This window comes from Leucoraja erinacea, chromosome 14 (assembly GCF_028641065.1).
Source record: "Leucoraja erinacea ecotype New England chromosome 14, Leri_hhj_1, whole genome shotgun sequence".
Classification (NCBI taxonomy): domain Eukaryota; kingdom Metazoa; phylum Chordata; class Chondrichthyes; order Rajiformes; family Rajidae; genus Leucoraja; species Leucoraja erinaceus.
Window position 1 is genome coordinate 38,823,926 of NC_073390.1, and position 72,089 is coordinate 38,896,014.

Sequence of the window (72,089 nt, forward strand, 5' to 3'; positions counted from 1 at the left end):
ATGCCCGACGTACGTGACTTTCGAGACCCGGAACCTGCACTTTTTAGAGTTCAGCTTCAGGTTGATTTGCCGAGCCCGATTCAGGACACAGCCGAGGTTCATGTCGTGCTCAGCAATGTCCTTTCCATAAACCAGGATGTCATCCACGATGATGGCGCACGGCAGGCCGGAGAACAACTGTTCCATCGCCATCTGGAACACCTCGCTCGCGGAATTGATGCCGAATGGCATCCGCAGAAACTTAAATCTGCCAAACGGTGTCGAGAACGTCGTCAGGTCGGAGGAGCCCTTGTCCAGTGGTATTTCCTAAAAGGAACTCTTCGCGTCGAGGACTGAGAAGACAGTGGCCTGTCCGACTTGGGCTGCAACGTCCTCCACGGTCCTCATGGGGTAGTGGGGGCGCCTGATTGCAAGGTTTAAATCCTTCGGGTTGATGCACACCCGTATTTCGTTTCTGTCCTTTTTCAGGGTGGCAACCATGGTGGAGACCCACTCGGTGGGCTCGCTGACCGCCTCCAGAACTCCCATGGCGACCATGTCTTTCAACATCGACTCAACTTTGTCTTTCATGGCATGGGACACTCTATGCGGTGCGCAGACCAAGGCCGCCACCTTTCACAATACACACAATACACAATACAATTTATTTGTCAATTGAACCTCATAGAGGCTCAAATGAAATGTTGTTTCTGCAGTCATACACAAATAAAAAAAGACCCAAGACACAACACAATTTACACAGACATCCATCACAGCGCATCTCCTCCTCGCTGTGATGGAAGGGCAAAAACTTATCCCTCCCCTGCACTCCCCATTCCCCTCCCGATGTCAGAGTCAAAGCCCCTGGCGGGCGATGGCAATTGTCCCGCGGCCATTAACGCCGTGCCGGGTGATGCAAGGCCCTGCTCTTGTTGTTGGAGCCCCCGGTGGGCGCTAGCAAAGCCCCGCAGCCGTTGAAGCTGCGCCGGGCGATGATGTAAGGCCCCGCTCCAGGTACTCCTCGACCCCGCGACTCGGGCGGGTGAAGTCACCGTTGCGGAAGCTGCGAAAAGCGGTCTCCCAGCAGGGACCCACGGGCTCCCGATGTCACTGTCCACCGGACCTGCGGTAAGCCTCCGAATCCCCAGGGTCGTGTCGCAGCAGCGCGCCTCCACCGCTCCGAACTCGGCCAGCTCTACGATGGTGAATAGGTCCGCAGCTCCGCGACTGGAGCCCTAGGTCGTTCCTGCCGGAGGCCGCTCCACGTTGCAGCCCCAATGACAACGGAGACCCGACAGGGAAAAGGTCGGGTTCTCCTTGCAGGGGAAAGAATTTTTTAAGTTTCCCCCCCCCCCCCCCCCCCCCCCCCCCCCCACCCACACACACACACATACCCCATCAAAAAAATAATTAAAACTACATTACAATGGGACAAAAAATAACAAAAAGACAGACGGACTGTGGCCGCTGCGACGTGCTTCGGGTCGATGGCAATTCTGTAGGTGATGGGCAGCTTGCCCAGCTCATCGTTAAACAGGTCAGGGTATTCCAATATCGGATCGAGCGAAATCAGCACTTTGTGGACCGTTCGGTCGAACGACACCAGTCCCAGGTCCTGGCATGCCTGGTTGCCCAACAGAGTCACACAGTCAGAGTTCAGGACATAGAACGTAAGGGCCCGCGATGTTTTCTTCAGCACGCAATTGAAGGTTGCCTTTCCCATCGGTCTCAGCACCTCGTCCCGGTCTGCAGTTAGGAGCTCATTGTTTCTAATCTTCCTGAATAGGCTTGTTGACATTACGTTGACCTTGGCACCCATGTCGAGCTTAGCATGGAAACTGCAATTGTTGACAGTAACCAGGACAGTCGGATCGGTTAATCGGCCAGGTGCGTGGAGGAGTGAGCACACTCGCCTCCCCTTGAGAATTAATTGGATCAGAATCGTGGGCCATGTCTAGCGAGGACTGGGAACCATACTGGTTATCAATTTGCATCAGCATGTTTAAGTTAGGTCTAGAAGCCTGTGGAACTTTCCCACGGGAGCGGCAAGCTGCAGAGAAATGATTTAACTTCTTACAAAAGTTGCAGGATTTGCCATAAGCTGGGCACGACGACTGCTTTTGATGCATGTAGTTGCAATTGGAGCACTTACTGGGGGGCACCCCGCCGGAACCGTAGCTGGCCCGTGGCACAAATTTTGTGTTATCCATCCGAGGACGCGGTCTGTTAAACCCGGTCAGATTGATCGATTTTGTGTCCAACCCCCGCAGACCAACCTGCAGGTCAACAACCTCAGCCATTCTGCAGTGCATGGCTTCGCTCAGAGTCAGATCTGGTTTCCTGAGGAGCTCCGATCTTAACCTCTGATCGAGCATCCCCATAACTAAAATGTCCCTGGTAAGCTGGTCTGTCATTGCACCGAAACGGCACCTTTGGGCTAGGTATCGCAGGTCAGCAATGAAACATTCAACAGGTTCCTCCGGCAGCTGCTTTCTGGTGAAAAAACGCACCCTCTCTAAAATACGGTTCGAGGGCAGGTCGCAAATCTTCCTGAACTTGCGCAGCAGGCATACCGGGTCGTCAGCAGTCTCCAGAGTTATCTGTACCTGATCATCGGGACCCAAGACCGGCGGGTCGTAGGTGAAGGTTCTTGCTCTCCTCATGGCATCGGGGCCGGCAAGGTTGAGAAGTAGAGAAGCTTGTTTCGTTCACGATGTGCGATGTTGATGTAATGGCTGAAGTCCAACTCGAAGGTAGCCCAGGGCTCTGCGATGTCAGAATCGAAGATGAGGGGCGCGGGCTTTTGGCACGAGGATGCCATGGTCAGTGAAGCAAAGCTCAGAGAAAGAAATAAAACTCAGAAAGAGAAATAAAACACAGGAAACAGGAGACACGAGTCTTTTCCGACTGACACCATGTAAATGGGTGATCAAACACACTTGTACTTTACAGTAGTCTTTAATGAGAACACAGGGTTAAAAACACATCACCAGTCACTGTCTCCAGTCTGCTACTGTACTGCGCAGAAGGAGAAGAAGGCGTTACTATAATTGGTAACTAAAGCGTGGTTAGTGGTACTGAGGTAGCTATATTATTGGTTGCATGCATAAACCATCTACACTATCTGTTACGGATTTACAGCATATAATACAATAATATTAAAGTTCTGATCTTGAGAATATCACATTTTTGAATTTTCAAGGTAGTCTGGGTGTTTATTACTATTTCCGTCATAACGGTCAATTTTGTAATTAACTACATTAAGGTAATTAACTAATGATATGCTTTAATTTCAGGTCATCCAAGTAAGATGTCTTATATTTGTTTCAGAATGCCTCAATCTATAATACTGACTGAAAGTTTCATTCAGTTCTCTTGATTTTTAAGAAAGTTATGGGCTTTTAACTGTCCTCGATCACAGCTTTTGTGTTGTCAATGGAAAAGCAATTGGGAACAACATGCTAATTTCCGAGTATGAAAATGGCCATTTTTAATACTGAAGATATGAAAGTGAATTAGGTGTCACATTAAACTTCTTTTTATGCTTTATCTGATGGGATAAATTGCAGACGATTTTTAAAATCTCAAAATTTTGTAACATTGCTAAATTCTGATAGCTTTTTCCAAGACATGTTTATGTGGTGACCCAGGTTGAGAAGGATGCACAGATAGGAAGGTTGGCTCTGATAAAAAAGGATAAGATTGCCATAGGAGTGAGAAATAATCTGGCTTAAAGTATGGAATTAATTTGGGTGGAGACAGGAAATAGCAATATTTGTTCTTTGATGAGTTCGGAGTATAATTCAAAAACATGTTTAGGGCTTGCAAGCTATATATTGCAATGATCATGTGTGACCTCAATGTTCGTGGTGAGATGAGGAAACAGGACATATGGTGGGTTCTGGTAGACAAAAATGCTGGAGAAACTCAGCGGGTGAGGCAGTATCTATCAAAGATCCTATAGCTCTGCTATAAGATCTTTGGTATCTATGGAGCGAAGGAATAGGAGACGCTCCATAGATACTGCCTCACCCGCTGAGTTTCTCCAGCATTTTTGTCTACCTTCGATTTTTCCAGCATCTGCAGTTCTTTCTTAAACATACAGTGGGTGATGGATAGTTTCTTAGAATATGTTATGGCCACTTTACATTTCTCATTAATAATTATACATTGTCACCTTAGAATGAATTCCCGGGAGAAAAATGGGTTAACTTTCTATGTTCCCTCCAGAACCTGTGTCAAGCTCTTGAGTAAGGTACTGCTCACCTGTGGACTTTGCCAGGATGTTGACCTCCTAACCCATTCCAGAATAGTTAATAAAATAATAAAATCACTCTGGGACAGGGAATATTGGTGTTTTGTTAAACATTGGCAACAATAAACAGTTGTCTATGGTGGAGCGCGGTGTTGTGTTGCGTTCAAAGCGAGAGTTCTTCTTTCATAAACACTACGTCCGAGCAAAAAACAAACTGCTGGGAATGGGACACGAGTGCAAATGGCGAGTCAGCGCCGTCCGCCACGGCTGGTGTCCGCTTCCCCCGAGGTACATCTCCATCATCAAAGATCATAGACTTGATCTCCATCGCCCGCATCTGCGGTCCGGCCGCTTCCCACTGTCATAATTGGGGTCCCACTGTCATAATTGGGGTCCCACTGTAATTTCTTCTTGGAAGCGAATTAATACAAAACTGTTTAGCATCGCGCCGGCACGGGATTGAATTCAAATGTTGCCATGACGACGAACCGCCAACCGCCGCCCCGAGGCGGACGATGGACAGCTGCCTGAGCCAATCGGAGCGCGCGCTGGTTGCAGGAGGCGCCCGCGAGGCAAGGCCCTGACTGAGGGAGAGGCGCCGCCTCGTGTACAGGCCGGGGCGCCGCCGCCTCCTCCTCGTCTACAGACCGGTCCGCCGCCGCCTCCTCCTCGTCTACAGACCGGTCCGCCGCCGCCGCCTCCTCCTCGTGTACAGGCCGGGGCGCCGCCGTCTCCTCCTCGTGTACAGGCCGGTCCGCCGCCGCCGCCTCCTCCTCGTGTACAGACCGGGCCGCCGCCTCCTTGTATACAGGCCGGTCCGCCGCCGCCACCTCGTGTACAGGCCGGGCCGCCGCGGGTACGTAGTGTAAGCAAAGATATTGGAGGAGCTCTGCTCTATAATCTTTGATGTAAGGGCAGAGCGCCGCTGTCAAGTTGTCTAAGGGCCGCAGAGGGGCCGCCTCTGGAGCCTTGCGTAAGGACAGGGCCCGCAGTGTAAAGGCAGAAGCGCGGGTATGTTGTTTAAAGACAGGGCCCCCGTCGGCGTGGGTGCCTACCAGGGGGGCGCAGATACGTGATGTAGTAGGCATGTTACAAAACCTACCTGAATCGTCATTGAGAATCTGTCCCAGCCCCATGTGCGCGATTTTGGCGCTGTTTAGAGGGGGCGGGTTTAAAACGCGATTTTTACTAGGCTGTTGCAATCGAAAATGTTCAGCCTAGTAAATCATTAACGGAAAATCGCTGAAAGACCCCGTCGCAAAAGGTATTATTAGTTTTTATGGCCTTGTATAGTAGTTTAAAAATCACTCTCTCAACCCGCAACCTCTCGCAGCCCCAGGGTTTTATAAAGCAAACAATTAAAGGTATGTACCTTATTTTTACATTAAAAGGGGCTTCTTAAGAACCCTGTAATTAAAGTTTTCTATAGCGAATAGTTCATTTTGGGCTCTTTATATCCCGCAGTATTTTTCTGGGCATTTGAGGGCACAAATCCAGCCCAATGTGAACGTTCTAAACCAGCGCGTTCCACAGGAACCCACTAGAAAGCCGATTTTAATTGACTTTAATTGAACAGTAAATTCCTTCCATTTGGCCTATAATGGCGCCCCCTCCCATTAGTACGGAACTCTCTCTCTCTCTCTCTCTCTCTCTCTCTCTCTCTCTCTCTCTCTCTCTCTCTGTCTCTCTCCCTCTCTCTCTCTCTCTCTCTGTCTGTCTCTCTGTCTCTCTCTCTCTTTCCCCCCCCTTTCCCTCCCGAAGTGGAGGTCAAAGCCCCCGGCGGGCGCTAGTCCACGGCAAATTAAGGCCGCGCCGGGCGTTGTCGGGCCCCCCTCCAGGTCACTCTCAACCCCGCAATTCGGGCGGGAGAAGTTGCCGGTGCCCTGCAAAGCAGCCTCCCACCGGGGATCCGCGAGCTCCCGGTGTTCCATCCACCCGAGCCGGGCCGCAGCAACGCGCCACCACCGCTCTCCACGCCCCGAAGCCGGCCAGCTCAATGGAGGTAAGTCCGCAGCGGCTCCGCGGCTCCACAGCAGCTCCCCAGCTCCCAGCTCCAGCTCCACAGGCTCCGTGACTTGAGCCTCCAGGTCGTTCCCGTGGAGGCCGCTCAACGGCGCTAGGCCCCAACGGCAACGGAGACCCGACAGGGAAAAGGTCGAGTCTCCATGCAGGAAAGAGATTAAAAGTTTCCCCCACCCCCACACATACACATTTAAAAAAAAACCCCGATAAACAGCTACAAACTAAACCCTCAACAGGACAAAAAAAAACACAGACAGACTGCAGAGGCCGCTGCGACACCGGTCGCGCTGCCCACTCCACCCCATCTCTCTCTTCCCTCTCACCCCTCTCTCACTCCCCCCTTCTCTCTCCCCTACCTCTCTCTTCCTCTTCTCTCCCTCTTCTCTCTCTCCATTCACGCCCCCTCTGTCTCTCCCCTCTCTCTCCTCTCACCCCCCCTCTATCCCCACTGTCTCCCTGTCTCCTTCCCCTCTCTCTCTCTACACCTCCCTTTGAGAGTTTGTCCCTTCGACACAGAGACTATCGCGGCAGCGGCGCAACGCTTCCGACGCCCGGGACATGCACTGTCCGGAGTGCTCCATGGCCAGAGCTGCGGCGAGCGACACGCCGGCCCCGGCAAACACTCGTCCGTCCCGGCTCCCCGCATCAGTTCCGGCCGCTGGTTCTGCTCCCATCCCTCCCGCAGCCCCGTCTCTCCAACACCCGCGGACCATGCAGTTTATCCGAATTTTGACATTTTCGTTGATCACAAAATTTCCCACCACTGAGCGTGAGAAATTTCTGATGAGCGTGAGGGCGTGAGAGTTTGCTTGAGGGCGTGAGTCTCACGCTCAAAGCGTGAGAGTTGGCAGCCCTGTGTAAAGGCAGAGCCGACGGTACGTTGTGTAAAGGCAAGGGGGTCGGGGAGTCGTCCAGGGCCAGGTATCAACCGTGGCAAGTGTTGCCTCACCTTGTGCACAGTTTTCCGCACCAGCAGCAGGTCGGCGGCCATGCAGATGTAGGCCGGGCCTGAGGTGAGGTAGGCGCAACTCGATTCTCCATGCTTGCGGGTTAAATGTCTCATTCGTCTCTTCTGCCAAGGGACATTGCCTGTTCTCATGCATCGCAAAGGTGGACATGAAGCGCTTAAAACTCCCCTTGACATTAATAATGTGGCGACCTGGAAAGTTTGATGGAACAAATGAGGACAAGTAATGCTGGTCCAGGGCACTTCTCTCAAAGGAGTGCTGCCTGTTTACATCTATCTATACTCAAATGATACGCATTAATGAAACTGACCCGCTTTAAACTCTGCTGGTGGTGTGCCTCAATTGTGCTTTTATTGTCACAAAACAGTGAAATTATTTTCTTACAAACAATCCAGTAAAGTATTGCCATACCTAGGCACATGGCCTGATTTGCAAATTGTACAGAAATAGTCTACTGATCCCGCATGCAGGAGGTGCATTTTCAAAGTGCAGTTGTTAGCGGTGCCCGATTCAGGCAAGCCCCAAGCTGCTGCGGGCCTCCAGCCATTGCCTTCCTTCGATGCGTGGATCGATCAGCGAAGCGACGTCCCTCTCCTCGCCTGTCCACCTTTGTGCCCTGGGGACGCCCCCCGCAGCAGACCTTGAGGCTGCAGTAGGCCAGTCGCCGGTTCCTTCTCGTACCAGCATTGATCCTTGCCCATCGCATCTGTCATCGTCATGGCTCCATTCTCTGGTCTTTGGAGGACAAGCAGGGTCAGCTCATCGGCTTGCCCCTTCCAGGCTGCAGCCCGTTGGGTCAGCACTTGGTTGTGAGTTAAAGGTTCCCCTGACTCATGCATGGTATTGTTTGCCTTGCATCAGTGGAAAGCCGTTTGCTTGGTGTGGAAGTAAAATTTAGGTTGTTCTCGACTGGTACAGTAAAGTAAAATGTTAGTCATATAGCATGAGGAAGCAGGTCACTTTGGCCCAGCGTGCCCATGCCAACCAAGATGCGCCAACTACACTAGTCTCACTTGCCTGCATTTGGCCTATATCTCACTAAACCTTTCCTGTGCATGTACCTGTCCAATTGTATTTTAAATGTTATTACTGTACTTGCCTCATCTACCTCCTCTGGCAGCTCATTCCATATATCCTCCTCCCTCTGTGTGGCTCTTCAGATTTCTATTAAATCTTTCCCCTCTCACCTTAAACCTATGTCCTCTAATTCCTGTTTCCCTACTCTGGGTACAAGACTGTGCATCTACTTTATCTATTCCCTTTATGATTTTATACACCTCTATAAGATCACATCCTCCTACACACCAAGGAAACAGTCCTAGCCTGTAGGAATGCGCATACCACAAAGCCCCGGACTCCGCTTATTCAATTCCTCTCGTCAGCTCAAAATATCTGGTACTTAGAAACATAGAAAATAGGTGCCAGCACTGCCATTCAATATGATCGTGGCTGATTATCCAAAATCAGTACCCTGTTCCTGCTTTTTACCCATATCCCTTGATTCCTTTAGCCCTAAGCCACATCTAACTCTCTTGAAAACATCCAGTGAATTGACCTCCACTGCCTTCTGTGGCAAAGAATTCCACAGATTCACATCTCAGTCCTAAATGGCCTAACCCTTATTCTTAAACTGTAACCCTTGGATCTGGACTCTCCCAACATGGGGGACATTTTTCCTGCATCTTGCCTGTCCAATCCCTTAAGAATTTTATATATTTCTATACCCTCTCGTCTTTCTAAATTCCAGTGAATACAAGCCCAGTCGACCTATTCGTTCATCATATGTCAGTCCCGCCATTCCAGGAATTAACCTGGTGAACACTCCCTCAATAGGAAGAATGTCCTTCCTGCACTCACTCAATAGCAAGAAATTCCTTCCTCAAATGTAGACACAATATGCTGGAGTAACTCAGTGGGACCGACAGCATCTCTGGAGAGATGGAATGGGTGACTTTTCAGGTTGAGACCCTTCTTCAGTGTTGTTCTTCCTCAAATTAGGAGAGCAAAACTGCACACAATACTCCAGGTGTGGTCTCACCAGGGCCCTGTCCAACTGCAGTAGGACCTCCTTGCTCCTAACTCAAATCCTTTCGCAATGAAGGCCAACATGCCATTTGCTTTCTTCACTGTCTGCTGTACCTGCATGCTTACTTTCAGTGACTGATGTACAAGGACACTCGGGTCCTGTTGCACCTCCCTTTTCCTAATCTGACATTCAATTAATAATCTGCCTTCCTGTTCTTGCCACCAAAGTGGATAACCTCACATTTATCCACATTATACTGCAACTGCCATGCATCTGCCCACTCACCCAACCTATCTGCTAATAGAAACTGCTATATTTAAGAGGGAGTTAGATGTGGCCAAGGGGATCAGAGGGTATGGAGAGAAGGCAGGTACGGGATACTGAGTTGGATGATCAGCCATGATCATAATGAATGGCGGTGCAGGCTCGAAGGGCCGAATGGCCTACTCCTGCACCTAATGTTTCTATGTTTCTATCCAAGTCACCCTGCAGCCTCACACTGCCACCCAGCTTTGTGACATCTGCAAACTTGGAGATGTTACATTTAATTTCCTTGTCTAAATTGATAATATATATTGTAAACAACTGGGGTCCCAGCACCGAGCCTTGCGACACCCCACTAGTCACTGCCTGCCATTCAGAAAAGGATCCGTTAATTCTTACTCTTTGCTTCCTATCTGCCAATCAATTCTCTATCCAGGACAATACCCTACCCCCAAATACCATGTGCTCTAATTTTGCACACTAATCTCTTGTGTGGGACCTTGTCAAAGGCTTTTTGAAAGTCCAGATACACCACATCCACTGGCTCCCCCTTAGTCATTCTACTTGTTACATCCTGAAAAAATTCCAAAAGATTTGTCAAGCATGATTTCTCCTTCATAAATCCATGCTGAATTTGACTGATCCTGTCACTGCTTTCCAAATGCGCTGCTGTTACATCTTTTAATACTATAATTCTTAACGTTATGGTTTGTGAAATCCTCAATAATAGAGAGGAAAATATTTGCTTCATAGATAAAACCCAACAACTTTCAATAAATTGTATGCAGGAAATGTTCTTTCACCTTTCCTCCTTTCAAGGTGAAGGTTTTTTTTAAAAAAGACACGCAGTGCCAGAGTTACTCAGCGGGTTAGGCACAATCTCTGCAGAACATGAAGAAGTCTTCCGATCCGAAATGTCACGTATCCTTGTTCTCCAGAGATGTTGCCTGACCCCAGGGCTGTGGAGTCGGAACAATTTTGGTGCTGCTGGAGTTGGAGTTGGCAAAAAGTCCCGACTCTGACTCTGACCTCAACATAAATTTCAGAGACTATGTAAATCGGAAAAAATACTCTTTTTAAACACACTTTATTACCACTTGAAAGAATGAGAAATCAGTCATAACAAAAGCTAAAGCCCCTTTCTCAATGGCAAAGAAAGTTCCAACCAGATCTGCTGTTTTTGAATATTTTACAATAACTACAGATGAATAACATTTTGTATGTCAATGTATGATAGAAGGTGATGATGGTGAAAGATTGTGTGAAACAAAACTCAGTTGTTTCTATGGCTCTGATAAAAATGCTCCAACAAGAGCTTCAAATTTAAAAAGCATTTGCAGCGTTTCCACCCTAAAATTTTAGTTGTAAATGAGAAAGATACAGGAACCTATAAAAATCTTACACCTACATTAGTCAGCAAAAAACAAATCTCCTGAGGTACAACCCGGACAAGCATCACTTACAAGGTTCATTACTACAGACAAAGTAACTGTAACAATGACCATGGTAATGTTTCAGAAACACCTTATCAAACATGTTGCAAGAAATGGTGTTGCCTTTTATTTTTACAACCAGCCTTTCTAGGCCTAAATGGAGAAATGGCTAAGGGAGAGTATCAAAAAACCTATACTTCAAGAAGCCAAGAATGAAAAGAAAAAGCTTAGAAAAACTCTTAAGGGGCAGTTCATCTATACATAACTAAAACTCTGGTCTTGTGCTCTTCCGGTTTGTGTAGATTTTCTATATGCGCAAAAACGGGTACACGATAGCGCTACGATTTTTCGTCACCATACCATTCTCCTGTACAACAAGTTTTGTTCCGATCGATGATATAGTTTAAAAGTTATTAAAGTTTAAATAAATTTACTTCTCCGTGGATTGTCACCTCGTCGTGGTGTAGAAGCGTGTGTGGTCCTGAGAGCGATGCTGTCTGGAGCTATGCTCATGGTAGGGCCACCCATGGCAGCAGTGGCGTAGGGTGGGTTTTGAGCGCCCGGGGCAGTTTAAAGTTTTGCGCCTCATTAGCGGCGGGAGGGGGGGAAGAGGGGGAAAAGGGAAGGGGAAGGAACACGTTTTTGGTCTCTTCCTTCGGGGCATGAGACTTCTTTTGTCGTATCCCCCGTCTCCGCCTGCACCGAGGCCTAATGGTGGAGCTGGCGGCCTCAGAGCTGGGGCAGAGGCAGTGGCAGCGGCGACCAGAACTCGGAGTGGAGACAGGGACAGCGGCGGCCTGGCCTCGGAGCTGGGGCGGCGGCAGCGGCGGCCTGGCCTCAGAGCTGGGGCCGCGACCTGGCCTCGGAGCGGGGACAGCGACAGCGGCGGCCTGGCCTCGGAGCTGGGACAGCGGCAGCTGGGGCCGCCCGGCATCAGAGCTGGGATTGCGGCAGCAGCAGCGACCTGGTCTCGGAGCGGGGACAGCGGCAGGGCGGCGGCCCGGCCTCGAAGCTGGGACAGCGGCAGTGGCCGCCCGGCATCAGAGCTGGGACGGCGCAGCAGCAGCAGCGACCTGGCCACGGAGCTGGGGCAGTGACCTGGCCACGGAGCTGGGGCGGCGACAGCGGTGACCTGGCCTCGGAGCTGGGGCGGTGACCTGGCCTCAGGAGCTGGGGCGGTGACCTGGCCTCGGAGCTGGGGCGGCGACCTGGCCTCGGAGCTGGGACAGCGACAGCAGCCGCCCGGCATCGGAGCGGGGACAGCGACGGCGGCGACCTGGCCTCGGAGCGGGGGCGGGGACAGCGGCGACCTGGTCTCGGAGCTGGGGCGGCGACCTGGCCTCGGAGCGGGGACAGCGACAGCGGTGGCCTGGCCTCGGAGCGGGGACAGCGACAGCGGCGGCCCGGCCTCGAAGCTGGGACAGCGGCAGCGGGCCGCCCGGCATCAGAGCTGGGACGGCGGCAGCAGCAGCGACAGCGACGGCCTGGCCACGGAGCTGGGGCAGTGATCTGGCCTCGGAGCGGGGGACAGCGACCTGGCCTCGGAGCTGGGGCGGTGACCTGGCCTCGGAGCTGGGACGGCGGGCAGCAGCAGCGACAGCGGTGACCTGGCCTCGGAGCTGGGGCGGTGACCTGGCCTCGGAGCTGGGACGGCGGCAGCAGCAGCAGCGACAGCGGTGGCCTGGCCTCGGAGCTGGGGCGGCGCCCTGGCCTCGGAGCTGGGACGGCGGCAGCAGCAGCGACAGCGGTGGCCTGGCGTCGTAGCGGGGACAGCGACAGCGGCGACCTGGCCTCGGAGCGGGGACAGCGACAGCGGCGGCCTGGCCTCGAAGCTGGGGCAGCGGCCGCCCGGCATCAGAGCTGGGATGGCGGCGGCAGCGGCTGGGACGGCGGCAGCGATAGCGGCAGCAGCAGCAGCAGCAGCAGCAACAGCGGCGGCCTGGCCACGGAGCTGGGGCGGCGACCTGGCCTCGGAGCGGGGACAGCGACAGCGGCGGCATGGCCCCAGAGCTGGGACGGCGGCAGCAGCAGCAGCGACAGCGTTGGCCTGGCCTCGGAGCTGGGGCGGCGGCCTGGCCTGGCCTCGGAGCTGGGGCGGCGGCAGCGGCAACCTGGCCTCGGAGCGGGGACGGCGACAGCCTGGCCTCGGAGCTGGGACGACGGCAGCAGCAGCGACAGCGGCGGCCTGGCTTCGGAGCTGGGGCGGCGGCAGCAGTCTGGCCTCGGAGCTGGGGCGGCGGCAGCGGCGGCCAGGCCAGCTCCAGGTAACTCCACCTCTCACCAATGGCTCCCCGGGCCTCTGTAGAAGTAAGCCCCGTGCTGTTTTTATACTCACAGCTCCAGGTAACTCCTCCTCGCTCCAACGGCTCCCCCAACAATTTATCCAGCAATTTTCATGCCCCCCTAAATATTTAGCGCCCGGGGCAACCACCCCACTGCCCCCCCCCCCCCCCCCCCCCCCCCCCCCCCCCCCCCCCCTGCATGGCAGTAAGGTCAAGGGGGGAGGACTCTGACAAAGAGCAATCCATCTAAGACCTCAACGGTGGAACAGGCGGAGGATGATGGCTGACCTTCGTGAAGCATCACAACGGCTGGAAAGGCGGATGAAGGCTGCAGCAGAAAAGTGCCTCTGGTCGTCTTGGACTCCATGCCACTTGATCCTGACCCAGATCTGTCAAGGACCGTGTGGTGGCTGTCTGTGCACCAGTCTCCCCATGTTAAAAGTCACGCACTGGCTTCCTCCAACCTTGGAGACACCAATGGTCAGCCATGACCGAAGGGGGGCGAAGAAGGTTTAAAAATCTTTTTAAAACGCGTATGCGCTGATTGGCCTCCTCTCCTGTCAGTCAGGGCGACAGCGACGCCCCTTCCTGTGCGCTGCTCGCCGTCTTTACTGGAGCTGAGGGACGCTGGGCTGTGGCCGACGGAGGATACAATTGTCGGACAGACCGGAAGCGTCACCGAGCCGGAGATGTCGGGCAAACGGAAAGCCGAGAATTTGATCCTGGCGGAGGAGAGCAACCAGTTACTGATCCACCGCACTGAAAATAATTAAATCAGATTTAAGGGCTTCAATGAATGAGGATCTGGCAGAAGCAATTCAGTTCCTAAGGACAAGTGATTAATACATTTTAGGTATGTACCTTTGTAGCAAACTTAACTACCTATGCATTTAGTTTTAATTTCTATTGCACAAATACATTTTATTTAATTCAATGGAATTTTAATTTTGTCATAGTCGTATATATTATAATTTTAGCATAATGAATTATGATTTTTTTTCTCAAGAATAAACAATAAAAAAGCCACAATAGCACAGCTACAACCATTAAACTCAAAAGTTTAAGAGCATGGGTTTACAAGGTAGCCTGATGATTCATGTAGTTGTTATGAAATACCATCTTGAATGAATGTATGAATAAGTTTATTGGCCAAGTATTCACATAGAAGGAATTTGCATTGGTGCTCCGCTTGCAAGTGACAACATGACATACAGTGAAAGTTAGGATGACATCTTGTGTAATGTCATCATAGCACATTTAGACTTATTATACCTCGGGGTCGGAGTAGGGTGTTTTGGTTATTGACTTCACAGCCTGGCCTGACCCGCTGAGTCACTCCAGCACTTTGTGAAACGTCGCCTATCCATGTTCTCCAGAGATGCTGCCTGACCTGCTGAGTTACTACAGCACTCTGAAACGTCACCTATCCATGAAACGTCACCTATCCATGTTCTCCAGACATGATGCCTAACCCGCTGAGTCACTCCAGCACTCTGAAATGTCACCTATCCATGTTCTCCAGAGATGCTGCCTAACCCACTGAGTACTACAGCACTCTGTGAAACGTCACCTATCCATGTTCTCTAGAAATGCAGCCTGACCTGCTGAGTTATTCCAGTACTTATTTTTGACGTAAAGAAGCATCTGCAGTTCCTTGTTTCTACTTGCTGCCTTCACTATATTTGATATCATTGCCATTTGGTATCAATAAATTAATGTACCTACATTCTTTGACTACTCTTCTCATAATTGCTGAATAATGCTCATTTCTCTCGTCAGGTCCTTCCTCCATCAATGTTGTGATTGACTTAAGGATTTCCCCTCCATGTCTATTAGAAAGAGCATTGCAGGCTAATAGGCCTTTCTCACGGGGCGACTTGACGCAAGATGTAACCAGAGTGAAGTGGTCGTGGTCTAGCACGATATCACACGATATAACGGGGGGGTAGATAAAAAGTTCCCACGGTACTCGGCATTTCTGTTATTTGTGCGAGTGACTTGTCCGTCTCCCGAGCTTACCCGTTAAATCTTGAATGAACATTGTGAACTGTGAAGTGTTGTTAAATCATCACGTGGCACAAATGATGTCACTTTTTTTTTCACACACTATAATTATCCTCCCTTGGTTAAATTGGCTCATTTGGAGACATGCCTGTACTTGTGCCGTGACTTTACTGCAGGAAGATGCCACATTACTTAGGAGGGAGGGGGAGAGAGACAGAGAGAGAGGCACAGAGGCAGTGTGATGTACTTCGGGGTGACTAGCGGAAGAGAAAGAGCGCACATGACCTTGGTCTATTTGTGTGTGCAGGAGCGAAGAGAGACTAAGCAGAATACATCGGTCTTATTGTGTGTGGGGGGAGAAAGAGAGGTGTGGGAGGGGGAGAAAGAGAGAGGTGGGGGAGGGGGAGAAAGAGAGGGGTGGGGGGAGAGAGAAATGAGGGGAGACGTATATACACACACAAAGCAGAGTTTTACTGTGTATGTGGGAGACACAGATGGACTGAGCACAGTACCTCGGTCTTACAGTGTGTGGGAGAGGGGGAGAAAGAGACGTACACTCACAGAGGCAGAGTCTCTCAGCCTGTGTGAGAGGGAGGGAGGGATAGAGAGAGAGAGAGGCACGCACAAGGTGGATGTAAAATCTCACCTGCCTGTTTCAGTGACAGACACCCGCCGCCAGTAAATGAAGACACCCCCATCTGTCTCTCCCTCGACTCCCCCACCTTTCCCTCCCAACTCCAGTCCCGTCTCGACCCCCTGGGAAACTGAAGGGAGCAACAATTAACTGCTGCCTGCCCGCTGAGTTAAAGAGTTTCCACGGTAGTAAGACGATGTTAGTTGCGCCCAAATTTAAATTTCCAACGTGTGTTTCAGAGTAAAGAGTCAGCGCAGAATCCTTGATAATCAAAAACTGTCTGAATCAGCAAGTTAGACTCAAAATGCTGGAGTAACTCAGCGGGCCAAGCAGCATCTCTGGAGAAAAGGAATAGATTCCATTTTTGGTCGGGACCCTTCTTCGGGATGATTGTAGGGGGGAACTGGAAGCAAGAAAAGACCGGGACAAATCAGGGCCAACAACAGATGACCTCAGCAGGGTATTTTGAAGAGGGGTCCCGACCCGAAATGTCGCCTAACCCTTTCCTCCAGAGATGCTGCCTGACCCACTGAGTCACTCCAGCACTTTATGTCTATATTTGGTTCCCTGATACCCAATTGTTGGCTAGGGATAGTGTGATCCCAAGAGGGAACCATCGTTGCAAACCTTGGACTGGTTAACCGACATTTACTGCATGGGGGAGGGGGAGGGGGGGGAGAGAGAGAGTGTAAGTTACCTAAAATTAAATAATTCAATGTTCATAGTGAACACAGACACAAAATGTTGGAGTAACTCAATGGGTCAGGCAACATCTCTGGAGAAAATGAACAGGTGGCGTTTGTGTCTATCTTCGGTAAAAACCAGCATCCGCAGTTCCTTCCTGCACAATGGATCTCAGTGTCAAGTCTCTGACTCCCGTTGGCAGGCCATTCGGCCCACAGCCCGCCCAGCGATGACTAATCCATGTCACAGGAGGATGGTGTGAAGGCGGAGTTAGACAGAGCTTGATTAATGTAACGGTTGGGGAATGTGCCATAATATGGCCAGGGAAACGCTGTTATTCGTGACGCCCCCTCGGCCTTTTCCCAGCTGTTCTCAATCGTACCCCTGGCCACACAAAAATTTATACTTTAAGAAGGAATACATGGAACATTTAAACTCAGAACGCTTCTAACAGAGTGAGCCATGTGAGCACTTTGATCATTCTCCCTGTATTTGCATTTGAAAAAATAGTCGAAAAAAAATGTTTAAAATTGTTCATACCTTTTGCTATGCCTAATTGGCCCTTACCTCTGCGAAAATAGTCTGATATTCGTAGGTGAAATGTCACCAACAATAATTGATTCTATTATTAATTGACTAATAATTGACTATTAGCGGAAAGATGCAATTCTGATCTAATATTATAAGTGCCTCTGTCTTTGGATGCAACACCAGCAATTTATTAAATCTGACTACATGCAGCACAGTCCCAGAGACCGGGGTTCGATCCTGACCATGGGTGCACCAGTTTACTCTCACACTCCAGAGATTACAGGTTTGTAAGTTAATCGGATTCGGTAACATTGTAAAATTGTCCTTGGAGTGTATAAGAATAGGTGGTCGGCGCGGACTCGGTGGGCCGAAGGGCCTGTTTCCGCGCTATATCTCTAAAATCTGAAGTTAGGTAATGTCTAAAGGAACTGCAGATGCTGGTTAATATGCACAAAAGGACACAAAATGTTGGTGTAACTCAGCAGGTAAGTCGGATCTGGGAAGAAAAACATAAAAAGCTAGAGTAAGTCAGCGTGTCAGGCAGCATCTCTGGAGAAAAAGAATAGGTGGCGATTCGAATCGGAACCCTTCTTCAGACATCCTAATCGGAATTGAGTCTGAAGATGTGTCTCGTCCCGAAACATCACCTATTTTTCTCCAGAGATGCTGCTTGACTCGCTGAGTTACTCCAGCTTTTTGTGTCTGTCTTTGTTTTAAACCGGCATGTGCAGTCCACTCCTTTACACGGGTCTCTGGAGAACATTGATTTTTGAATACATTTGGTGGAATATGACTGACACTGTCCTGTTCTGGAGCATGCCATCCACTTCAGACTCAAGTGACCCAACCAAATAATTAAAAATCTCATTCTCCTCTATTTAAGTGACAACCCACTGAGTGATTCATCAGGTCATAAGGAATTGTAGAATTTGGCCATTCAGCTCATCAAGTGTACTCCGCCATTCAATCATGTCTGATCTATATCTCCCTCCTAACCCCATTCTCCTGCCTTCTCCCTATAACTTCTGACACCTGTACAGATCAAGAATCTATCTCTCTCTGCCTTAGAAATATCCACTGACTTGGCCTCCACAGCCTTCTGTGGCAAGGTTTTGCACTTTCTTTCCACTTCCATAGTTATTTATGTAACGTCCATTGTATTCATGTCTCAGCTATATTATTTTACCACCTTCTATTTTCGGTGTACTTACCATTGCCAATGTGACCAGTTTATGTTGGATTTCTTAACTAAAATTAATAGACGGGACAATAAATTAGAAATTCCAGAAATTAATAGTCTCGGCACCACCTCCGCAACAAGTTCTGACTGCCTTCTTTCTTTTTGTATGTCCTTTGGTTTTCCAGTAATTCACTTTGTGCATTACTTATTAGAGAAAAAATGTCTTAATTAAAATTAATTCTAAGATTATATTCAGTATATACTGGATAATTACTTGTGTAGTCCACAAATTATTTATATTGGTGTTTGAATCTTTTCATTATTGCAAAACAAAACTAATAGAGATTACGACAGCTGCATTTATAACCCATCATTTTACCTGGTCAAATATTCTCTATTTTAAACCATTAAAATGTAAAATAGTTAACATTTTCCATTGTTTTACAGTGTATCACCGTTGTGCAATGGCAGGTGAATCAAAAGGTGCAAGTAATCCTTTGGAACAGTTCATTTTGTTGTCGAGAAATGCCAAAGGTTCAACGTTAACTGGTCTTATTAATCAAGTTTTGGAGGCTCCTGGAGTTTTTGTGTTTGGTGAACTTCTAGAAACACCTAATATACAGGAGGTAAGAAGCAATGTAGAATAGTAAAATCATCTTAAAATATTCTTTTCAATTGCCTTGAGTGATCACTAAATTAAAAATGTAGAAAACCTGGGCAATTTCTCTCCGAGGCGTTTTGATGACCATTTTAACCTTTTACAATGTAAAATGACCAAAAATCTACGAGCTTCAATTTGTTTTTTTTCTGTAAGAATATTTGTGCTTCCTTCACAACTTGGGGAGCTCAAGTTCGACTCAAGCTCAATTGTGCCGTATCATTACTGTATCATTGACAATTATTTTGGTCACCTCAGGCTAAAATGATGTTATTGTTCTCTTCAGAGTTACCCTCTCAGCATTTACCCTGTATGGTCCCAAAGAATCTTGTGTATGTTTCAATAAAATTGCCCCTATTCTTCCAACCTCCACTGTCTGGGCTGGAGTGTGGCGGCGCCTAACGGCAGCGGCTCGACTGCAGTCCATCTGTCTTTTTTTAATTTTGTCTCGTTAAATTGGTTCAGAAAAAGAAAGATCTACAATAATTCTACAATAATTATAGGCAGCATGGAGCATGGAGTAAATGAGGTGCTTGAGGAGTATAAAGAATGTAAAAAGAATCTTAAGAAAGAAATTAGAAAAGCTAAAAGAAGATATGAGGTTGCTTTGGCAGGTAAGGTGAAAGTAAACCCAAAGGGTTTCTACAGCTATATTAATAGCAAAAGGATAACGAGGGATAAAATTGGTCCATTAGAGAGTCAGAGTGGACAGCTATCTGCAGAGCCAAAAGAGATGGGAGAGATATTGAACAATTTATTTGCTTCGCTTTTTGCCAAGGAGAAGGATATTGAATTATGTGAGGTAAGGGAAACAAGTAGAGTAGCTATGGAAACTATGAGATTCAAAGATGAGGAAGTACTGACACTTTTGAAAAATATAAAAGTGGATAAGTCTCCAGGTCCGGACAGGATATTCCCTAGGACATTGAGGGAAGTTAGTGTAGAAATATCAGGGGCTATGACAGAAATATTTCAAAAATGTCATTAGAAACGGGAATAGTGCCGGAGGATTGGCGTACTGCGCATGTTGTTCCATTGTTTAAGAAGGGTTCTAAGAGTAAACCTAGCAATTATAGACCTGTTAGTTTGACGTCAGTGGTGGGCAAATTAATGGAAAGGATACTTAGAGATAATATATATATATAAGCATCTGGATAAACAGGGTCTGATTAGGAACAGTCAACATGGATTTGTGCCTGGAAGGTCATGTTTGACTAATCTTCTTGAATTTTCTGAAGAGGTTACTTGGGAAATTGATGAGGGTAAAGCAGTGGATGTTGTATATATGGACTTCAGTAAGGCCTTTGACAAGGTTCCTCACGGAAGGTTGGTTAAGAAGGTTCAATTGTTAGGTATTAATGATGGAGTAGCAAGATGGATTCAACAGTGGCTGAATGGGAGATGCCAGAGAGTAATGGTGGATGGTTGTTTGTCAGGTTGGAGGCCAGTGACGAGTGGGGTGCCACAGGGATCTGTGTTGGGTCCACTGTTGTTTGTCATGTACATCAATGATCTGGATGTTGGTGTGGTAAATTGGACTAGTAAGTATGCAGATGATACTAAGATAGGTGGGGTTGTGGATAATGAAGTAGATATTCAAAGTCTACAGAGAGATTTATGCCATTTGGAAGAGTGGGCTGAAAGATGGCAGATGGAGTTTAATCCTGATAAGTGTGAGGTGCTACATCTTGGCAGGACAAATCAAAATAGGACGTACATGGTAAATGGTTGGGAATTGAAGAATGCAGGTGAACAGAGGGATCTGCACAGTTCCCTGAAAGTGGAATCTCATGTAGATAGGGTGGTAAAGGAAGCTTTTGGTGTGCTGGCCTTTATAAATCAGAGCATTGAATATAGAAGTTGGGATGTAATGTTAAAATTGTACAAGGCATTGGTGAGGCCAATTCTGGAGTATGGTGTACAATTTTGGTCGCCTAATTATAGGAAGGATGTCAACAAAATAGAGAGAGTACAGAGGAGATTTACTAGAATGTTGCCTGGGTTTCAGCAACTAAGTTACAGAGGGTTTCAGCAACTAAGTTACAGAGAAAGGTTGAACAAGTTAGGGCTTTATTCTTTGGAGCGCAGAAGGTTAAGGGGGGACTTGATAGAGGTCTTTAAAATGATGAGAGGAATAGACAGAGTTGACGTGGATAAGCTTTTCCCACTGAGAGTAGGGAAGATTCAAACAAGGGGACACGACTTGAGAATTAAGGGACAGAAGTTTAGGGGTAACATGAGGGGGAACTTCTTTACTCAGAGAGTGGTGGCTGTGTGGAATGAGCTTCCAGTGATGGTGGTGGAGGCAGGTTCGTTTTTATCATTTAAAAATAAATTAGATAGTTATATGGATTGGAAAGGAATGGAGGGGTATGGTATATGGGACATGGGGAGAATATGTGTTCTGCACGGACTAGTCAGAGTCAGAGAGTCAGAGTCAATTTAATTGTCATTTGGACCCCTGGAGGTCCAAACGAAATGCCGTTTCTGCAGCCATACATTACATACAAATAGACCCCAGACACAACAATAATTACATTTAACATAAACATCCATCACATTGCTGTGATGGAAGGCCAAAACCATAGAAGGGTCGAGATGGCCTGTTTCCGTGCTGTAATTGTTATATGGTTATATGGTTAAATGTATGTTTTTGATTCTAGTTTTTATTATTTTTTAGTAGTGTACTAGACCAATGGCAGACCCGTTGGGTCTGCTCCCCCAACGCAGCCGTTCCCTACCCGTAGCCATTCCCTACCCGCAGCCCCCAAGGGAGACGTGGTCCTCGAAATGAAGCCGTCCTTGAAAGGCCGAATTAAATGGCGTCTCTTGAGGTTGAAATGCGGGCGTCAGCAGCCGTTATGGTCGCTGGCCAGCAGGAGGCAACAAAATGAGTGAGTGGGGGGTGGGGGGGAGAAGGATTTGATTAAAAACGTGTACTTAAAGGCGACAAAATGTAATGAAGAGCGGATACTTAGAAAGAAAAGCAAAATCTCCATCGAAATGGAAAAGACCTGGGAGATTGAGCGTCTGGATTGAGCATGGCAGTGAATCAAAGGAAGAAAGTAAAAGGATCCATTCCGATTGGACATCTGCGAGCATCGGCCATTCCGATTAGACATCTGCGAACATCGGCCGTTCCGATTGGACATCTGCGAGTATTGGGCACGAATCAAAAGGCAGAAAGGCAGCCAGTGGTCAGGCACAGAGTTTTATAGATATACTAGACCAAGTGCAGACCCGTTGGGTCTGCTCCCCCAATGGTGTGATCCCCCAACCCAATATTCCACCATGCACCCGTCTCCTCCAATGGAACTGAAGCCGTTCCCAAAAGTAAGGTTCCAGCACTGCCCTGCCTCCCTCAGCAGTGGATTTAAAAAAAAATCCAATGGCACCTCCTCTGCCTGCTGCAGCAGTGAAAAGTTCAGAATGTTCCTGTCTTGCAACTTTGTTTCGAAGTGTGTTGGAAGCTGACATGTAAATGGAGAAGCCAGTTAATTTTGAAATACTTGGGGGGGGGTGTGGGGGGGGGGGGGAAGGATTTGATTAAAAATGTGTACTTCAACACGACGAAATGTAATAAGGAGTGGATACTTAGAAAGAAAAGCTAAATCTCTACCGAAATGGAAAATATCTCGGAGATTGAGCGTCTGGATTGGGCGTGGCAATGAATCAAAGGAAGAAATGCAGCCGGCAGCCGTACATGCAAATGAATCCATTCCGATTGGACATCTGCGAGCATCGGCCATTCCGATTGGACATCTGCGAGTATCGGGCACGAATCGAAAGGCAGGAAGGGCGCCGGACGGCAGTCGGTCGGATGGCCCCAGAGTTTTATAGATATACTAGACCAAGTGCAGATCCGTTGGGTCTGCTCCCCCAATGATGTGATCCCCGAACCCAATATTCCACCATGCACCCGTCTCCTCCAATGGAACTGAAGCCGTTCCCAAAAGTAAGATTCCAGCACTGCCCTGCCTCCCTCAGCAGTGGATTTAAAAAAAAAATCCAATGGCACCTACCCTGCCTGCTGCAGCAGTGAAAAGTTCAGAATGTTCCTGTCTTGCAACTTTGTTTCGAAGTGTGTTGGAAGCTGACATGTAAATGGAGAAGCCAGTTAATTTTGAAATACTTGGGTGTGGGGGGGGGGGGGGGAGAAGGATTTGATTAAAAATGTGTACTTCAACACGACGAAATGTAATGAGGAGCGGATACTTAGAAAGAAAAGCGAAATCTCTACCGAAATGGAAAAGATGTCGGAGATTGAGCGTCTGGATTGGGCGTGGCAATGAATCAAAGGAAGAAATGCAGCCGGCAGCAGTACATGCAAATGGTACCATTCCGATTGGACATCTGCGAGCATCGGCCATTCCGATTGGACATCTGCGAGTATCGGGCACGAATCGAAAGGCAGGAAGGGCGCCGGACAGCAGTCGGTCGGATGGCCCCAGAGTTTTAAATGTATACTAGACCGAGTGCAGACCCGTTGGGTCTGTGCGGGGGGGGGGGTTTTGGAGGAAACGGAGATAGATTTGGGACGGCGGGGGGCGGGGCTCAGGGGGGGGGGGAGGAGAGAGGGATAGAGGTGGGAGGGAGAGGGAGCGGGGTAGGGGTGGGAGTTGGGGAAAGAGAGGAAGTTATATGAGGGGAGAGAGGGGGGGGGGGGATGGGGGAGGGGGGGGGGAGAGGGGGGGGTGATTTGAGGGGGGGATGGGGAGGAGTAGGAGAAGATCATGGGGATGGGGGGGAGGGGAGGGGAGGAGGGAATGGGGAGGTGGGGGGGGAGGAAGGAGGGGGGAAGGAGAGGGGAGGGTGGGTAGAGAGGAGGGAGGAGGAGTGGAAGAGGATGGAGGGGGAGGAGAGGGTTCGGGGGGAGGGAGGGGGAGGAGTGCACGATGAATAGGGGTAGGAGAGGAGAGGAGGGGGGGTGAGGGGGGGAGGGAGAAGGGAGGAAGGGGGGAGGAGGGGGGGAGGAGGGGGGGGGAGGAGGAGGAAAGAGGGGGGGAGAAAAGGGGTGGGGTGGGAGAGGGAGAGGGAGAGAGGGGGGGGAGGGGGGGGAGGGGTAGAGAGGGGGGGAAGGAGGGAGGGGAAGGGGGGAGGAGGGAGAGAGCAGAGAAGGGGTGGGAGGGAAAGTGGGGGGAGCTTGGGGGGAGAGGGGAAGAGGGGAAGAGAGAAGAGGAAAGAGGGAGAGAGGGGGGGGGAGGGGAGGGAGGAGGGGGTGGGAGGAGAGGGGGAGGAGAGGGGGTGGAGGTGGGGAGGGGAGAGAGGTGGAGGGGAGGGAGGGGGGGGAGGGAGAGGGGAAGGGGGGTGGGGGGGGAGGGGAGGGAGAGAGGGAGAGAGGAGAGGGGAGGGGAGGTGAAGGGGGGGGAGAGGGGAGGGGAGGGGGGGGGAGGGGTAGAGTAAGGGGGGGAAGGGGGAGGGGAGGGGGGGAGGGAGGGATTAGAAAGAGGGGGGGGAGAGGAGAGGGGGAGGAAGGGGGAGGGGTAGAGGGGGGGGAGGAGGGTGAGAGAGAGAGGGGGTGAGAGAGAGGGGGGAGAGGGGAGAGGGGGGGGGGGGGGGGAGAGGGGAGGAGAGGAGGGGGGGAGGAGAGGGGGAGAGAGAGAGAGTAGGAGAGAGGGAGAGGGAGGAGAGGGAGAGGGGAGTGGGAAGGTCTTGTAAGAGGGAAAGGGAGAGGGAAAGGGGGTGGTGGTAGAGAGGGAAGGGGGGTGGAAGAGGGGAGAGAGGAGGGGGGAGAGAGAGGGGGGCTGAGGGAGAGGGGGAAACATAGAAATTAAGTGCAGGAGTACATAGTGCCGTCTGTAGCGGTCGTTTGCTCGTTTTCAGACCCTGATAACGGGAGAAAAACGGAGGGATATCGATCGCTATTTACCGCGAGTACCTAAGTTCCGCGATCGGAGCACTTTTTCCCGGCAAGTTTTCGCAGGCAGCTTCGAGATTATTTGTTAAAGACTTATTACTGTACAACAGGCTGGCATTAGTGACAATGTTTAATTGACCGTGTTATAGTTTAGGCCCTCAATTTCATGAATGAATGAGTGAGTGAGTGAAAAGTGGGGACTTTGCTTTCTTGCACTTTAATCCACCGCAGCACTTTCTTCAGCCTTTTTTATGCTTTTCCCACTAAATACAATGAACCTGCTGCAAGTTTCCATGACATTTATTCTACAGAACAACACATCGGAATCTCCAGTAAAACAGGCATCTGTGAAGCCCCCTCAGCCATTTTGTGTGCTTGCCTGAAACAAAGCGCGTGATTGGCCAACTGGCAGTAAATTGGATAGTTATATGGATGGGAAGGGAATGGAGGGTTATGGTCTGAGCGCAGGTATATGAGACTAGGGGAGATTATGTGTTCGGCACGGACTAGAAGGGTCGAGATGGCCCGTTTCCGTGCTGTAATTGTTATATGGTTAATTCAATGTCAAACGTGCTTTCATTGGACTAAAAAATTCCCGACATTTTTCCGGTTTTCTCTAATTTAATAAAAATGTGCAAGTCTTCTTCATATCGAGTTTCAGGGGTGATTTATATAAATATTTTTACACAATATGTGACAATTTCATGTAGTTTGGTGACTTGGGTCACGAAACTGCTGAATAAAGCTCCTCGGCCCACAGCCTATTCTCTGTACTCCCAATATGGCAACAATGTATTTGAACATTGGGCATTGTGACATCACACGATGGAACGTTCACCGGGGCTGTGGCTCCTGCAAAGGCATATGTAAATGAATCCATTCCGATTGGACATCTGTGAGCATCGGGCATTGTGACATCACACGATGGAACGTTCACCAGGGGCTGCGGCTGGTGCTGCTTCTATGGGTTAGAATCCAGTTTCTTTTTGAAATATTGAGGTGGTGGGGGGGGTGAAGGATTTGATTAAAAAAGTGTACTTAAACACGACGAAATGTAATGAGGAGCGGATACTTAGAAAGAAAAGCGAAATCTCTACCGAAATGGAAAAGACGTCGGCGATTCTGCGTCCGGTTTCGGAGTTGCGGAGAATCAAAGGAAGAAACGCGGCCGGAAGCCGTACATGCAAATGGATCCATTCCGATTGGACGTCCGCGAGCATCGGGCATTGTGACATCGCACGGCGGGAACGAATCGAAAGGCAGGAAGGGATCCGTACTGCAGGCGGACGGATGGGTTTGAGTTTTATATATTAACTAGACCTAGTGCAGACCCGTTGGGTCTGTTTCCCCAACAGCGTTTCCGGTGGGGGGGGGAGTAGGGGAGTAGGGGCTGCAGCATCACACTCAAATTCAAACCACCACCCCACAAACTCACAGGTGGGGGGGGGGGGGGGGGGGTGAGAAGAGGGGAGGGAGGGGAGAGGAGGAGGAGGGAAACATGACAGATTTGGGAGGGAAAGGAGAGAGCGGGGGTAGGGGGTGAGAGAGGGGGGATGGGGAGGGGGAGAGATGTGATGGGGGGGGGGGGGATGGGGAGGGAGGGGGGGAGGGAGGTGGGGAGAGACGGGAAAGAGTGGGGAGGGAGAGGTGAGGAGGAGAGGGGGTGGGGGGAAGGGGCGGGTGGAGAGAGGGAAGGGGGTGGGGTAGAAGGTTTAGGGAGGGAAGGGAGGGGCTGAAGGAGAGGGAGAGGGGTGAGGGAGGGAGAGGGGGTGAGGAGAGGGAAACGTAGAAATTAAGTGCAGTAGTAGGCCATTCGGCCCTTCGAGCCTGCACCACCATTCAATATGATCATGGATGATCATCCAACTCAGTATCCTGTACCTGCCTTCTCTCCATACCCCCTGATCCCTTTAGCCACAAGGGCCACATCTAACTCCCTCTTAAATATAGCCAATGAACTGGCCTCAACTACCTTCTGTGGCAGAGAATTCCAGAGATTCACCACTCTCTGTGAGAAAAATGTTTTCCTCATCTCGGACCTAAATGATTTCCCCCTTATCCTTAAACTGTGACCCCCTGTTCTGGACTTCCCCAACATCTGGAACAATCTTCCTGCATCTAGCCTGTCCAACCCCTTAAGAATTTTGTAAGTTTCTATAAGAACCCCCCTCAATCTTCTAAAATCTAGCGAGTACAAGCCAAGTCTATCCAGTCTTTCTTCATTTGAAAGTCCTGACATCGCAGGAATCAGTCTGTTGAACCTTCTCTGTACTCCCTCTATGGTCTGTTTCCCCAATGGCGTTTGTGGGGGGGGTGAGAAGAGGGGAGGGAGGAGGAGGAAACGGGATAGATTTGGGAGGGAAAGGAGAGCGGGGTAGGGGGTGAGGGATGGGGGAGAGAGCTTCGGGGGAGGGGGGATGGGGGGGAGGGAGGGGGAGCAGGGTGGGATGGGGAGAGGGATGGGGGCAAAAGAGGGGAAAGAGTGGGGAGGGAGGAGGAGAGGGGTAGCGGGAGTGATGCAAGAGGGACAGAGGGATAGGGGAAGGGTGTGGGGGGATAGAGGGTAGGGGGGTGGGGTAGAGAGGGAAGGGGGGTGGGGGAGAGAGGGATGGGAGCGGGGTGAGGAGAGGTGGAGGGGTGAGGAGGGGGGAGAGAAGAGAAGTGGGGAAGAGTGGGGAGGGGTAGGAGGGGTAGGGGAGTGGAGGTGGAGGGGTAGGGGGGTCCAAGGTAGAAGAGGGGTAGGGGAAAGGGGGGTGGTAGAGAGGGAAGGGTGGTGGGGTAGAGAGGGAAAGAGAGGTGGGTGGTAGGAGGAGAGGGGGAGGGAGAGGGGGGGGAAGAGGGAGAGGGAAGGAGGGAGGGAGAGAGAGGGAAAGAGAGAGAGAGAGGGAGTGAGAGAGCGAGAGAGAAGAGGAAGGGAGAGAGACAGAGGGAGGGAGAGGGAAAGAAAGATAGTGCAGTAGTAGGCCATTCGGCCCTTCAAGCCTGCACCATTCTCCATTCAATATGATCACGGCTGATCATCCAGCTCAGTATCCCGTGCCTGCCTTCTCTCCTTACCCCCTGATCCCTTTAGCCACAAGGGCCACATCTAACTCCCTCTTAAATATAGCCAATGAACTGGCCTCAACTACCTTCTGTGGCAGAGAATTCCAGAGATTCACCACTATCTGTGTGAAAAATGTTTTCCTCATCTCACGTGTCCTGGACTTCCCCAACATCTGGAACAATCTTCCTGCATCAGACAAATGCAATTCAGGACTTTTCACTTCACAAGCAAAATCAGAATGACAGTTAGTGAAGAATTTGAATAATCACTGAGCGTTCTCTATGGCAACAATGTATTTGAGCATTGGGCATTGTGACATCACACGATGGAACGTTCACCATGGGCTGGGCTCCTGCAAAGGCATATGTAAATGAATCCATTCCGATTGGACATGTGTGAACATTGGGCATTGTGACATCACACGATGGAACATTCACCATGGGCTGGTGCTGCTTCTATGGGTGAGAAGCCGGTTTCTTTTTGAAATATTGTGGTGGGGGGGGGGTGAAGGATTTGATTAAAAACGTGTACTTAAACACGACGAAATGTAATGAGGAGCGGATACTTAGAAAGAAAAGCGAAATTTCTACCGAAATGGAAAAGACGTCGGCGATTCTGCGTCAGGTTTCGGAGTTGCGGAGAATCACAGGAAGAAACGCGGCTGGAAGCCGTACATGCAAATGGATCCATTCCGATTGGACGTCCGCGAGCATCGGGCATTGTGACATCGCACGGCGGGAACGAATCGAAAGGCAGGAAGGGATTCGTACTGCAGGTGGACGGATGGGTTTGAGTTTTATATATTAACTAGACCAAGTGCAGACCTGTTGGGTCTGCTCCCCCAATGGTGTGATCCCCCAACCCAATATTCCACCATGCACCCGTCTCCTCCAATGGAACTGAAGCCGTTCCCAAATGTAAGATTCCAGCACTCCCCTGCCTCTCTCAGCAGTGGATTTAAAAAAAAATCCAATTGCACCTTCCCTGCCTGCTGCAGCAGTGAAAAGTTCAGAGTGTTCCTGTCTTGCAACTTTGTTTCAAAGTGTGTTGGAAGCTGATAGGAAGGAGCAGCCGTCAACCATTGGGAGAGCAGCCGTTGGGTCTGCTCTCCCAATGGTGTGATTCCCCCAACCCAATATTCCACCATGCACCCGTCTCCTCCAATGGAACTGAAGCCGTTGCCAAATGTAAGTTTCCAGCACTCCCCTGCCTCCCTCAATTGCACCTCCCTGCCTGCTGCAGCAGTGAAAAGTTCAGTGTTCCTGTCTTGCAACTTTGTTTCGAAGTGTGTTGGAAGCTGATAGGAAGGAGCAGCCGTCAACGAATCAAAAGGCAGGAAGGGATCCGTACTGTAGGCAGACGGATGGATTTGAGTTTTATATATTAACTAGACCAAGTGCAGACCCGTTGGGTCTGCTCCCCCAATGGTGTGATCCCCCAACCCAATATTCCACCATGCACCCGTCTCCTCCATTGGAACTGAGCCCGTTGCCAAATGTAAGTTTCCAGCACTCCCCTGCCTCCCTCAATTGCAGCCCTCCCCTGCCTGCTGCAGCAGTGAAAAGTTCAGTGTTCCTCTCTTGCAACTTTGTTTGGAAGTGTGTTGGAAGCTGATGTAAATGGAGAAGCCTGTTTATTTTTGAAATACCGTCAAGAAGGATTTGATTAAAAAGATGTACTTGTACACGACGAAATGAAATGAGGAGCGGATACTTAGAAAGAAAAGCGAAATCTCTACCGAAATGGAAAATATCTCGGAGATTGAGCGTCCGGTTTCGGAGTTGCGGAGCGTCAAAGGATGAGACGTGCGGCGGACGCCGTACGGCGGCAGGCGGACTGATTTGAGTTTTATAGATAGATAGATAGATAGATAGATAGATGGATAGATATAGGAGGGGAGGGGGGTGAGGGAAACTGTTTAATCTCTTCCCTGTACGGGGACCCGACTTTTCCCTGCTGGGTCTCCGGTGTTGTTGGGCTTAACATCGTGGAGCCGGCGGCGGCCTTCAACCGGAACCAACCTGAGGGCTCCAGTCGCGGAGCCTGCGGACTCGCCATTCATCTTTGCTGGCCGACTTCGGAGTAGGGAGAGCTGTGGTGACTCGCGGCTGCGACCCGACTTCGGTGCTTCGGAGGCTCCGGCCGCAGGCCCGGTGGACAGGAACATCGGGAGCTCGCAGATCTCTGGTGGGAGACCGCTTTTCAGAGCTCCCGCAACGGCAACTTCTTCCGGTGGAATCGTGAGGTTTAAAGGACTCGGAGCGGGGCCTGACATAGCCCGGCGCGGCTTAAATGGCCGCGGGACTTACCATCTCCCTCCGGGGACTATAACATCGTGAGCCCCATTCGCCTCGATGCTGTAGTTGGACTGCTGGAACGCGGGAGAAGAACAAAGGGGGAAGACTTTTGCCTCCCATCACAATGAGGAGGTGTTGGAGATTCACTGTGATGGATGTTTGTGTAAATTGTGTTTTTGTAATGTAAAAGACTGTAGGAATGTATTATGGGGAACAAGGAAATGGCAGATGAGTTGAATAGGCACTTTGGATCTGTGTTCAATCTTCCTGATATAGTAGTGGCCAGAGGATCTGGGGTGACAGAGGAACTGAAGGAAATCCACATTAGGCAGGAAATGGTGTTGGATAGACTGATGGGACTGAAGGCTGATAAATCCCCAGGGCCTGATGGTCTGCATCCCAGGGTACTTAAGGAAGTGGCTCTAGAAATCGTGGATGCATTGGTGATAATTTTCCAAAGCTCTGTAGACCCAGGATCTGTTCCTGTGGATCGCTGGTCGGAGTGGACTCGGTGGGCAGAAGGGTTTCCACGCTGTATCTCAATGTCAACTAAGTAAGTAGATCTTCTTCTTGCATATGGCATACACAGCCTAAAGTTGGAGGTCAACTTGTTCTATTTGATCATTTGTTTGTGCATGTCAGGTTGATTGCATTAGTCAAAGCAGGGTGGACCACGTGAAGGTTGCAATCTCCCACCCCAGTAAGTAAGTGAAAGGTCTGGATAGAGTGGATGTGTAGAGGATGTTTCCACCAGTGGGAGAGTCTAGGACCAGAGGCCAAAGCCTCAGAATTAAAGGACATTCCTTTAGGAAGGAGTTTTTGGAGGAATTTCTTTACTCAGAGGGTGGTGAATCTGTAGAATTAATTGCCACAGAAGGCTGTGGAGGCCGTCAATGGATATTTTTTAAGGCAGTGATAGATAGATTCAAGATTAATATGGGCGTCAGGGTTATATGGAGACGGCAGGAGAATGGATTAAATGGGAAAGATAGAGCAGCCATGATTGACTGGCGGCGTAGACTTGAAGGGCCGAATGGCATAATTCTTCTACTATCACTTATGAATTTATGAGAGATACAAATGTTGCATTATTTTAAACATTGTGCTTGTAATCAATAGCATTTTAAAAATTACATTTTATTTTTTAGTTTTGTTACTAATTGTGAATTGTCATGGGATCGATGGGTCCTAAAAGTACTCGTTCACCAAGTATGTGATCAGTGTTGATGCGTCAAAATGAATGAGCAATGCAATCATGGTAATCTCCCGAGTCATTGGTACAATGTGAGAAATGACAACATTTAATTTAGTTTAGAAATGTAACAGGAAAGCAGGCCCTTCAGCTCACTGAGTTCATGCCGAACATCGATCATCCGTTCAACAATACTGAGATATGTATGAATTCCCACTTTAGAGCTGTTCTATAATGGGAAGCTGGACATTTATCATCTAGTCAACAAAACAAAATGTATCCCCAATACGGCAGCACCACAATAAAAATGGCCTTTTCATTGTGTTCTGAGCAGTATTTTAAATGCGAGACTATTACAATTTTCATCTGTAATTTCAAGTATTTTGTTGGCACGGTCATTTTGCAATTATTGTTTGTAAAATATTGGGTTGGAGTAAGAAGTTCGAAGATTTGAGTGTCTAGTTTTTTTAACAGTACTGTATTGAAATTTCAGAATAGGTTCAGTTTAGTTAATTGTTACATGTACCGAGTTACAGTGAAAAGCTTTTGTTGCGCACTAACCAGCAGAAAGATAATACATGATTACAATCAAGCCATTTACAGTATATGAGGGATAAGGGAATAAGGATAAATGAATATTGCTGAGGAGTTCAGTTATAAATTTGACATTTTTAACTTTGTAGATCAAATGAATCTGTACTTGCATGTTAATTTTAAGCATACATTTAAGCATACATTTAATTGTAAATCAATTATTTTAAATGTACCAATGTTTATAACCTTGATCTTTGTTCCTTTACAGTTAGCTAATGGATCAAATGCTGCCTATTTTGAATTGTTTAAACTTGTTTGCATATGGAACATATCCTGACTATTTAGGTAAGGAACCTAATTCATTTGCTTCACGATTTATTTCTCCAAAATACTAGTGTTGTTGAAGTTGCAGCACAGATAGACAATTTATAACAATAAAATGTTTTATTCACGTACTTTGATCCTATTTTTGCTACATTTATGAAATAAATTTCTACTTCAAGGTATCATAATTTCACTTTAAATACTTTGTTCTAATTTTTCATTCTTATAATCTAGTCATGGAGCTGGGGAAGTGATTTGATAGGGAAAACTCGTACAAGCAGGGGAAGTGATAATGGGGAATAAAGAAATGGCAGAGGAGTTGCATAACCTTTTGCATCAGTCTTCACAGTGAAAGACACCAGCAATGTGCCTGAAATTCAAGAGAGCCAGGAGGTGGAAGTTAGTGGACTAACTGATACAACTCTAATTAACTTTATTTCCATCATGGTGATTCTGTTTGCAAGTTGTAGCTTTAAGCATTTATACTCGTCTGATATATTTCCCGTTCTCATTTTACATTAGTTATTATGGTAAATGTAATTAGTTCACTGTTGAAAGTCAACTTAATAGAACTAATTTAATAGGGTTTTTTCAATTTTCACGTAAAATAAACTTCTTTATTTACGTTGATTTGAATAATTAAGTGGACTGCAAAATTTAAAAAAAAATCCTTATCAATGCAAAGCCTCTTTGGCAAAATGGTTGTGTGTTAACTCAGATTTGAGCTTTTTATGATTCTTGCTTTAATTCTGAAAGTTCTTTCTAGAATTACATATTTTCTGTTGTTTAGAAAATAAAGGAAGTCTGCCTGAATTAACATTAGCTCAGAAGAATAAGCTGAAACATCTCACCATAGTAAGCTTGGCTGCAAGAATGAAGGTACTTAAGATTTTATTTGCATGTACTTGCTAGGTCCAGGATGCATTATCATGTAATGATTTTATTTTAAATGTTCTGACCTGGTTCAGTTTCATAGCCAACATTATTTTGTAAAGATTCCAATTGTATTTGTGAATATATCCTCTCTTTTATATTTAACTTATCCAGCAATTATGCTCTAGTTTTGATCTTGTGTGGTAAAATTTGAAATTATCCCATCGTTTGCTGCTGTTTAATAGATCTTTATTATCAAATTATATTTTACCTGCTCCCTGTTGGACTTAACATAGAGCAGGTATGCTTTTGTGCTTTAGAGGTTTAATTATTGATCTGCTTATCCCCTCGCTACTGCCAGTCATTCACAAGCTGCTGGTCAACTGGTAAATAAGAAGTGTGACTATCTTTGAAGTTATTTTATTATTCCTTTTTGAGATATCTTGCATTAGCACATTGAATTGTTTGAACTGTTATTTCTGTCTAATTGTCGTTCAGTTTATCAAAATAGTGAATATTGGCGGGGCGGAGTTTGAAACGGCCCGTTCGCGATGACAAATCAGAGCAGTTTCTACTATCAATTAATGGGATCTTTAATGGGAAAAGTGTACAATTATTGCATGATTACTTTTCTGAAGTTGTGGCCTTGACACTTTGGGAAGGAATCCAATGTACTTTTGTTGAGAAGTTATCATCTGACATATGTTGACCAAGTAATACTGGGCACTGAAGCTACGTGTTGAAATTGCTTTGTGTTTCCCTAGAACTAACAACATCTTTAAAAACTTTATTTTGGATATGGAAAATTTGTGACATCCTTGCATGTATAACCACAGCACTAATGCTAAAGGTAGATTTGTCCTACGTTTAATTTTCTCTCTTCCTGTTTTTTTCTCCCCACTCTCCTTACATACAATCAGTCTGAAAAAGAGCCCTGAACCGAAACGTCACCTATCCATTTTTTCCAGAGATGCTACCTGACCCTCTGAGTTACTCTGGCACTTTACGTCTATCTTTGGTGTAAACCAGCATCTGCAGTTCCTTTTTATTACAACTGCTAAAGGGTTTGAGAAATTTCCATTCAGTACCAAGTAATATTTGAGGTTATTTATATGAGGTTATTTTATATATGCAACAAGAGCTGGAATAGGCCTCGCAGCCAGTCAAGCCTGTTCATCCATTCTAGGAGGTTATGGTTGAACTTCAGAAACAGAACAAGGACTAGAGGACATAGCTTTCCCCATCCTGAACCTTATTTCACTTGATTCCCATAGTAACCAAACAAAAAATGATGTGTCTTGAATATTTTCAAACGATGAGCATGCACATTCAGTAGGGTAAGGGAATCTTTGCATTTACAAACTTCCTCCTGAAGAAATGGCTTCTCAACATCTAATTCCTTATCTTAAGACAACTTGTTCTTGTTCCAGATGCTCTAATCATGGTAAACAACATGATAATAGTTTAATTACATCATCTTTCATCCTTCTAAACAGGAGGAATTACAGGCTCTCAAGACCTGTCTTATACTAGGAATCAAACAAGTGAACTGAAGAAGGGTTTCGACCCGAAACGTTGCCTATTTCCTTCGTTCCATAGATGCTGCCTCACCCGCGGAGTTTCTCCAGCATTTTTGTATACCTATAATCTCACAACAGGTGTATTATGAAACAGCTAAGCATATGAAATTGAATTATTTTGTTTGAATGAAAATAATGTCAGTTTTTAGGCAGCAGCTCATTTTTCTTCCAAGAATTCTGAATTTCTCATTGGAATCTTGCTGTTTTAGTCCATTTTACTAATAATGTAGCAATGTCACTGTTGTTAAGATGTGCAATCTAAAAAAAAACGTATAACTGATTCAAAAGATGCTTTGTTAGTTAAATAAACAGTTTGAGTAAATGAGTGTTCTCTTTTCAACAAATGATTAGAATTTTCTCCACCAGTTGTTTGACTGCCTTATTCAATGGAACTTCTCACCTGACAATGATACTGTGTGCAGTTCATGAACTTATTATCTACAATGAGATGTTGTCCTATTAATATTTGCCAGGTATTGTTTCCAGACTACAGTTTTGAGAAGATGATTTGGAAATGTCATAGAGTGATACCGTGTGGAAACAGGCCCTTCAGCTCAACTTGCCCACAAGGGCCAACAAGTCCCAGCTACAATCGTCCCACCTACCAGCGTTTATCCATATACCGCCAAACCTGTCCTATCCGTATACCTGTCTAACTGCTTCTTAAATGTTGGGATAGTCCCTGCCTCAACTATCTCCTGTGGCAGCTTGTTCCATACATCCACCACCATTTGTGTGAAAAAGTTACCCATCAGATTCCTATTAAATCTTTTCCCTTCACCGTAAACCTGTGTCCTCTGGTCCTCGATTCACCTGGGCAAGAGTATGCTGGGTCAAAAGAAAAAATATCCTCGGCATTTATTGTATTTAGGATTTTGTTGAAAAATATTGTTGTCCATTCCATGGGATAACTATATAGAAAAACATTGCCATGAAATTGCTAACAGTTACTTTAAAACTTTGCAGTGCATTCCATATTCCATGCTTCTAAAAGACCTTGATTTAAAAAACCTCAGAGAATTGGAGGATTTAATTATTGAAGCAATTTATACTGATATAATTCAATGCAAACTCGATCAGCAAAATCAGCTGCTTGAGGTTGACTTTTGCATCGGCAGAGATCTCCAAAAGCAAGACATCAGCAACATTGTTAAAACTCTCCAGGAATGGCAAGTGTTTTTGAAAAATTAATAATGTTTTGTAACTTCTATATCATAAGAAAATGCTATGGAACGATTGGAAAAAAGTTATTGGGATATATCAGTGCCTTAATGAAACATACTTTTTCCCCATGCCTGCCGATTATAAAGATGAATGCATGAAGCTTGATCCGTGTAATATTATGGTTCTGAACAAGATAGTGTGTCCTTGGTCCAGGTCTGCAGTTTTCATTTTCCTTCCCGAAAATCAAATTACTTGAATAAATACATGAATATATTACAAGCTATTAGCCCTTAACAACAAACTCGCATATAATTACCTTTCATAATATTGTCAGTTTACTGAATATATATTTGTATAATGTTACTTGCACAAATTCCTGTTGTGATGCTGTTTTAATTGCAAGTTGTGACACTGGAATTACATTCAATTCTCCATCTTAACATAATTGTTTTGAAATTTGTGTGGTTATCTTAGTCATTCTTGTTGTGAAAAGATTATGCCTGATGGCTGTGTGACAGATCACATTGCCAAATGTTTATCTAATTATTTACAGGTGTGATTGTTGTCAGGCAGTTCTACTGGGGATTGAACAGCAAGTTCTCCGTGTAAATCAGTACAAAGAGGGCCACTCTAAAACTCAGCAGCAAGTAGAAACCGAGGTGAGTTTTGAAAATAATTAAGACAAGACTCCACAGTGCATTAATCCCATGTCCACAGATCTGTGCAATTTATTCTAATGTGATGAGCTCCTAAACAAGAAAATACAACTGTGGTGGAAGGGTGTTATTCTGTCTAGAGGCCTGCGATTGAAGGAGTTCCACAGGGATCTGTGCTGGGGCCTCTTGTTTGTGATGTATATAAATAACTTGGATGTAAATGTAGATGGGTTAGTTAGTAAAGTTGCAAGTGCCAACAACATTGCAAGGATTGTAAGGAAGGTTGTCAAAGTATACAGTGGGATACATATTGCAGAAATCAGCAAAGAAATGGGCAATGAGTTTAATTAAGGGAAGTGTAAGGTGTTGCATTTTGGAAGGTTGAGTGTGAGTGTAAGGGGAATGTATATGATTGATGGCAAGACCATTAACAGCATCACAACAGTATCTGGACTACACTTCTTCCCACCCTGCTTCCTGTAAGGACTTCATCCCCTACTCCCAATTCCTCCGTCTATACCGCATCTGCACCCAGGATGACGTGTTCCACACCAGGGCATGGGAGATGTCCTCATTCTTCAGGGAATAGAATTTTCTACTATAGATGAGGCTCTCACCAGGGTCTCTTTTATACCCCGTAACTCTACTCTCCCTCCCCATCCCCCCCACTCGCAACAAGGGCCAAGTCCCCCTTGTCCTCGCCTTCCACCCTACCAGCCGTCACATATAACAAATAATCCTCCGACATTTTCGCAACCTCCAACGTGATCCCACCACTTGCCACATCTTCCCACCTCCTCCCCTGTCTGCTTTCCACAGAGACCGCTCACTCCGAAACTCCCTGGTCAATTCGTCCCTTCCCTCCTGAACCACCCCCTCTCCGGGCACTTTCCCTTGCAACCGCAAGAAATGCCACACTTGTCGCTTTACCTCCCTCCTTGACTCCATTCAAGGTCCCAAGCGGTCTTTCCAGGTGCGGCACCTCCTCCAACCTCATCTATTACATCCGCTGCTCTAGATGTCAGCTGCTCTACATCGGTGAGACCAAGCGTTGACTTCTCTAATTGCAGGTAGTCCCTACTTTCTCCTCCCCTTCTCAGCTCTCCCTCAGCCCACTGGCTCCACCTCTTGCTTTCTTCTTCCCGCCCCCCCACCCTCACAACAGTCTGAAGAAGGGTTTTATTTTAGTTAATCTTTTAAACTTTGCTCTCATTTTCTTTGTCAATAAATTCATTCTATTTAAGTGGAATGCAAGCAACTACTGGGAGAAATTAAGCAAATATATCCTGAACTAATGGATACAATTGAACTTGCCTTCTGAATGGCAAGTGGACTACTCGTCTTGGTGGTTGAATTTACAGGCTGCCAGTGAGTTGATTTGAAGGGTCTCGACCCAAAACGTCACCCATTCCTTCTCTCCAGAGATGCTACCTGTCCTGCTGAGTTACTCCAGCTTTTTGTGTCTATCTTTAGTTGATTTGTAATCAGTAAACTCTGCAACCAACTTCTTTCTCAGACATCAGTTTGGATGGAAATAATTTCTAACTCGTCTACACCAAACCCCAAAATTTTGAAAAATTGAACATGTATAAGAATAAGTTTTCATTAGGTTTCATTAAAGGAAGCAATAGGTGGAAGTCTTGACCAATAATTCACTTAAATATAAAGCTGCTATTTTATTTGTTTTGCTATGGATTTCATGATAGAGGGGAGAAGACAGTTCAGGAAGAAGGAAGACTTTTCAGAGATATCTGCAAGGAAAATCTTGTTGGAGCAAACATGGCAGACATTGGAAGAATGGAAAGAGGACATAGTTCAGTGAGATGATTTTTGTGTAGGCATATGGATATGCAGGGAACAAAGGAACATGGATTATGTGCAAGCAAATAAGAGCATCATATTTGGCACAGACATTGTGGGCCAAAGAGCCCGTTCTTGTGTTGTACTGTTCTATAAATGTGGGAGTCAGTAGAGTTGTAAATGATGTTTGTCAATTCTAGTCTATTCCCTGAGATGGTGACGAAGATCCAGATCACCACTGTCCTCTGGTTGTGGTAGAATAATCCAGTTGTCTGATAACAGCTGGGAAGAAACTGTCTGAATCTGGAGGTGTGCAATTTCACACTTCTATATCTTTTGCCTTATGGGGGAGGGGAGAGGACTGAGTGGCCAGAGTGCAACTCATCCCTGATTATGCTGCTGGCCTTGCCATGGCAGTGGGGGGTATAAATGGAGTCGGTAGAAGGGAGGTTGGTTAGTGTGATGGTCTGGGCTGCGTCCACAATTCGCTGCAATTTCTTGCGGTCTTGGACCTTGTGAAGCTGAGTGCCGGGTGAAAATTGACAGTAAAAACATTTTTTAATTCTGTGCGAGTACAGGAAACTATCAAATATTAAATGTTAGTTTCCTTAACTGCTCCTTGGTGGTGGCAAGTTCAGCCAATTAGTTTTCCCTGTTTTTTTTAATTTGATTTATAAATTGCATTTAAACCATGTACTTCTGGACTCTGAAAATACTCCATTAAGTCCATAAGTCCTTTCATAAGGACTTTGGTAATCATTATCAGGACCCCTCAGAGAAAAGAGCTTCAGAGGCCACCCCTCAGAGAAAAGAGAAAATAATTCTGCGCTGGATAAATAAAACAGTTCATCGATTACATCTGAGACTTTGCTGCCAGTTTTTTAAAGTTTTGTTTGACGGCTGGGTCAACCTGAACCTTACCCAGTGATATTTATCCTGCTCGCAAGAGAACTGTCCCTCGTAATTTGTCTGCTAACTCCTGTATCAGCATTGCAATTGAAAAGCTTGTTTTTTCTCTAGATCTTGTCTCTTTAAAAAAACAATTAAAATTTGATATTATTTTCAATAACATTTCAAATGTTTTTTATCTGATTTAAGTGATTTGATAAGGAGACTTTTTGAATAAAGATTTCAGTAAGAAAGAATAAGATTGTCTATTTTTCACTAAAATCAAATAACTGGTGGAAATCTGTGGAAAAAACAGTAAAACTCTCAGCAAGTCAGACCGTATCTGTGGCTAGAGAAACAGATTTAATGTTTTGACTTGTAGAATTTAGACTTCATTGGCATCATATGAATATTTTTTTAACATAAAAGGTAGAGGTTGCTGGGCCAAGAACAGTGCCGTAACTGAAAGATGGGACGAGTACAAAGATGCATGCTTTACGTGCTTTTAGATGGAAAAGGGCTGATTAGGGATAGTCATCATGGTTTTGTATGTGGGATATCTTGTCTCGTGAACCTGATTGAGTTTTTTGAAGATGTGAGCAAAGAGGTTAATGAGGGCAGAGCTGTAGATGTATATATGAATTTCAGTAAGGTATTCGAGAAAGTAACGCATGGTAGGCTGCTCTGTAAGGTTAGATCACGTGGGATCCAAGGAGGGTGAGCTGAGTGGATAGAAAATTGGCTTCATGGAAGGAATCGGAGGGTGATGATGAGCGTTTTTCGGACTGGAGGCCTGTGACTAGTAATGTGCCCCAGGATTCGGTGCTGGACTCATTGCTGTTTGTCATCCATATCAATGATTTGGATGAGAACGTACATGGCATGATTAGCAAGTTTGCAGATGACACTAAAGTGGTTGGTGTTGTAGATAGTGAAGATGGTTGTCAAAGATTACAGCAGGATCTTGATTGGTTGGGCAGGTGGGCTGAGGAATGGTTAATACGCTACGATAGAACTTTATTCATTCCCGGAGGGAAATTGGTCTGCCAACAGTCATAACACGCAACAAGGTGCACGAAAACTTGAAATTAAAATTAAATTAAAAGTGAAAAGTGAAAAAAAACGAAAAAGACAAACAACGCTGGCTGTCGTGTGCACAGCGCCTTAACCGGAACGAACAAACAAACAAACGCGGGCTTATCCACTAGGCAGAGGATTCTAAGACTAGAGTGTCCCCCGCTCCCCCACACAGGGGTCCCGTTTTGTTCTCCCACCGTCCCTCACGCGGTCCCCCCACGCCAGGTCCTCCATTGTTCTTCACGGAGGTCCCCCCACGCCGGGTCATCGTTGTCTTTCCCCCCCCCCCACGCTCATTGACCACTGAACGCACCATCATCAGCCGTAGCACCGACCTCTCCACAATGCTATAATTAATTTAATAGAGAAATGTGAGGTGTTCCATTTTGGGAAGTCTAACATGGGCAGGACTGACACATGGAAGGTGTCTAGGGAGTGTTGTGGAGCAGAGGGATCTAGGAATGCAGGTCTAGTTCATTGAAAGTGTCGTCATGGGTGGGTAGGGTGGTTAATAAGGCCTTCGGCACATTGGCCTTCATCAGTCAGAGTATTGTGTATAGAAGTTGGGAGGTCATGCTGCAGTTATACAAGACGTTTGTGAAGCCACATTTAGAGTGTTATGTTCAGTTTTGGTGACCATGTTATAGGAAAGATGTTGTCAAGCTTGAAAGGGTTCAGAGAATATTTACCAGGATGTTGCAGGACATGAGGGACTAAGCTATAGGGGGAGGTTGAGCAGAATAGGGCTTTATTCCTTGGAGTGCAGGAGGGTGAGGAGTGGTCTTGTAGAGGTGTAAAATCGGGAGAGGGATAGATTGGGTAAGCGCGCAGTCTTTTGCCCAGGGTAGGGGAATCGAGAACATGAGGTCATAGATTTAAGGTGAGGGGGGAAATATTGAATGGGAAACTGAGGGGTGACTTTTTTTACACAAATGTTGTGAGTGTATGGAACAAGCTGCCGGAGGAGGTAGTTGAGGCAGGTACAATAACAACATTTAAAAAACATTTAGACATACATGGATACGGATAGGTTTGGAGGGATATGGGGCAAAAACAGGTGGGGTAGATGGGGTATGTTGGTCGGCGTGGGCAAGTTGGACCGAAGGGCCTGTTTCTATGCTGTATGACTATGACATAATTTAATGATACAAATATACTTTTGTCATTCAGGGTGCAGGTTATTGGTTAGAATTATTCCAGGAGGGGGCGGTGGGGGGCGCTGCAAGCCAGCAGCCCTGCCAGCAGCGTGTTAGAATTCTCAACTTTTTTTTCTTTTATTAGTGTGACATAATGTGTGTTTTTGGTGTCTCTCTGCGTGTCTTGTGTGTGGGGGGGGGGGGGGAATAAGGGGGAAACCGTTTTGGTCGCCTCCTCCACGGAGAGGCAACTTTTTCCATGTCACCTCCCCCGTGGCCTAACAGCGAGGATCGGTGCGGCCTTTCCCGGAGACCTGCCCGGAGCTTCAGCGGCAGGCGCATCGTGGACTCTCGTCGCGGAGCGGGCGAGCCCTCACCGGAGGGGAGCACTCCCTTCGCTGGCCCGCGGCAGCCTGAAGCCGCGGTCTGCGGAACTCCAGCTGGCGCTGCGTCTGCAGCCTGGGATTCCTTGTTGGGGACCCGGGAAGAGAAGAAGCTCCGACCGCCAGCCCGCGCTACCGCGGGTGCGGCAGGGAACTTACCATCAGGAGCGGGGTCCCTCGTCGGGGATCCCTGGAGAGGAGCTCTGTCCGCTGGCTCTGCGGTGATTCTGGCTGCAGCACGGCGGGAACTTTAAATTTTTGACCAGCGGCCTACACCAACCTGAAGCCGCGGTCTCCGGTGGGGAAGCACCGATTCAGGACTTACCTGGACTTTATCTGGACTTTACCTTGTCTGAACATCTGGACGCCCGCAGCGGCGGCTGCGGAGGGATGAGGTCCAGACCACGGGGGGAAATGGAGGAGGACTGGCCAAATTTTGTACCTTCCACCAGAGTGATGAATGGTGTGTAGGATGCTTGTATTAAATTTTAAATTGTGTTTTTGTGTGTTCTTTTTTCATTGTACCGCTGCTGGCAAATTCATTTCACTTGCACTTGATGTGCAAGTGACGAATAAAACTGATATTGATATTGATAGGACAATTATTCAGGACCTAAATGTAAAATGGCTTTAATGCTTCCCTGTTCCATTGTCTATTGGAATAACATAACTTTAAAAATTGTAATTCTTATTTTAAAGGTGGCCAATATAAAGAAGACCTTGAAGGCAACGGCTTCTACCTCGTTACAAGAACCTGACCAGCACCCAATGGATCGTGATGCTCCACAGCTCATTGAACAACGTTCATCTACAAAGAAATTGTCAAAAGCCAAGAGTTTATCATCCAGTCGTCATTAGAACATTAATCGCCTGGATTATCCTGTGCTTTGAAGAAAACTGAGAAGAAATTAAATATAATGAACAGTGCAATGCTTCTCATGAATAACACTTGAAAGAGATTTAAGAAACTTTTACTGTGCATTTGAAATCGTTTTGTAATATATGGTTCTTTTTTGGTAGGAATCTCAGATGATGACTGAATCAGCCTTTCTTGTTAAATGGGACCAGTTGCAAACTGACTACTGAAGTGATGTCCATCCAATAAAGTTTCATCATTTTGCCTTCAGTGTCTGGAAAGCCAGGCAGTAAGCAGAATACTACAAAAGCTACTCTGCAGTGGTTAAAAGATATCTGGAGTCGGTAGGTTCCGAGAACTTAATAGGAAACTACTAACGTGTATTTTATCAAATATTTTGGGTCATAAATATTGTGTGCAGTATACTCAAACTGATGCACTCCAGACGAGTTCGATTGCTGAAAAGCATGTTAAGATGAAGAAACAATATTGGGGTTCAGTGACATTAATTGTGTCTTTGACAATACAGCTAATATATATTTTTTAATTGCTTGGATTCAAAATTCTTGAACTAAAGTTACTAACTGTAAACCCTGGAAAATGCCACCTGAAGCAAATTATTTATTAAAAAAATTAGACAAGAATTGGTTAGATTACTTTATGGATGGGTAATCATATCAGTTGTATTCCAAAAATATGGTTGTCATTATTCAATTAAACAAAATCCTAATTTGTGAAATTTGAGACAATATTTTGAAAGTGTTGGTGCTTCGCGTCTCGGGTCATTCTGCCCACATCAGTCACTCGCCAGAAACATAACTAACCATGAACATCTGTGGGAACCAGTCTGGTGTTTGGCACTAAAAATGATTTAGCTTGCATCTAGTGTGCTGACTGGATTGAACGGAATGTTTTCTTAGTTTTACTTTTTCCATGTTAAAGTTGCCTGTTGTTTGGTTTGAGATATTAAGTATGTTGGTGAGAGTAAACACGCTCTATCAAATAGGCTGGTCTTCAGTTTAGTTAGGGGACAAGAGGAATCATGTGAATCTAAAGTGAAAACAGAATGCTGAGACACTCAGCAGGTCCACCACATCTTTGGGAAGAGAAACAGGTAATGCTTTGTCAGGATATCATTTGAATCTGGAGTCTTAGCGCAGCTTCTGCAATCAGCTGAACTGTGAAAGAAATGTAAATATATGAGAGGGTAAAATTTATGTAGGACAGTTTAGGCACAAAAGGTTGCTGCAGGATGTGGCTTCTCAAGTCTACACCATCATACAATGTCAGGATGATCCTATGCCTCAGTCCACATACCTGCCCTGTTCATATTTCAATAGACAATCGGTGCAGGAGTAGGCCATTCGGCCCTTCGAGCCAGCACTGCCATTCAATGTGGTCATGGCTGATCATCCCTAATCAGTACCCCGTTCCTGCCTTCTCCCCATATCCCCTGACTCCACTATTTTTAAGAGCCCTATCTAGCTCTCTCTTGAAAGCATCCAGAGAACCTGCCTCCACCACCCTCTGAGGCAGAGAATTCCACAGACTCACCACTCTCTGTGAGAAAAAGTGTTTCCTCGCCTCCGTTCTAAATGGCTTACTCCTTATTCTTATACTGTGGCGCCTGGTTCTGGACTCTCCCAACATCGGGAACATGTTTCCTGCCTCTATGTGTCCAAGCCTTTAACAATCTCATATGTTTCAATGAGATATCCTCTCATCCTTCTAAACTTCAGAGTGTACAAGCCCAGCTGCTCTGTTTTCTCAGCATATGACAGTCCCGCCATCCCGGGAATTAACCTTGTAAACCTACGCTGCACTCCCTCAATAACAAGAATGTTCTTCCTCAAATTAAGGGACCAATACTGCACACAATACTCCAGGTGTGGTCTCACTAGGGCTCTGTACAACTGCAGAAGGACCTCTTTGCACCTATATTCGATTCCTCTTGTTTGAAGGCCAACATGCCATTCGCTTTCTTCACTGCCTGCTGTACCTGCATGCTTACTTTCATAGACTGATGTACAAGGATCCCCAGATCCCGTTGTACTTCCCCTTTTCCCATTTCCTCTCATTCCTTCATTGTCAAACCTATTGATCTCAATCCTGCACACGATGAATAACCTTCTGATGTTGTATTCTGAAGATTAACAGACTTCCTTGCTCTTAAAAGGCTGACCCCTTGCCCCAAGCCCATGCTGCCTTAGTTCCAAATTTTTCAGCTAGAAAAATGAGACTTGGTGACCATGTCAATTCATCCCACAATCTTCTGTCTTCATGTGATCACTGCTCATTCTCCTATCAGCCAATCTAATTCTCTCCCTGAGGCATGGTAATCAGTCCAGCAAATGATCTAATGTGCCTATACCACACTGACATCTGTATGGACACAAAACCACACCCTGCTTCAAATGAGCTCTTGCCAACAATGTGCATGATTTCAGCAAGACATCCCTTTGTATGCTAATGCCTTTAAATTCAAGGCCAACATACACATTCCTCTCAGCGTCCATCCATGCCCCGTTATTTTTTGCTGAACTTGCTTGTTGGTTTGCACCTCGTGAACAGGCCTCAAAGATCCCTTATGCGAGTTTTCACCATTTAAATGGAATATTTTGTTTTCATCAATAGGGTAAGAAGCAGAGGAGAGGTCCCTGTATTCCTCCTCATGTCCGTTCCTTACACGTGCCACAATCGCTCTGTCATCTGAATATTTCTGTATGTGGCATGTGTCAGACTTATATTTAAAGTCTGCAGAATGCAGGATGAAGAGGAACAGGGCCAAAACCAAAGTAATTGAAAAGTAATTATATTGATTCTTCTACTACCAGGAAATAGAAGTAGGAAACATTCAGAATGAGGAAATAAGATAAGTTGTAAGAAAATAAATTGCTGAAAAGTTTAGAGTTAATATTTTCTGAGAGTATGTGATTGCTCAGAAGTCACTGTTACTTCTCGTTGTGTGGGTTGGGTGCATGTTGTGCTGCGGCGCTGGCAGGAGGCAGAGCTGTTGGAGCCATCAGACTCTGAACATCTCAGTAGATCCCCGTGCATCGTCTGAAGTGCAGTTTTCTCCATTTTTAATCCTTCAAAAAGAGACCTACAGACGTGAGGATGAAGGCGGCGTGATCACGCTCCACATTAGGGCCGCAGACAGCTGCAGGATCCATGTGTGGACACCGCGTCAACCAGCTGCCCGCACACATAGGTAATGGTCACTCCTCACTCTGTGTCACACTGAGTCAGATACTGTTGTGGGGGCGTTCCCCCCCCCCCCCCCCCCCCGGGAGAAGAAGCAGCAACAGCGAAGCGTGGTGTGTGGTTTTGTTTATTGTCATGTGTCCCAGATAGGACAATGAAATTCTTGCTTGCTGCAGCACAACAGAATATTGTAGGTATAAATACAGAACAGATCAGTGTGTCTATATAGCATAGAACACAGGGCGCCGTTGTGTATGGTATGGCTGCCCAGCCTGCAGCCGTTCGTCTTCACTCGTTTTTTTATTTTTAGTGAGTTTTAGTGTTTTATTTTTGGAGTTCTAGTCTTTTAATGTGGGGGGTTGGGGGGCGAGGGGGGAAACTACTTTTCAGGGTCCCTACCTGGTCAGAGAGGCAGCTTTTCTCCGTGCTGCACTTTCGAGCCGTCCTCGCGGCCTACCAGCGGGTCTGGAGCGGCGTTTCCTGAGGGGACCGCCCAGAAGCTCGGCTTTGGCGGCGGGACAGCGCTGGAGCGCTTTTGCGGAGCGGGCAATGCCTTGCCCGGGTCGCTGCGCTGGAACTCCGGTGAGCTGAGACCGCTGAGAAAAACATCACGGAGCTGTGGGTCTGTGGAGCGGCCAGCCGCGGGCAGCGGCGCTGACTTTAACATCGGGAGCCTGGGATCTCTCGTTGAGATCGCCAGTAGTGGAACTCCATCTAGCGCGGCCTTGTTGGCTTCGGAAGCCGCGGTCTCCAGTAAGTCAGCGGCGTTTCCAGGTGTCCCAAGCTGCTGAGAGGGTTCTCCAGACGCCGGAGCATCATCACCCAGCGAGAACGGCCTGGAACATCGGCCCCCGTAAAGGCGACTGAGGAGGCCTCAATAGGCCCGACTATGGGTGGACATGGGATGGGGACTGGACATTGTGCCTTCCCTCATAATAGAGGCCAAAAAAATGACATACACACACACAGAGTTTTAAAAGTATACTAGACTAAGTGCAGACCCGTTGGGTCTGTTCCCTGAACGTGCGGTCGAGGGGGGGGGGGGGGGGAGAGGTAGGGAGGTGGGAGAGAGGGAGGGAGGGGGGAGGGAGGGAAGGGGGGAGAGGGAGGGAGAAGGGGGGAGAGGGAGGGAGAGAAGGGAGGGAGAGGGAGGGAGAGGGAGGGAGAAGGGGGAGGAGGGAGGGAGGGGGGAGAGGGAGGGAGAAGGGGGGAGAGGGAGGGGGAAGGGGGAGGGAGGAGGAAGGAGGGCGGGGGGGGAGAGGTGGGAGGAAGGGAAGGGGAAAGCGAGGGCGAGAGGTGGGGGAAAGGGAGGGGGTGAGAGAGGGTATGGGTGGGGGAGGAGCGAAGGGGTGGGGGGGGGGGGGGGATGTTACCGAACTGAACTCACTGGAATGAATCCATTAATGGAGCCACTCTGCTGCTGGATTCGAAGTTGTCCCTGCCTTCCCTCTGGAAGCCTCGTCCCCATGGAAGAGGAGAAGGAGGTGTAGGGGAGGAGGAGAGGGAGGGTGGGTGAGGTGGGAGAGTAGGGGTGAGTGAGATGGGAGAGTGAGAGGGGGGAAGGGGTGGAGAGGGAGGGGGAGGGAGGGTGGGGACGGGATCGGGTAGGGGATGGGTGGAGTGGGGGGGGGGAAAGGGGGTTTAGGGGAGGGGGGGGGGGGGGGGGAGGGCATGGGGTGGGGTAGAGGAAGGGGGAGAGAGAGAGAGGAAGGGAGAGAGATGGGGGAGAGAGAGAGTGAAATGCAATCGTGCGTCACGCGTTCAGAATGTTCTGGAAATGAAGCGTCAGTTTCTCATGCACGAAAGCTGTCGGCAGCTCTATGGAATTCAGGGGAGGACCAGAAAGCAGTTGGGCCAGGTGCAAAGGCATTGTGAGGTCAGCAGGCGGGGCCACCAGGCAGGCTGGGGGGGCAGGGGCGGGGCCATGCAGGGCCGGGCGGGGCAGTTGGGCCGGGTGCAAAGGTCACCAGTTGGGCAACCTTAAAAAAAAATTTTAATGTCAGTTTGGTTATAAATTTTAGTAAATATCTCAGGAAATAATTGACCAAATTTATAGAGGATTGAATTTTTGAAACCATAAGGAAATTTTTTATCAGGAGATGTAAAAATGTATCTGTTATTGTAACGTCAGCAGCTGGGCAGCGGTGGCGTGAGATGGCACTGTGACTCATGCAGCAGTTTGATTTTAGTAGGACCATGTGAAGGTTCCAATCTCCCACCCCTGTCCCATTGTGATGTCATATATGTAAAGGAGATCCATTGTGATTGGACATGTGAGGTGGCACTGTGACTCATGCAGCAGTTTGATTTTAGATAATTTTGATGTTTTGTGAACAATTTTATTCAAAATCTTGGGAAATAATCGACTGAATCTAGAGAGGATTTATGAAATCATAAGTTAAATCCCTACCGAAATTCTAAAAATCTCCACGTATTTGCGTCTGGTTTTCGAGGAGATACGTTTCACATGCAAAATAACACACACACACACACACAGAGTTTTAATAGATACTAGACCAAGTGCAGACCCGTTGGGTCTGGTCCCCGAACGTGCTTCAGACCCCAGTTGGGAAAAATGTAGCCGTTTTTCGAGCAGAGCCGGGCGTCAGCAGCCGTTATGGTCGCTGGCCAGCAGGAGGCGACAAAATGCTTCAGAGCCCGAGTACTGAGTTATGGTGGCTGGCCAGCAGGCGGCGACAAAATGAGTGGTGGGGGGGGAAGATTTTATTAAAAAATGTGTACATAAAAATGTCCAAATGTTTTGAGGAGTGCATGAGTGAATGTAAAAGTGAATTAGCTAGTGAAATGGAAAAAATCACGGAGGTTCAGCGTGTGGTTTTGGCGGACCAAGGAATCAAAGGCCGAATCTGACACCCACAAATAAACACACACACACACAGAGTTTTAATAGTATATAGATATGATATGATATTCTTATAGAAACTTACAAAATTCTTAAGGGGTTGGACAGGCTAGATGCAGGAAGATTATTCCCGATGTTGGGGAAGTCCAAAACTCTGGAATTCTCTGCCACAGAAGGTAGTTGAGGCGAGTTCATTGGCTATATTTAAGAGGGAGTTAGATGTGGCCCTTGTGGCTAAAGGGATCAGGGGGTATGGAGAGAAGGCAGGGATGGGATACTGAGTTGGATGATCAGCCATGATCATATTGAATGGCGTTGCAGGCTCGAAGGGCCGAATGGCCTACTCCTGCACCTATTTTCTATGTTTCTATGATATGAAATATGAAATGATTGATATATGATATGACTAGACCAAGGGGGACCCGTTGGGTCCCGTCCCCTCAACGAGCGGTTGCGGGGGGGGGGGGGGGGCCTGCGGCATCACACACTCACCAACCAATCCCCCCGCACACGCACACACTAACCACCCCCCACCCACACACACTAACCACCCGCCTTGATATATTAATATTATTCATTGGCTCCTTTTACCCCATCCCCGCCCTATCTCGAGGGGCAGAGAGAGGGAGCGAGGGGGAGATGAGGATGGAGGAGAGGGAGAAAGGGGAGGGGGGTTGTGGGGAGAGAGAGGGAGAGAGGGGGAGGAATGTGGAGTGGGGGGCAGGGTGGAGAGGAAGGGGGGAGTGGGCGGACTTGAACTCGGCGAGCGGGCGGCGTAGACGGGTCTGACTAAGTGGGCGGCGGGCCTCAGCAGCTCTCGGATTAATGAAATAATGAATCAAATTTTCAGATGAGGCAATTTTTGAGATCATGAGGTAAATCTATCGGAATGTTAAAATGTCATCGTTAGCACGTCGTGTTTTCGAGGAGATGTGAATCACAGAAAAACACACAAGTACACACACAAATCCACACACAGATACAACCACATCTAAGATCAGAGTTTTATAAGTATATTGATTGATTGATTGATTGATAGATTAATGTTACTTCAGCGACACTCAATGACCCTGTTGTGCTCCTGCAAGTAGGAATTTCATTGTTCTATCTGGGACATATAACAATAAAACACTCATGATTCTTGATGACCCATAACAATATCTCAGCTGATGTGGTCCACCACACTGCCTTAAACATTCCCCTGCTCTGAGGGTACTCTGAGGCTGTAGTGTGCTCCACTGACAAGATGCACTGTGCAAACTTGCCAAGCCTTCATTGCCAGATGTTGTAAACTGACATTGCATCTGGGGAAAGGGCAGAGCCAGCACGAGAGCAGTTTCACATTCTCAAATCCATGTCGCAATCTTTCATCTCCCCAGAGACAATACCCAGGAGCTCACCGCCTGACATCAGGAGACATCGACACCCCAGTGGATCGAGAGCTGCTCAGGATTACTCCACACAATGTTGTGTGACCATGAAATGACTGAAGTTTGGCTGGTGCATTCTAATGTCATTTTAGTTCCTTCAGCTGACAGCTTACTCAGTGGTAGCACCCACTCTATTATGAGAGGGTGTTACCATCTATTATGAAGCTCGCCATCGACTATGAAGCTAACGATCTATTATGATAATTTTATCCATCTCTGGTAGATGGACTGGATTCTGTGGCAGAAAGTTCCTGGGAACCAACCCAGAAACACCTGGGAATCTTTATTTCAATGACAAGATCTGATTTTTACCGACAGTGGACATGTGTATCTCCATTGGCGCTTGTGTGTGAAAAATGGCAATCTTTTAAGGCAGTGATAGATAGATTCTTGATTAGTACGGGTGTCAGAGGTTATGGGGAGAAGGCAGGAGAATAGGGTTAGGATGGAGAGATTGATCAGCCAAGGTTGAATGGTGGAGCAGACTTGATGGGCTGAATGGCCTAATTCTGCTCCTATCACTTATGAGCATATGACTTTTCAAGTACGTAAATTATTTATTTTTTGGAATGTCCTGAGTTCATGAAAAATTATATAAATGTCAATGTATCCCAATGCAGTTTTCCAAGGCTATGCTAGTATGAAATCTTATTAAGCCCATTTTCAGTTTTTTTTAAATGAACTTCTCAATTTTTTGAACCATTGAAAAGCAATGCTTCTAAATACAAGGGTTCTTTTTATAACACGAGGTCCTGCTAAGTCCGTGGAATGCCTGACTGGTGACTATGTTTATACATCCCTTGTTCCCTAGTTTGTTACATTTCACTTAAATAGTACTTAATTATTTGCAGACAATTTTAAATTGTGGTGTTCACATCCGTGACATTTGTAAAGCTCACATTGTTAGCAAATATGCTAATTTAAGAATTTATTATAATACCAAAAGCTTTGAGAATCTATTATGGAATCTTGTGGAATTGAGTGGGTTTGCCACAGAGGAAGCAGATTCTGTTATAAATCCACAATGATTAGCATAACATTTTTGTCTTCAGTTGAACATTAAGTTCACACTAGCTCAGACCTTCGTGTCACAAACTGATGGAATATTTTGTCTTAAAGAGTTCAGAAGTTAGCTGTTCAAATACTAAATCATTGTCACCTCCAAATAATAATCAGACAATTGTTCTCTTATTTCACTGAATACCTTGGTCTGGATTTTCAGCCAGGCTGCAGCTTAACGGAGAACTGGCAATCTGCAGAACGTCACAGTCTTCTGTTGCAATATGACTGAAACGGTCGTCATCCATCATAGTCTGTACGGTGTTGTGAAGTGTGAAGCTCCAAGCAGCCTGATCAACCCATTGACTGAACCCTCCGCCTGACAGCACGCCAGGGAATATTCCACATATCAACATTATAAAAAGTTGAAAAGTGAAATAAAGGTTGCAACTTTTGTGTGGGATTAAGGGAGCAAATGGAATTTAAATTTGGAATGCTTTTAATGCTCCTCTGATGGAATCTCATGTTGGAAAGAATTACCTTTTGTTGCTAGAGGCAACTTGAACATGGACAAAGACATTGAATGAATACTTTATATGACAAGTCACCGTGAAATTCTTTGCTTGCATACCCAAGGTATGCAAATAGTTGCCACATAGAGGCGCTGACAAAGTTACAAAGTATACGCTGGGTCCTCTTTTGCTCCTTCCCTCGGCAGCTGCATCCTCACCCCCACGTGGGCCACCTTCATCGGTCTTTTGGCGCCCCCATCGACCGCCACACGGCTGGGTCGTGATACTTGAAACTTATTTTATCCACTATTTACGATAAAATACATTGAAAATGTTAAGCTTTTTTGAATGAGAGAGTTTCACGTGTAAACTATTGTCAAACTTGCCCAGAAATGACAGTGCAGATTTTTTTTGTGATTGAGTGAAAATTTCAGCCCAATATTCGCACACAATAAAAATTACAATTAATAAGTTGGTTCCTCAACACCTTTTCAAGAATATTAGTCACATCCCGTAAATGCTGGCAAAGCTCAACTCCAAACATTCAGTGAAAGAAGACCATGTTTTAGATAGATACATAGAAAATAGGTGCAGGAGTACGCCATTCGGCCCTTCGAGCCTGCACCGTCATTCAATATGATCACGGCTGATCATCCAACTCAGTATCCTGTACCTGCCTTCTCTCCATACCCCCTGATCCCTTTAGCCACAAGGGCCACATCTAACTCCGTCTTAAATATAGCCAATGCACTGGCCTCAACTACCTTCTGTGGCAGAGAATTCCAGAGACTCACCACTCTCTGTGTGAAAAATGTTTTCCTCATCTCGGTCCTAAAAGATTTCCGCCTTATCCTTAAACTGTGACCCCTTGTTCTGGACTTCCCCAACATCGGGAACAATCTTCCTGCATCTAGCCTGTCCAACCCCTTAAGAATTTTGTAAGTTTCTATAAGATCCCCCCTCAATCTTCTAAATTCTAGCGAGTACAAGCCGAGTCTATCCAGTCTTTCTTCATATGAAAGTCCTAACATCCCAGGAATCAGTCTGGGGAACCTTCTCTGTACTCCCTCTATGGCAAGAATGTATTTCCTCAGATTAGGAGACCAAAACTGTACGCAATACTCCAGGTGTGGTCTCACCAAGACCATGTACAACTGCAGTAGAACCTCCCTGCTCCTATACTCAAATCCTTTTGCTATGAATGCTAACATACCATTCGCTTTCTTCACTGCCTGCTGCACCTGCATGCCTACTTTCAATGACTGGTGTACCATGACACCCAGGTCTCGTTGCATCTCCCCTTTTCCTAATCGGCCACCTAATCGACCAGTTTTGGAGAAGTGGTCTGATTTATCAGCCAAAACAAGCCTAATTTTTACTAAATGTAGTGTCTCGGTGGTTTCAGTGATCCACATCTTCACTGTGGGAACTGTTATCTTTTTCCAGAATTTGACTTTCTTGTTACTGGAAGATTTTCGGGGAGGATTTCACACCATATGGCAGCTTTGTATATGAATACAAGCCCTTACATGTGTTGATAGTCAATTACCGCTGACTTTCAAGTTCAAGTTACATTTATTGGTATCATCATTTTTTTCGCAGCTATTAACCCGTAGTTAAGGAAACGTCTTTGGAATGCCTCTTTGTTCACCTGTGGTCGGGGCCTTTGAACCCTCCACAGTCACCGCTACGGCGGCCCGATGTTTCAGGCCCTCTCTCCGGGATGATGGAACTCCGACATCAGAACGGAGGAACACTCTCAGCGGCTTGGAGTTTCCGAATCGGCTACTTCTTACCGGAGACCGCAGCTTCCGAAGTCCACAGGCCCAGCTGGACGGAGATTCAACACTGGCGATCCCCGGCAAAGGATCCCAGGACTCCGCGATGTTAAAGTCAGCGTAGCCCGCGGCTGGTAGCTCCACAGACCACAGCTCCACGATGTTCAAGTCAGCTGGCCCAACACTCCATAACTCCACATGGCGATCCCCGGTAAGGCATCGCCCGCTCCGCGATGGTTCGGTGCTGCGCCGCCGCTGAAGTTCTGGCCGGTCTCCGGTAGGAAAGGCCAGATAATAGGCTGAGGGGGGGGCGAAGATGCGACTCGGAGAAAAGACGCATCCTGACCAGGAAGTGACTGGGAAACGGTTTCCCCCTTCACCTCCCCTACATAAAAAAACTAAGAAACCTCCAGGAACATACTTTTAAACACACAAAAAATAACAAAAAGGGTGAAAGGATGGACAGACTGCTGATGACATCCTTGTCGACATTGAGTTGGGCGTAAGCGTGAGCCAAATCCAGTTTAGTGAAGACTCTTGCTCCGCTAAGTTCTGCATACAGATCTTGCGAGGTTGGTAACGGATATTGTTCATCGTCAACGGTTTGGTCGAACAGTTTTGTCGGTCTTGGGCATGGCCACAATTGGTGTTGCCCAGTTACTCTGGTCTGTCTTCACGAATACTCCATTCCACTCTAACCTGTCGAATTCTTCCTCCACTCGTTACTTTAGTGCATATGGTGCAGGTCTTGGTTGACAATACACAGGCTTGCTTAAGTCGAATGTGTGCAGCATACCCTGTTATTCCCGTGTAACTGTCGGCAAATATTTCTGCATGTTTGCTTATGACATTTTCAAGACGTGATTTGGACAAATTGACGCTGAAAATGTTCTTCCAGTCTAACTCTATTCTGCTCAGCTAATCCTTTCCAAGGAGGGTTGCTTTATTTCTGTAGCTGCCCACTATGATGGGCAGTGTTACTGACTGACCATTATGTTGAACTTTACAGTTCATTTGTCTGCATGTCTACAAAACTTCACCCGAGTAGGTTATCAGTTTGACCTTACTCTCAAACAATGGTGTCTGTGGGAACTTTGTTTGCTCATGACCGAACAATCTGCTGCCGTGTCAATACACATATCGATTAACTGTTCATTAATCAATAGTTTTGTTCGAAAGTCCTTACCTTGGTTGGTTGTAGGCTTATCGATGTTGGTTGCATAAATGGTGTACAACCCAAGTTCATTTCCACCTGGGTTCAACTCCAAGCTGTGAACTACTTTCTGGTGTTGTTGCTTGTTTCCCACAGGTTGTTGGTTTCCTGTTTTAAGCTTGGCCCGACATGCTGAGGCGATATGGCCTTTCCTCTCGCAGTTATAGCACTTGGCCATTTTGAACTGACAAAATTGGAATGAGTTATTACCGTTGCAACGATAACAATTGGCTGAACTCGGCTCCCCGCCATACTTTAGTTTTGGTTTAGCGCCTCTTGGTTTGGCCATAGGCACTGCCTTGTGACTGCAAACGGCCACTGCATTCTGTGGTGGACGAAACTCACGAGCATTCGTTGATGCCATCTCCATTATGGTAGCAATCTTGTATGCTTTCTCGAATGTAAGACCTGGAGTGTTCATGAGATTGGACTGAATCCATTCATCCACTAGCCCACAAACAAATCTGTCGCGTAGTGCGCATCTGAGAAAGGTTCGACTTCTGGTTTCTAGGCACTCACAGATAAGAGGTGGACGCTGTCCCTAAAGAAGAGGGACAGAAGATATGGCCTGGATCTCTGGAGAGGTTCGGCCAGAAGAACCGGTTCCAGAAGTGGAACTGAAGAAAATAGATCTCAGCCAGAGATTGGCTTAGAGATTTATCGACAGCCACATGACTTATCTAAAGATTGAAGACTATCACGAAATGGTGAGTAGAAAAGCTTTTATACTTCTGAATTTGAAATTTGAATCCTCTAGCACTTTGTGTTATGTTCAAGATTCCAGCATCTGCAGTTCCTCCTCCCTCCATCAATAGACAATAGTTGCAGGAGTAGGCCATCGGCCCTTCGAGACAGCACCGCCATTCACTGTGATCATCCAGGAAATTGGCCTCCACTGCTTTCTGAGGCAGAGAATTCCACAGATTCACAACTCTCTGGGTGAAACAGTTTTTCCCATCTCTGTTCCAAATAGTTTACCCCTTATTCTTAAACTGTGGGCCCTGGTTCTGGACTCCCCCAACACCGGGAACATGTTGGAACATGTTTCCTACCTCTAGCGTGTCTAATCGCTTAATAATCTTATATGCTACTGTTTATGATATGCCAATGTATCAGCTAGCAACTGGGGGGGGGGGGGGGGGGGGGGGGGGGGGGGGGGGGGTGAGTGTCCCCGCACTAGCTGCGAAGTGGGGAATGGAGATACCGTGCTAGGTACCCTCGGCCTCTCCCTCACCCAAAATAATGAAATGCCAATGAAAATCGCGTTGTTTTGAAATGAAAAAATTCTTATTGTTAATTATTTTGCAGCTCGACTGTGCGCACCCCCCCCCCCCATGGGGGAGCCGGACTAATCGGGCATCAGGGCGTTGAGCTGCACTTCCCCCACGAGGGCCTTGTCTGTGTCTGTGTCCAGCGGTTTTATCGGGTACAGCAAGTTTTTATTAATGTAATTGAGACCACATTGTGCCGTCTTGAGCCACTGGAGGGGGAGAGAGGATCGCAGCTCCGGGCCCTGTCTGTGTCCGTGTCTGTGTCCAGCGTGCTTTTATCGGGGCAGCAAGTTTTTATTATGTAATTGAGATCCAATTGTGACACGTCGGCACTCACCTCCCCCCCCCCCCCCCCCCATCCCACCCCCCCAAAACAGCACACAGATGGTAATGTAATAATAATCATTGATGGATGGTCAATATATGAAGTGATCTTAAACACCAGCTGTCTGACTTTATGGTCAGATTAAAACCATAATATTGTAATTTCCATGAGTTCAACAAAGCAACATACAAATAGCAATGTTACAAAATTTTGAGATTTTAAAAATCAAGTCTGCAATTTATCTCATCAGATAAAGCATAAAAATAAGTTTAATTTGACTGCTAATTCACTTTCATATCTTCAGTATTAAAAAAGTTATGCCATTTTCATACTCGGAAATTAGCATCTTGTTCCCTATTGCTTTTCCATTGACTTAACGCAAGAGTTGTGATCGAGGACAGTCAAAAGCTCATAACTTTCTTAAAAATTAAGAGAACTGAATGAAATTTCAGTTATTATAGATTGAAGCATTCTGAAACAAATATAAAACATCTTACTTGGACGACCTGAAATTAAAGCATATAATTAGTTAATTACCTAATTGTAGCTAATTACAAAATTGATCGTTGTGACGGAAATAGTAATAGACACCCACACTGACTTGAAAATTCAAAAATGTGATATTCTCAAGATCAGAACTTTAATATTATTGTATAATATGCTGTAAATCCGTAACAGATAGGTAAATAAATTACAATTTCTAGCAATAGACAAAGTCTTTATGGAGACGATCAGTTGCTAGCTGATACATTGGCATATCATAATCAGTAGCATCATCATACTCCTCAGATTGTAACCAATAAGCAACTCTGTACACTTTGTTTTTCCTCAACTTTTCAATGTTGGCATTGTAAACTACGAGTTTTTGCTCTTCAAACCACACATGACATGTCTTTCTGCCTACTACTTTCCCATTAACAATGTCCTGTAGATTCCATTTCTTAAAAAATATATATATTTTTTAAATAGCCTAAGTATCCAATAACAAACTAATCCCATTCACACAAGAATTCACAATATAACATGATTTTTAAATCTCACTGTAATGAATTTATATCCCAGATGGAAGGAATTTAATGTTTCATTCCCATAAATCAATCTAGAAACATCCACCCAAAATATAATCAAATTATTGTTTTTTGCACAATACATGTGACTCAAAAATATAGACTTAGACGGCTTATCTCCAAATAAAATGGGCATTTTAATCATCTTGCTTCTTTCCCTGCCACAGAGGGCAGTGGAGGCCAAATCACTGGATGCATTTAAGAGAGAGTTAGATAGAGCTCTAGGGGTTAGCGGAGTCAAGGGATATGGGGAGAAGGCAGGCACGGGTTATTGATAGGGGACGATCAGCCATGGTCACAATGAATGGCGGTGCTGGCTCGAAGGGCCGAATGGCCTCCTCCTGCACCTATTTTCAATGTTTCTATGGAACGTCATCGATTGGAACGTTGCATTTGCGGTGAATTTGAACCCCATATCGGCAGGAAAAACACTGCCGGTTCGTATTGGGCCCTAAATCGCATTTTCGCAACGTAAAATTACATTAATGCCATCCCAAGAAGCAAGATTATATGGAAAATAAATGACTTACACTTTGTTTCATCCCTTTCTTGCGATCCGTCAAGTTGTAGGCGTTGACGGCGTTCGAAGTCGCTTTTTATTTTAATCCAAATATTAAATTGTCCAGTGATTTAACAAAAGAATATATATATATATAGCGCGAACGGGAGGCGGATCGATTTTCTCCAGCAGATTAGCAGCCCGAGGATGTCCGCCTCCGATAGGCAAGACAAAACATCATTTTAATCCCGACCCCCCCCCCCCCTCTCAAAGGCGCCAAAGTCGCGCACATGGCCAATTGGGTAGCAACACTTATACAGGTGGATTATAGACCGCCGAATGGGGAGCGGGAATTGGAAGAGCAAATATGTAAGGAGATCGCAGATATTAGTAGTAAGCACAAGGTAGTGATTGTGGGAGATTTCAATTTTCCACACATAGACTGGGAAACACATTCTGTAAATGGGCTGGATGGTTTGGAGTTTGTAAAATGTGTGCAGGATAGTTTTTTGCAGCAATACATAGAGGTACCTAGAGAAGGGGCGGTGCTGGACCTCCTGTTAGGAAATGAGACAGGTCAGGTGGCAGAGGTATGTGTTGGGAAACAGTTCGGGTCCAGTGATCACAATACCATTAGTTTCAATATAATTATGGAGAGGGTCAGAACTGGAACTAGGGTTGAGATATTTGATTGGAGAAAGGCTAACTTTGAGGAGATGCGAAAGGACATTTAAAGGTGAAATTTTAAGAGTACAGAATCTTTATGTCCCTGTTCGGTTGAAAGGAAATAGTAAAAATTGGAAAGCGCCATGGTTTTCAAGGGAAATTGGACACTTGGTTCGGAAAAAAAGAGAGATCTACAATAATTATAGGCAGCATGGAGTAAATTAGGTGCTTGAGGAGTATAAAGAATGTAAAAATAATCTTAAGAAAGAAATTAGAAAAGCTAAAAGAAGATATGAGGTACACAAAAAAGCTGGAGAAACTCAGCGGGTGCAGCAGCATCTATGGAGCGATGGAAATAGGCAACGTTTCGGGCTGAAACCCTTCTCCAGCATCTGCAGTTCCTTCTTAAACAAAGAAGATATGAGGTTGCTTTGGCAAATAAGGTGAACGTAAATCCAAAGGGTTTCTACAGCTATATTAATAGCAAAAGGATAACGAGGGATAAAATTGGTCCATTAGAGAGTCAGAGTGGATAGCTATCTGCAGAGCCAAAAGAGATGGGGGAGATATTGAACAATTTATTTTCTTTGGTATTCACCAAGGAGAAGGATATTGAATTATGTGAGGTAAGGGAAACAAGTAGAGTAGCTATGGAAACTATGAGATTCAAAGAAGAGGAAGTACTGACACTTTTGAAAAATATAAAAGTGGATAAGTCTCCAGATCCGGACAGGATATTCCCTAGGACATTGAGGGAAGTTAGTGTAGAAATATCAGGGGCTATGACAGAAATATTTCAAAAATGTCATTAGAAACGGGAATAGTGCCGGAGGATTGGCGTACTGCACATGTTGTTCCATTGTTTAAGAAGGGTTCTAAGAGTAAACCTAGCAATTATAGACCTGTTAGTTTGATGTCAGTGGTGGGCAAATTAATGGAAAGGATACTTAGAGATAATATATATATAAGCATCTGGATAAACAGGGTCTGATTAGGAACAGTCAACATGGATTTGTGCCTGGAAGGTCATGTTTGACTAATCTTCTTGAATTTTGTGAAGAGGTTACTCGGGAAATTGATGAGGGTAAAGCAGTGGATGTTGTATATATGGACTTCAGTAAGGCCTTTGACAAGGTTCCTCACGGAAGGTTGGTTAAGAAGGTTCAATTGTTAGGTATTAATGATGGAGTAGCAAGATGGATTCAACAGTGGCTGAATGGGAGATGTCAGAGAGTAATGGTGGATGGTTGTTTGTCAGGTTGGAGGCCAGTGACTAGTGGGGTGCCACAGGGATCTGTGTTGGGTCCACTGTTGTTTGTCATGTACATCAATGATCTGGATGTTGGTGTGGTAAATTGGTTTAGTAAGTATGCAGATGATACTAAGATAGGTGGGGTTGTGGATAATGAAGTAGATATTCAAAGTCTACAGAGAGATTTATGCCATTTGGAAGAGTGGGCTGAAAGATGGCAGATGGAGTTTAATCCTGATAAGTGTGAGGTGCTACATCTTGGCAGGACAAATCAAAATAGGACGTACATGGTAAATGGTTGGGAATTGAAGAATGCAGGTGAACAGAGGGATCTGCGAATAACTGCACAGTTCCCTGAAAGTGGAATCTCATGTAGTTAGGGTGGTAAAGAAAGCTTTTGGTGTGCTGGCCTTTATAAATCAGAGCATTGAATATAGAAGTTGGGATGTAATGTTAAAATTGTACAAGGCATTGGTGAGGCCAATTCTGGAGTATGGTGTACAATTTTGGTCGCTTAATTATAGGAAGGATGTCAACAAAATAGAGAGACTACAGAGGAGATTTACTAGAATGTTGCCTGGGTTTCAGCAACTAAGTTACAGAGAAAGGTTGAACAAGTTAAGTCTTTATTCTTTGGAGAGCAGAAGGTTAAGGGGGGACTTGATAGAGGTCTTTAAAATGATGAGAGGGATAGACAGAGTTGACGTGGATAAGCTTTTCCCACTGAGAGTAGGGAAGATTCAAACAAGAGGACATGACTTGAGAATTAAGGGACAGAAGTTTAGGGGTAACATGAGGGGGAACTTCTTTACTCAGAGAGTGGTAGCTGTGTGGAATGAGCTTCCAGTGGAGGTGGTGGAGGCAGGTTCGATTTTATCATTTAAAAATAAATTGGATAGTTATATGGACGGGAAAGGAATGGAGGGTTATGGTCTGAGTGCAGTCTGGAACTCACTGCCACAGAGGGTAGTTGAGGCCAGTTAATTGGCTATATTTAAGAGGGAGTTAGATGTGGCCCTTATGGCTAAAGGGATCAGGGGGTATGGAGAGAAGGCAAGTACGGGATACTGAGTTGGATGATCAGCCATGATCACATTGAATGGCGGTGCAGGCTCGAAGGGCCGAATGGCCTACTCCTGCATTATTTTCTATGTATCTATGTAGATGGGACTAGGGGAGAATAAATGTTCGGATTGGACTAGAAGGGCCGAGATGGCCTGTTTCCGTGCTGTAATTGTTATATGGTTAATGGCAGAACTGCAGTGCCGCTGAAGGTAAGTATTGTAACATCGCTACATTCAATGTGACAATTTAAAGTAACTTTGTTTCTTTAGTGAACAGTTTAAATACAAACAATTCTCATGTTCTGGTATTTCACATTTATTTTCATTTAAAAAAGCCACAATGTTGGAAAACACTTCCCTTATCATTATTAGGTAGAATAAATGCAATAAAAATGATCTTCTTACCACAATTACTATACCTATTTCAGTCTATACCGGTATATACCAAAATATATATTTTTTAAATTAGACTCTAACATTACAAATTATATTTGGGACTATAAATCACATAGAATCACACAAAAAACACTTATGTAAACCAAAAGAGGTCGGGGGACTTTCACTTCCGAATTTTATGTATTATTACTGGGCAGTGCATATTAAGAATATGATTTATTGGTTGGATAGTTCTACACAACAGACAGAATGGATAAAAATGGAGAAGGAGGATTGTCATCCTTGTAATATAGGAACGATCCTCTTTTCCCCCAAAAAACTGAATAACACAATATATAAGAAGTATGGTACAATAAGAATTTGGAAACAAATAAAATTATCTTTAAAATTAAGAAATCTATCACTGTTAATGCCAATTGCGAATAACCCTTTATTTAAACCATCTCTTATTGATAAGACATATAACCAATGGGAAAGTCTCGGAATTAGAAGGATCAGGGATATGTACGAAATGGGAAACCTACTATCATTCCAACAACTACAATTAAAATTTAAATTGAAAAACAACCAATATTTTAAATATCTTCAGATTTGCGACTTTGTGAAAAAATATATACAAGGATATCAAAAAGTAACTCCTGACTTATTGGAAGAAGCAATGAATATTGAAGCTGACTCACAAAAATTAATATCCTATTTATATAATAGTATTCTAAATATAGACCTACCATCGACAGAGGTACTTAGAGAAGAGTGGGAACGGGAATTAATGATAAAAATTACGAAGGTTAAATGGGAAAAATACCTGATATATATTCACAAATGTTCAATTAATGTAAGACACAATCAAATTCAATTTAAAATTGTACATAGATTATATTATTCAAAAACAAGATTGAACAAATTGTATCCAAATATATCCGCCACTTGTGATAAATGTCTAGTCCAAAAGGCAACTATAACACACTCCTTAGTTTCCTGCATAAAACTTTATAGATTTTGGAATGATATTTTTGAAATACTTACAAAATTATTCAAGACAAGAATGGAACCTAATACTGAAATGATTATATTTGGTGTAATGGAAGATGGGAATAAATTGAACACATCTCAAAATCTATTCCTTAATTATGGTTTAATAATAGCAAAAAAATTAATACTTAAATTTTGGAAGGGTACATCACTACCAACGCTTAAAATGTGGATTGCAAGTATGTTGGACACCGCTCATCTTGAGGAAATGCGATTCCTCCTAATGGATAAATCAGACCAATTCAAAACGAGTTGGTCTCCATTCGTCGTTTTTTTGGAATCATATGGTGCAACACAATTGTAAAAAATAACTGTTTCAGGACTGGACGAGGGTTGGTCAAGACTATAAATAATGATCTCCTTTTCTTTTCACTATTTTCTCTCTCAACTTTCTTCATTTACTCGTTTTCTTTCTTCACACACTATATATTTCACATCTTTCTATCCTTTACTATCTAACTTCTAATAAAAAATAAATAAAAAGAGAAAAAAAAAAAAAAAAAAAAGCCACAATGATAAAATATAACGTCATGCAAGTTAAATTTTGTACATCACAATGCTCGGAAAATATGTTAAGTGAAATAAAAACCGCGAGATGTATTAGACTCTTTCAATATCTCTGGGCCTTACAGAAAAAAAATAGAAAGTTCTATTTCTAATTGGTACATTCTTTTATATATCTGGTAGGGTTCTATTCCCGAAATGTCACCTATCCATTTTCTCCAGAGATGCTGCAGTTATTCCAGTGACAACTGAGTTACTCCAGCACTGTGAAACGTCACCTATCCATGTTCTCCAGAGATGCTGCCTGACCCGCTGAATTACTCCAGCACTCTGTGAAACGTCACAATGGACTATAGGTGCAGGAGTAGGCCAGAGTAGGTGAATCGAGGACCAGAAGACATAGGTGCATGGTAAAGGGGAAAAGATTTAATAGAAATCTGAAGGTTAATTTTTTCACACAGGTGGGTGTATGGAACAAACTGCCAGAAGAGGTAGTTGAGGCTGAGATTATCCCATTGTTTATGAGACAGTTAGACAGGTACATGGATAGGACATGTTTGGAGGGATATGGCCCAAGCGCAGGCAGGTGGGACTAGTGTAGCTGGGACATGCTGGCCGGTATGGGTCTGTTTCCACACAGTCTCACTCTATGACTCAATATAAAATATTGTCGGATTTGTTCAGTTGCATCTTGGCCGCAATGATTGCCATGGACTCAGCTGGAGGATGAAGAGTCCAGAGCGTGCATGGTCCACACCTCACCTCCTGGGTCAAGCCAACCCTGTGATGTCTTCTGTAAGACCGTTGTGACTAGCACAATGAATACACGTCCGACATCTTGTAAGAAGGAATTAATCTGCACAACCAGGAAACTTCTAGAAGGTCACCTGACGTCAGTCACGAGGCACAGGCACATTTGCCAGCTTCAGCTTTTGGCCTCGAGCACAGGCATTTATATTACATATACATCACATCTCCCCCTTCACTTTAATTACATCACATCTCCCCCTTCCCTTTAATTACATTACATCTCCCCCTTCAACGGTGGGGTCAAAACTAATAACTTGAACCTTTAATCAATTTAATGTGGATAAAGTACCACAAATAACACAGTGCTCTTCATACTACAAAACTATAAAATAATTGCCCACCAATTTTACATAACAAGTCAAGTTGGGGGTTTTGTCAATCGCCCACTTCTCATGCAAGTCGTATTTCCAACTCGTTCTGTGTCGTATTTCTGTCGTGTGCGAATGTGGCTTGGCACGCTTTGAGCCGGTTCCCCCACCACAGAACCTTGTGATGCAGCCTGTGATGGTTCTCTTGAGTCTGGGAGACTAGCTCCTTCTGGGAGAGGAGCTCCTCCATCTGGTTGACTCTCCGTCTCGTCTGGGAGACTAGCTCTTTCTGGGATAGGGGTTCCTCCTTGTGAGAGAGTATTCACGCTCGTCTGTTGCATGTTGCCAGGGCATGGCTCAGCTGCTTTGTGCGCAGGTCATATGTCCTTCCTGTTTCTGCGGAACTCAATACCGCTCGGTGTAGAGATGACGTAGCTCCGAGGGGACAGGTTTTCTCTTGCAATACGGCCACGTTGCCACTCGGTTGGTTTGACACGAAACCACACCTGTTGTTGTTCCAGGCGCAGCAGCGGCTCGGCGCATGCCTTCTCATTGAAGTATGCTGCCTGTTTTTCTTGCCGGACGGCCAGTTGTGGTCCTATGGGAGGGACATGATGAGGCAGTAAAAGCGATAGAGGCGATGGCAATTTGCTTCGTAACAGTTTACTGTTCAGTAACTGTGAGGGGGCATAGCCGCCTGTCCCGTCAAGGGGGGTGTTGCGGTATTCGAGGATGGCGTACATCAGGTCACGGCCGCAGCATTTGGCTTTCTTCATAATACTTTTTATAGTTTGCACACAGCGCTCTATCTGCCCATTGCTCTGTGGATATATGGGACTTGAGGTGACATGGGCAAATTCCCAGTCATCCTCGAACCTACGAAACTCAGCACTGTCAAATTGTCTCGCGTTGTCTGCTTTCACAGAGGCCCGGGATCGTTGGAGCGAGTGGAGGAGGGTCAGGGCTGTGAGTATATAAATCGAGCGCGGGGCTTGCTTTCACAGAGGCCCGGGATCGTTGGAGCGAGTGGAGGAGGGTCAGGGCTGTGAGTATATAAATCGAGCGCGGGGCTTGCTTTCACAGAGGTCCGGGATCATTAGAGCGAGTGGAGGAGGGTCAGGGCTTACAGAAATCTGTAACGTTCTGCACTCCATAGGGAGGGTTCTGGTGGAAGCCGCTGATTGGTGGAAGCAGACTAGAGGGAGCAGCTGATTGGGTGCACCTCAGGTTAGCATTTCTGCTTTCTGGTAAAAGGTACAGTGCTTTAGTAAAGGTATAGTGAGCTAAGGGTACAGTGCTTTTTGTTTATATAATAAAGGTGCAGTTTAAAGGTCAAGAGGGAGCAGCTGTTGTGAGTCAGATACCTGCTGATTTCTCCCAGCAGTTTCTATTGTATTATACTTGTATCGGATCCAGGGTAAGGCGGGAGAATGACAGCCAGAGCAGTGTACTGTTCAGGATGTCAGATGTGGGAGGTCATGGTGTCGAATGGCCCTCCAGACGTCCACATCTGCACCAGGTGCAGCGAGATGGGGCTCCTAAGGGACCGTATTAGGATCCTGGAGCAGCAGCTCGATCACCTCTGTCTGGTCAGGGAGAGTGAGGAGGTCATAGAGGGGAGTTATAGGGAGGTGGTCACTCCAAAACCACGGGAGAGAGACATGTGGGTCACGCTAAGGAAGGGCAAGGGGCAGAGGCAGGGACGAGTGAGTACTCCAATGTCGGCACACCTTGGAAATAAGTACTCCTGTTTGAGTACGGATGGGGGTGACAGCCTGCCCGGGGGTAGCGAGAGCGGACGGGCCTCCAGCACAGAGACCGGCCCTGTTGCTCCTGAAGGTAGGGACAAAAAGAAGAGGGCAATAGTAATTGGGGACTCTATTGTTAGGGGGTCGGATAGGCGATTCTGTGGACGCAGTCGGGAGACCAGGATGGTGGTCTGCCTCCCTGGTACCAAGGTCTCGGACGTGTCTCAACACGTCCAAGATATCCTGAAATCAGAGGGAGAGGAGCCTGAGGTCGTGGTACATATAGGTACCAATGACATAGGTAAAAAAAAGGGAAGAGGTCCTGAAGGGAGGATTTAGGGAGTTGGGAGGAGAGTTAAGGAAAAGGACCAAAAAGGTAACAATCTCAGGATTACTGCCTGTGCCATGCGACAGTGAGAGTAGGAATGGAGCGAGGTGGAGGATAAATGCGTGGCTGAAAAACTGGTGCAGAGGGCAGGGATTCAAGTTTCTGGATCATTGGGACTTCTTTTGGGAAAGGTGGGACCTGTACATAAAGGATGGGTTGCACTTGAACCCGAGGGGGACCAATATCCTGGCAGGGAAATTTGCAAAGGCTCCCAGATGCGATTCATGTAGCGCGTTCAGCATCTGCCTCCGCATGCTTTGGGGGATGACGATTCGGTTTTCCCTCAAGATTAACCCATCGATTTCAACCAGCTCGTCATGGTATGTATGAAACGGAGTCAAGTCCGAGGGCAGATCACACCTGTTACTAGGCCAACCCTTTCTTATATACTCGCACAGCAGTGTTAGGGTTCGATCTTTTTTTGTTTCAGCTTTGAACTGCGCAAGGCGCGCGTCTGACATGCGTAGGATGACTTCTACAGCATGTACCACGTTTGGCAGGGCGGTGTGCTCTTCCACAGGCATGTTTGCACTGGGCAGCAAGCTCAGGGCATCGGGGACAAACATTTCACGTCCCAGCTTCCACCGTATTTCCAGGTCGTACCATAGCAGGTGCATTCGCATGCGCTGGAGTCTGGGGCTTAGTTTGTGTAGCGGCTTGGCGAGCAAGCCTACTAATGTCTTGTGGTCAGTAAAGATCACTGGGCCCTGACCGACAACTAAGTCATGAAACTTTCTGCATGAGTACAATATGGAGCACAGCTCCTTCTCTATAATTGCATAATTGCGCTCGGCTGCATTCACACGTCATGATGCATATGCAACACGTCTCTTGTCTTCCATCAGGACCGCTCCAAATCCGCTGTTGGAAGCATCTGTGGCAATTGAAACGGGCGCGTTCACATCGTACAGTTTGAGTACAGGTGGCGATGTGAAAAGACACTTCACCTTGTCTACTGCCTGTCTGTGCTTCTGCTCAAAATGCCATGCTACTCCCTTTTTTGTTAGCTGTCTAAGGGGGCGGTGATCTCCAAAAGGTTTGGAATAAACTTGGCCATGTATGTCACCATCCCCAAGAACGTTTGCACTTCAGCCTTGTTTGTCAGGTATGGCATTTGTAGCATGCTGCTTTACTTTAATTACTACTTTAGTAATTTTTGCTACTTTAATTACATTACAAATCTCCCACCGCCACCACAGCCCCCTTCACCCTCACAGTCCCCTCCCACCCACCCCCCACAGCCCCTTCTCACCACAACCCCAAACGCACCACAGACCCTTCTTACGCCCCGCCCCCCGTCCATTCCCTCCACGACGCTGCCTGACCCGCATTTGTGTTTCACTCGAGCAGAGAGTTTGAGGGGCGGAGAGTGCGGGCGTGTGCGGTAATACTGACGGGAGTGTAATCCCCTCTATTTTTGGCAGGAATTGTGCCAGGAAACTCGGGAATGCGGGCGGAGCCGAGGCTGTGATCCGGTGAAATCGCCAACAAACCGCGCTGAATTTAAACAAGCGCCTGGAAACCAAGCGGAGAGCTGGCAGGTCTGTTTTTATTTCGTATTTCACGGACTACAATAAATAAAGACTGTCGGACTGTCGTCAAATGCAATTTAACACGTAATCGCTATTAGGACAAATGTTACAAATTCTACTTGTTAAAGTGTTACAAACCCTCTCTTCAGTTTGTTACATAAATAAACTTTCATAAATAGCTTTCTTTTATAAAGATATAGTTTAAACATAAATACATCTATGCAGAAATTAAATAAACAGTCATGATCCGTCGCGGTTCTTCACAAGAGTCGCTGGTAAATGTTATTCTTTGTACCGGGAGAAACGGCGTCGTTTTCGGAGGAAAAGCTACTTTCGCGAAACAAGAAGACGTCCAGAAAGTGTTCGGAGTCCGGTGTCCTATCAACACAAACAAGCGCAGGTTATTGGTGGAGGCTGGCCGAACGACGGTGACACCCCGCAGTCGCTGCGACAACTCGCTTTCAGCGCAAGCGGAGGATGAGAGGACATTGGCGGAACTTGTGTTTCCGCGTTGAAGGTTGAAGGAACTCGCTGCCTGAAATTATTTATTTCACGCACTCTCCTCTGTACAACCACGGGTTGCGGAACGCCGCGTTTCTGGGTCCCAATAAACATTCGCAGTGAAATAAATGCCGGCATTGGGCGCAGCAGAAACTTACCGTGACTGGGAGTGTGGCGTCTAACAGCCCAACTTGCTCATTGCGCCTATCTTGTCCATCCGCACTCGGAAACAACCCTTTTTCTTCGACTTTTTGCGGGGCTTGTTATTCTGATTTAAATCTTTTTATTTGAATTTCACAGCAATTTGCATACATACAATGATAACAGACTATGACATCAAGGCATAATTGTGCAACAGTATGTAAGCGACCCTCAAAGCCCTTACCCTTACCCACCTTCAACCCACCCGAATCTGGTCGGAATCAAACGGGGACAAACAACACTCACATACACACACATCCACACAAATATGGGTAAGATAAACGAAACAAAAAGTACTAAAAAATAAAATAAAGAAATAAATACAATTTAAAAAAGGGGGTCACTAATAACAGTAAATAAGTAAGTAATTAAATAAATAAGTGTGGGGAGAGGGGGGGGGGTTAAGGGGAGATCAGCTGCAGTAGAACAGAACAATGGTGGAGAGCACTCAGTCCTCTTCCGAGTCTGGTGACAAGTTGAGAGAGTTAACAAGTTCCAAGAAAGGGGTCATGTATCTAGGAATGTCTAGAGCCTTTGAGAGAGAACCTAAGTTTTTCAAGCTTTAAATTGTAAAGCACCTCCTTAATCCAGCGAGCATGTGTCGGGGGACAGGTGAGCCTCCAGTAAATCAAGATCAGTCTCCGGGCTAACAAGGTTGTAAAAGCTAGGACCCGTTTCACCGCAACAGAGAGGTTGGTGTTGGGAGGGGTACCGAAAATGGCTGACAGTGGGTTTGGAGGAATAGTCTGGCCGTAGGCTCTGCTTATCAAGTCGAAAGCACTCCTCCAAAAGGCTGCTAGCTTAGGGCAAGACCAAAACATATGGCTATGGTTGGCAGGAGATTGATTACATCTGTTGCAGGTGTCCCTAACAGTGGGGTAAATTCTAGATAATCATGCATTTGTGTAGTGGACTTTGTGAAGGACTTTGCATTGGATTAGGCCATGACGGGCACATATGGAGGAAGAATGGATCAAATCCAAGGCAGAGTCCCATTGCTGGTCTGTTAGTTTCGTATTCAGCTCACCCTCCCACGCAGCTTTTAATGAGGTATGAGGTTTCAATATAACCAACCCTAACAAGTTATACAAAACAGAGATGCATTTCTTCCGGTTGGGATCTAGAGCTAAGATGGTATCGGTCAGGGTTTCAGGGGGGCGATTTGGGAAATGGGGGAATGTTTTCTTCACAAAATCCCTAATCTGGAAAAAACGAAAAAGGTGGGAGTTTGGGAGGCTATAGTTGGACGAGAGCTCCGCAAAAGACGAAAAGATGCCATCCTTGTATAGGTTTTTGATACTACTGATACCGTTGCTATGCCAGGTTTTGAATGCGTGGTCTGTACTTGAAGGTTTAAAGATGTGGTTTTTAAGCAGTGGGGTCAAGATGGAAGGGCCTTGTAAACCAAAGTTTTTCCTGTGTTGACTCCATATCTTGAGCGAGAGGGACACAATTGGTCCTGCATCCACAGATGTTATAGGAAGGGGGAGTTGGGAGCATAGGACAGACCGCAACGGGAGATGTGAACTCGCCTTTTCCATGTGTACCCAGGTCGGTAGGTGGTCGCAATCTTCATTCATCCAATACAGAAGTTTTTGCAAGTTAGCTGCCCAATAGTATCGCCTAAAGTCAGGAAGTGCCAAACCGCCGTCACTCTTAGGAGACTGCAGTATCGCCTTTCGGATTCTAGCTGGTTTGCTACCCCATAAAAATTTAGATATTGTCCTTTCTAATTTATCAAAAAAAGATTTAGTGATAAGTATAGGGTCGTGCTGGAAATGATACAGGAATTTGGGTAGGACGACCATCTTGACCAGATTTATCCGGCCCACGAGGGATAGCGGTAAAACTGATCAGCGGTCAAAATCTCTTTCCGCTTTCTCAACCAGAGGCAGAAAGTTTGTGCGGAACATATCAGATAAGGGTGTTGTGATAAAGACGCCGAGGTAGGAAAACCCGTCCTCTGCCCATTTCAATGAGGTTAAAGAGCGAGGGAGCTGCTTAGCCAATTAGTTAATCGGTAATAGCTCACACTGGTAGTTACGTTTATAACCAGAATACGCACCAAACCGTTCTAAAATATTCGTAATCACAGGGAGAGAGCTGACTGGGTTCGAGATGTACAGGAGCAGGTCATCCGCATACAATAAGACTTTATGAGTTGTGTGTGTGTAAACCTTCTCTACTGTTTTTAAATCAAAGACATATCTATTCTCATGGCGTAACCAGTGAGGTGTCGCCAATTGTTTATTCTATTGCTTGGTTTTCGCGACAGCAATTGTTTGGATTTTTGTAGTAAACGTGTTAGTTGGCAACCCTCTTGCTTGTTTTTTTTCTGGTACCTTTGGTCAGCTGAAGGTGGTTATTATTATTATTATTATTATTAAAGCCCTTCTCTGGCGCGACAGTGTGCCGTTGTTTGTACTGAGGCCAACCCTGGGTACTGAAGGGGGAAGTGGGGCACAGTGTGCCGTTTGTTTGTACTGAGGCCACCAGGGACGAGTATAATAGACTGACCCAAAGAATAAAACTGTTACCGAGGCCAAACCTGTCCATCGCCTCATATAGGTACCTCCACTCAACCCTGTCGAAAGCTTTTTCGGCGTCGAGGGAGACCACTATCTCCGGGGTCTCACTACTCGGTGAATGGATGATGTTAAGGAGACGCCTAGTATTGTGGGAAGACTGTCGGCCTGGTATGAACCCTGTTTGGTCTAACGAGGGCATCACTCGTTGAAGACGAGCGCAAGGGCTTTAGAGAGGATTTTGAGGTCCACATTCAGGAGTGAAATTGGTCTATAGCTACTACAAAGCAGGGGATCTTTCTCCTTTTTAAGAATTAGGGAGATAGTAGCCCACGACAAGGTGGGCGGTAGGCGACGATGTAAAAACGCCTCATTCTCAGGACTGGTGCGAGGAGAGCAGAGAAAGCTTTGTAATATTCTACAGTGAAGCCGTGCAGCGATGTGATGGCTGCTTGGACCTCAGCAACAGTTATGGGAGCACCCAAGTCTCTTGTGGCTTCATCGTCAATTCGGGGAAACGTCATACTACGGAGCTTGTTATTCTGCCGCGGGTGCCGGCCCTCGGGTTCGGCGTTGCGGATAAACCGCACTTTGCCCCTCACATTCGTCATGTCATCCCATCCTTCTGAGGGGGTAGTCCCTAGGGACTGTTCACCCGCTAAATGTGCGGGATCCTGTCAAAGCAAGTGTCACAGTGCGTTAAATCATCTTATTTATTCACCGCCTTACACTTCCAAATGTTTACAGATAACGCATTTATTGCTGAAATTGTCACCAAAATCGCACCTGATGTTATCTGGAATATTGAAATAGAATGAGCGCAAAACGACGGGACAGCGGTGGTAGAGCGACACTGTGAACAAACAGCCCAAGTGTATCGCGTGCATTCTCACCGTTCATTCGGTACATTTATGCGCAGAGCTTGTGTCAGACAGAAAGTGTTAAGAAAGGCCTACTTGCTACTCGTGACACCGTGAGTTATTCTCGCCGCTGTGGTAGTTAGTGCACACGGTGTAACGCGGGGCGGGGGATGTGCAGATGAACACATTTCATCCGGTTACCTGGGTCGACGGAGCCAAAGGTTTGGCCTCCGAGGAGAGTAGAACCAGTAACAGTCAGGACAGCACCAGCGTGCAGAGGTAGCCAACTTTACAACTTGTTCGGACAGAGGAAGAAAAGCCGGATCCCCCTCCCTTCTCTCCCCCTCCCACCTCTCCCTCTCCTCCCATCCCCCAGCAACCCACCCCCATCCCCCAACCACATGGACTCCAATGCTGAGTCCATGTGATGGAATTGGTGCGCCCGCCAATGCGGGAAGGCGGCGGCTTCACTGCCGGAGCGGGCGATTTGCGAGTAGTTGGGCGGGCGAGCGGGTAGTTGGACCATTTGATAACCAATTGAAATAAACCAATCCGGTG

At 46.3% G+C, this 72,089-nt stretch overlaps 1 protein-coding gene and 1 long non-coding RNA gene across 2 annotated transcripts; one reads left to right on the forward strand and one right to left on the reverse strand.

Moving 5' to 3' along the window:
- The first annotated feature begins 5,000 nt into the window (after positions 1 to 5,000).
- Positions 5,001 to 43,332, forward strand: LOC129703605 (COP9 signalosome complex subunit 7b-like). Its single transcript, XM_055646206.1, is given in 8 exon segments — positions 5,001 to 5,090; positions 18,710 to 18,888; positions 32,115 to 32,150; positions 32,152 to 32,191; positions 32,961 to 33,049; positions 35,590 to 35,792; positions 36,341 to 36,446; positions 42,427 to 43,332. Coding segments are annotated over 7 exon segments (795 nt in total). The 5' UTR covers positions 5,001 to 5,090; positions 18,710 to 18,726; the 3' UTR covers positions 42,586 to 43,332.
- A 24,108-nt stretch (positions 43,333 to 67,440) lies between these two features.
- On the reverse strand, positions 67,441 to 68,430 carry LOC129703606 (uncharacterized). Its single transcript, XR_008724592.1, has 2 exons — positions 68,104 to 68,430; positions 67,441 to 67,822 (listed from the first exon to the last, which is right to left on the reverse strand). It is a non-coding gene; the product is annotated as an uncharacterized LOC129703606 (long non-coding RNA).
- Positions 68,431 to 72,089: the final 3,659 nt, after the last annotated feature.